The 59,503-nt window shown below is 39.6% G+C and overlaps 1 protein-coding gene, 1 long non-coding RNA gene and 1 pseudogene across 10 annotated transcripts; 2 read left to right on the top strand and 1 right to left on the bottom strand.

The window, feature by feature from the left end:
• The first annotated feature begins 16,289 nt into the window (after positions 1-16,289).
• On the top strand, positions 16,290-29,363 carry LOC100721694 (zinc finger protein 14-like). Of its 6 annotated transcripts, none has more exons than XM_063254185.1 (5): positions 16,290-16,440; positions 22,552-22,678; positions 22,877-22,937; positions 24,523-24,902; positions 27,992-29,363. In XM_063254185.1, exons 1-5 carry the CDS (start codon positions 16,438-16,440, stop codon positions 28,027-28,029), a joined length of 609 nt encoding a protein of 202 aa, XP_063110255.1. In that variant the 5' UTR covers positions 16,290-16,437; the 3' UTR covers positions 28,030-29,363. The 6 variants fall into 6 exon arrangements, with proteins under 6 accessions (XP_063110255.1, XP_063110254.1, XP_063110252.1 ...); XM_063254184.1 differs by lacking the exon at positions 27,992-29,363 and adding an exon at positions 27,416-27,929; XM_063254182.1 differs by lacking the exon at positions 27,992-29,363 and having other exon boundaries at positions 22,552-22,674; positions 24,523-26,927.
• Positions 21,032-21,829, bottom strand: LOC100721414 (mortality factor 4-like protein 1; annotated as a pseudogene).
• A 7,886-nt stretch (positions 29,364-37,249) lies between the features above and the next one.
• Positions 37,250-58,532, top strand: LOC134477133 (uncharacterized). Of its 4 annotated transcripts, XR_010049043.1 has the most exons (5): positions 37,250-37,427; positions 38,100-38,305; positions 54,586-54,712; positions 54,910-55,011; positions 56,383-58,531. It is a non-coding gene; the product is annotated as an uncharacterized LOC134477133 (long non-coding RNA). The 4 variants fall into 4 exon arrangements; XR_010049044.1 differs by having other exon boundaries at positions 37,250-38,305; positions 54,910-54,970; positions 56,383-58,532; XR_010049042.1 differs by having other exon boundaries at positions 37,250-38,305; positions 56,383-58,532.
• Positions 58,533-59,503: the final 971 nt, after the last annotated feature.

The following is a 59,503-nucleotide window of genomic DNA, read 5'->3' as shown; positions in this document are numbered from 1 at the left end:
TTTTATACTTCTTTCAGGCCAAGGATTATGTCCCCAGGAAGACAAAGGAGTCCAGGGCAACAATTCTAGGACGTGTCTCATCCTCTGAAGGAAATTCATAAAAATTCAATAATCTCCTTGCCTTTCTTTTTATGGAGACCACACAGAGGTTTCTTTGAAGCATTTTTAAAATGCATATATTTAAAAGTACACATTAGCTTAAAATGAATTAAAAGCTACATTTACAGGTCAGCTTAAAGCATATTGAAAACCTGAGGGGCTGGGGATTTAGCTCACAGGCATAAGCGCCTGCCTTGCAAGCAGGCAGTCTTGAATTCGATCCCTGGTACCAATAAAAATGAAAAAGACAAAAAAAAAAAAAAAAACCTGCCCTTCCCACTCCATATCTGTGACCAAGCCTTGTGTCCCTTTCCTACTGGGGACCCAACTCAAAGTCTTACACTTAGAAAGCAGGCACTTATGCCTGCTGAGCTGAATCCAGTGCTGTTGTCTTTCTTACTGCCTTCACAACCATGAGGGCAACGCAGATTTCCTCAAAGCAGGAGTAGCCTCTGGTCCTGAGGCTGTGACTCGAGGCTCAGTGTCCCTGGGCAAGGATGTCTCTGCTTGGCTGTCCCCTGAGGATGCATCATCACCATCAAGCTGGTGTTTCTGGGGCTCCAACGACACCCCCAACAGCTGCCGCCTGTGCTCCTCCCTGTCCTAAAGATATAATGGAAACAAATGAAACTTCCAAACTGCTAGACGTTTTATATGCTGAGTTTGTGTTTCTCCACATCATAGAATGAATTTTAAGGAATAATGAAAGTTAAGAGCAGGAAAGTTTCTTGAGAGAATAGCTACTCAATGAGTCAGGTAAGAACCCAAAAAGTTTGCTGGCCACAAATCCAATTCTCAAAGGAAATTTTGTAGAGTGAAATCGTAAAGTGAGTGCCAAATCAAGAGGAAGGTACAACGTGAGACAACACTATGATCAACCAGTAAGATTCCAGGTATAGCCGCTTACATGCTGCTGATGCAATGGGAAATAAGTCATGAATCAATTGTACATAGCAAGTGCAAGGATCTTTCTGTTTCTTTGGAAGAGATTAGTCAGGAGGTCTTGGTCATTTACTCAAGGAACAGACGTCTATCTAGGCTTTATGGGACCAGGTGATACCAGTGAGAATATATTGCACATCCCTTGTGGAGCCCTGTATCACAGTTTGCTCTGTCTTTATCTGGAGGCCTGGTCTTTATGGGATGCACCTCCAGTCACAGTCATAATGTATTCTCATACCATGACTCTCTTAGCGGCTAGCCATGTCTGTATGCCTATACTATTTCTACCTAACTTAGCTGGCTGTAATATTTACATAGCACAGAGTCTGAAATCACCTGAATACTACTGTCACCTTATTTACAGGAGTAAGAAGCAGGAAATATTCACGAAATGTGGTTAAAAAGCAGATGTCCATTATGGAAAGACAGAATCAATCACGGTTTCAATGTCCCGACCCCCAGGTGGACCATTTCAGCAGCCTGGGGTTTAGGTCAATGCAAAGCCTCATGTGGTCTTGGGTGGGACTTTATCAGAAGTGACTGCGACTAGAGTGGGTGATGCTTGGATTGACTTTATGGTGCAATGCAAGGATCAAGGGCCCTAGGAAAGAGGGTGTGAACTCTACAGGAGGGTTGCAGAAAAACATCATACAGTGAGAAAGTCAGAAAAACCAGGCTTAAATCTTCTGCAGTGGCCACTTTTTCCTCAAGGAGGTACTGACAGAGGACCAAGGGCCTTTTGCAGATCCCAACACCCCAATCTTGGTGGTTCCCTGGGGAATATGAGGGGTTAGGTGACAGACAAAGGATATAGCAGATTAGAGCTGGACACAGTGTCATCTAGGCTGGGTTTGGACAGGGCAAGAGTCCTACCAGAGTGCTCCACTTGGATGGACGTCAGCAGTGCAGAACATCTCCAGTTAGTAAGTACTACCTTTGCTCTAGTTTTCTATAATATTGTTGAAAATCATAACACTTCCAGTTTTCTTCAAGTATTATTTCCTTATTTCTCTTTGTCAGTTTTTAGAGCTGGAATGATTTGAGCATACAGATTCTGGATGTCAGGTTTACTACAGTGTTCAAATTTTTGCAACACATTCAAATCCAGAGACCTGCCCAAGAGCCTGCTCTGCTGCAGCTGTGCTCTGTGACCCTAAAGACCCTGCTATGCATGGCTGTGTGAGACAGAGTGAAATCAATGTGACAGTGCAAAAACAAGCGTAAGGAGGCATCATGGAGTGATTCTGAGGGGCAGTATAGATCCAATAGGCAGAGTCACACAGGTCAAGAAATTTGCATAGAGGAAAGTGGGGCAGGACTCCTTGTGGGATCAGGGAATATGTATTCATATTCATATATATGTGTAACTGTACATGGTAAGTGTGTATGATAAGTGATGATATTCTCACTGTAGGATGTCATGTATATTTTGGTTTCCATGGTGGACTTGAATCCCTCAGGTTTCTTCTAAGAATCCCTTTATGTACTGTTTTGGTGTCTTTTACATTTAGTGATGAATACCCAGATTTGTTTTCAAATCTGTGGAATTATATCCCTGGCCCTGTGAGCAGAGTAAATTGTTTGTTATTTCTGTTCCCAGATAGAAAAAAAAATGCTGTACACTAACAAAAAGAGCTTTGTCCTGTTTGCCAATGCCCAAGTTATATGACCAAATTACTTGTTAATCCTTTGCAAACGCAACTATTTTCTACAACTGGATACCTTGGGGCACGGACCATATTGTTATAAAATAACTGTAGAGCCCATCATACTGTTCTGTATATGCCATCTTCCTGGGTGACTTAATTAATATGTTAACAATTGTTCCCCTCTGTAAGGACAGGTGTTATCTAAGACTAAGTGCTGAAATTAGCTGACAAAGGACTGTAAATTCCTGGGGAATTTCTCTGTCTTTAAGCAAAGAGAAACAAAGGATTTCCTCATTCCTGATGAACACCGGTAAATCATTTACTTTGTAATTGTCTTTTCTATAAGTCTGTCAAAATTTTAAGCGAGTTACCCAGCTTTGCAAACTCCAACTGCACTGTGTCACTGATGCCAGGATAAATAAAAAGTGCTTCTTTTTCTTTAAAAGAGACATCTTGCCCCATTTTTGGACAGTATTTTGGGGTCTCGATTTTGGAGTACAACAGAAAACATAAAAACTACCAATACTTATGAAAACTTAGAAAAACTCAGTATCAGCTCTGATTAGACCCCTCAGAGGTTTGAAATGGTAGGAGATCCAGTACCAAGAAAATTGCAGACAAAAATGTCCAGAATTGCAAGTGAGCTATTCTACCCTCACAGAAAAACACTCAAAGCCCACACCTTCTCATCTTAGTCAACACCAGTATGGTGAGGTGTAGGGAGCCGAGTGACAGGCATTGCTGCCTAGATGTCTCTCTCTCTCTCTCTCCTATGGGCACTGCGTCTGCCTACATTAACCATAATCCTCTTCTGCTTATGTCACTTATCCAGATGTGATGGTAACCCTGTTGTATTCATCTGTTTAACCTCTTCCTGTCCCAGCTCCCGCCCTTAGCCTATAAAAGGTGTGATTATTTTCTCAATAAACCGGAGGCTTGATTGGGTTAACATCAACTTGCCTTCGTCTCTTTTTGTCTCCCCCATGTCTTTTATTTAATCCCCGTTTCTCCTCCAGGAGTTCTAAACTTGTTGATCTGCAGGCCGGATCAAGTGGCGCCCAACGTGGGGCCCCTGACACGGAGAAGTTAACGAGGGAGCCGTTCGAGAGACAGCCGGCTTAAACAGAAAGTGAAAGCAAATTAAACCAGAGACCTCGGCCGAGGAATGAGTAAACTGAATCAAGGATTAAAGCTTAAAACAACAGGACATTAAATCAAGTGCCGAGACCTGCGCAGACGACTACCCGACGTCCTGCCCGAGTCACGGTGAGTAAACGGCAACCCCATTTCCCTTTCCCGACATGGGTCAAGTATTGAGCGAACATGAACTGTTCGTCAGAGGCCTTATAAAGGCATTAAAGACAAGAGAGATAAGGGTTAAAAAACAAAAATTATTACAGTATTTTCAGTTTATTCATAAGGTTTGCCCTTGGTTCCCCCTAGAGGGTTCTATAGATACCAAGAGGTGAAATACAATAAGAGATGTTTTAAAAGATTATTATAGAGTTTTCGGTCCAGAAAAGGTTCCTGTGACCACCTTTACATATTGGAATTTAATTTCTGAGCTGCTTGCCCAGAGGCATGCAGACCCTCAGGTTGAAGAGACAGTTGCACTGGGTGAGGCTGCCTTGCGCGACTCCCTTAAATCTACCTCAAAACCGTCCTCAAAAAAATCTAAAGCCTCTGATTTCTCAAATGCAGAAAATGATGGCCTGTTAGAGGTCCTTGTACATGGTGATCTGCCACCACTTCCACCTGTTCACATGATCAACAGGTCCCAGGATGGCAGCCCGCCACTCCCTGTGCCTCCATGGCCAATTGGGGATTCATATAAGCCTTTAAAAACAACCTTAACTCTAAAAAGCTTGCAGCCGCACAGCAGCTGATGCAAAACCAGTTAGATACAGGCCACATTGTTCCTAGTAATTCCCCTTGGAACACACCTATCTTTGTTATCCAGAAAAGGTCAAAAAAGTGGAGGCTACTACAAGACCTTAGGGCGATAAATAAGACAATGGTCTTAATAGGGCCCCTACAGCCAGGCCTCCCCTCACCCAGTGCCATTCCTTTAGGATTTTTTAAAATTGTCATAGATCTTAAAGATTGCTTTTTCTCTATTCCTTTACATCCAAAGGACCAAAAGCGTTTTGCCTTCAGTCTCCCATCAATTAATTTTAAAGCCCCTATACAGAGATTTCAATAGAGGGTTTTGCCACAAGGTATGGCCAACTCCCCAACACTATGCCAGTCTTTTGTAGCCACTACAATACAGTCAGTCAGAGATCATTGGCCACATATCTATATTATTCATTACATGGACGATATCCTCTTGGCAGGAGATGATCAAAACCAAACCCTAAGGTGCTACCAGAACTTACAGGTTGCCTTACAAGAGGCTAGACTTCAAATAGCCCCTGATAAAGTACAGCTTACTGATCCATATACTTACTTGGGTTTTCAATTATGTGGCACTCAAATACTCTCTGTAAGGCCCCAACTGAGGCTTGATGGCCTCAGAACACTTCATGACTTCCAAAAACTATTGGGAGATATTAATTGGCTCATACCATTTTTAAAACTAACTAAACATGATTTACAGCCCCTTTATACACTGCTTCGGGGAGACATAGATCCAACTTCCCCCCGAGAGCTTACACCTAATGCCAGGAGAGCGCTCAATAAAGTAAAAGAGGCTATTGCTCAACAAACTGTTTCCTTTATGGACTACAATGAGCCTTTACAGTTTCTCATTTTTAATACAAAGCTTTGCCCTACAACAGTGTTCTGACAACAAGCTCCCCTCATGTGGGTCCATTTACCAGTCTCTCCAAAAAAAACACTTTTGCCTTATTTCCAAGCTGTCTCAGACCTAATAATCCAGGGTAAAAAACAGGAAAAATGTTACTTTGACAAAAAACCAGACATTATCATTCAACCTTTTACAAAAGACCAAATAGATTGGCTACTTCAGAGTACTGAAGTGTAGCCTATTGCCTTAGCTTCCTATTCAGGGACTATTAACAATCATTACCCTCCAAATAAGCTAGTTGACTTTGCTAATCGTCACTCATTTATATTCCCTAAAGTCACAGCTTCACAACCCCTTCCGGGTGCCCTGGTTTTATTCACTGATGGCTCATCCTCTGGAAGAGCTGCTTATGTATCTCAAGACAATGTTTCTACCCTCCAGGCAGATACTTCCTCTACACAATTAGCAGAGTTAAAAGCTATTCTTGCAGCTTTTGCTGCTTACTCTGACCAACCATTTAATTTGTATACTGACAGTGCTTACCTTGCTCAGTCTGTTCCATTATTAGAGACTGTTGCTATTATATGTCATGCTTCCCCAGCTGCAAATCTGTTCAAACAATTACAATGCTTCATACGGCTTCGCCGTCATAAGTTCTTTATCGGTCATCTGCGAGCTCATTCCAACCTCCCAGGGCCTCTTACCCAAGAAAATCATTTGGCTGATGTTGCTGTACGAGCACAGGTTTTTATGGCTCAGGACTCCAAGGTGTCTGAGGCCCAACAAGCCCACCAGCTACATCACCTCAATGCTCACACCCTCCGCCTTCTCTACAAAATTACCCGTGAGCAAGCCAGACAAATTATAAAAAATTGCCCATCTTGTGCTATCCACTCACCTGTTCAACACCTAGGAGTCAACCCTAGAGGTTTAATTCCTAATGCCTTATGGCAAATAGATGTTACCCATTTCAATGAGTTTGGCAATCTAAAATATGTACATGTCATCATTGACACTTATAGTGGCTTCATTTTTGCCACTCTCCAGACTAAAAAAGCTGCTAAACACATTATAGCCCATATGCTGTCAGCCTTCTCAGTTCTGGGATGTCCTCAACAGCTTAAGACCGATAATGGCCCTGGCTATACCAGCACCTCCTTTGCTCAATTTTGTAAAAGCCTTAATATCCTCCACACTACAGGTATACCTTATAATCCTCAGGGACAAGACATTGTTAAACGCGCACATCGTTCTCTTAAATTCACCATAGATAAAATAAAAAGGGAGACATGGTACCCCACCCAGGGGTCCCCTAAAAATGTCCTTTCACATGCTCTTTTTATTTTAAATTTTCTGACCCTAGATGCTTCAGGCTGCTCCGCAGCATCTCGGTTTTGACATACTCAGACTCAAACACGGTTTACATCTGTTTTACAGAGAGACCCACTAACCAATGTGTAAAATGGCCCTGATCCAGTACTTATCTGGGGACGAGGTTCAGTGTGTGTTTACTCTCAACAAGATAAAAAAGCTAGATGGCTACCTAAACGCCTCATAAAACAAATAGACAGTTCTTCAAAGACCCCATATAACGCCCAAAAATAATGTTATTTCCTGAGGCACAATCCCCTGTGTTCTCTTACAGGTGACACATCTCCCTAGAGCCTTATGCTGCTTAACCAGCCTTCTTTTTTTTTTTTTTTTTTTTTTTTTTTTTTTTTTTTGTCTTTTTTTCCTTTTTATCGGTACCAGGGATCGAACCCACGACTGCCTGCTTGCAAGGCAGGCGCTTATGCCGCTGAGCTAAATCCCCAGCCCCGATTGTTCTTTTTTTTTTTTTTGAACCAGCCTTCTTGAGCCACACCACACCCATGGTGGATTTTGACCCCTGCCAAACAGACTACAACTGCTGACAGCCATACACAAAACCCCATAACTGTAAAAGAGGCTCTTCTCGGTCTAAAAAAACATATGCCAGCCAAATAGACTACATCCAGTGTTATACAAGACATGCTCCAAGACACAAAAAAATGACTTCATACAGAGACACCAACAAATGACTGTCAACCCCTTCTCCTTGATTTTGGGGGGGGGGAGTTTTTCCCTTACCTAGTCCCACTTTTGGGTCCCCTAGCTGACCTATTGTTTCTCATTTCTGTGAGTCTTGTATTTTTCAGAGGATTATGATGTTCATTATTAACCGGATAGACACATTTATGGCAAAGCCCATTCAGGTACACTACCATCAGCTAGAGATAACAGATCAACAAACCTACAGGGAAAAAATTCCCACGAGTGGCCCATATGATGATGCGGCCTGACTGCCCTGGGGCAATAGACAGGCAGTCAGAGACGGACAACTAGGACATACATGTTAATTCCAACGGCCACCTAAGACAGACACAAGACCAACTGCTGTTCTACAAGCCCATGACGGGTAAGGCCTGGTTGGGTTCATACAATGAGGTCCTTGACCTAAGACAGACGCTGTCCTCACAGGGCCTGCCATACTCTTAATTAAATAATATAAAAAGGGAGGAGATGTAGGGAGCCGAGTGACAGGCATTGCTGCCTAGATGTCTCTCTCTCTCTCTCTCCTATGGGCACTGCGTCTGCCTACATTAACCATAATCCTCTTCTGCTTACGTCACTTATCCAGATGTGATGGTAACCCTGTTATATTCATCTGTTTAACCTCTTCCTGTCCCAGCTCCCGCCCTTAGCCTATAAAAGGTGTGATTATTTTCTCAATAAACCAGAGGCTTGATTAGGTTAACATCAACTTGCCTTCGTCTCTTTTTGTCTCCCCCATGTCTTTTATTTAATCCCCGTTTCTCCTCCAAGAGTTCTAAACTTGTTGATCTACAGGCCGGATCAGTGAGGCAAAACAGTCACTCCTTGATGATGTGCCTACTCTTAAACCTGCATAGAAAGAGAAATGAGTTTCCTTCTGATGCTTCCTTGGCATCAAGGAAGCCTTCCCTTGTAGGTGGCTCCCAGCTGGAGAGAACATCAACAGAGGGTTTCCAGTGAAAAGCTCAGAGTTGGGGGAAAACACAGACACCTGGAAAAGTTACTGTGGGCTTTTCTGCATTCTGAGATTTTGACCCTATTTTCTTGGGGCTTTCTACAAATTATTTTGGTTTTGGCAAGCAGAAATTTGCTGAGGTCAACCTATAATGTGTATACATAAAACTGTGAAGTCTGTGCTCTGAGATAGACTTCCTGGGAACAGTTTCTGAGAGACAGATAGGATGGATTCAGCATTTTCACTGAGAACCTGAATGTGCCTCCATGTAAGAATGTTCTTCTGGTAAATGGTAGCCTGGTGAAGTGTTCATTTTTACAATTGGAAAGGGAACATCACATTTCAGTATGTCCAGAATTGGTATTTAACTACCCCTGCCTCATCACGAGGGTGTGGTTTGTTGTGAGGCTTCATTTTATCAGTCAGTTGGGGTCTTTATAGTGCAAAGATGTTTGACTCTGAATGTGGGTTCTAGTGTGCCTGGGCAAAGCAGTTGGCATTTCTTCACTCTCGAGTCTCAGGTAAAATATTGCGGCCGCGTAACAGCAACATTGGTTTGTAGTTACCAGTTATATTCCCTGATTTTCATGTTTTATTTTTGTTCTTATCAAAGTGGGTCAGAGATAGGCAGTGTGATGCCTTCATGTGATTTAAGAATTCCAAGAGGCTGAAGCAAGAGAATTTCAACTTTCCAATTTGAGCTCATCCTAGGCAACCTAGCAATGTAGTGAAGCCCTGTATGCAAAAAATATAATAATAATATTTAGAAATGGGGAGATAGGTCAGAATAAATGTGTGGGTTGCAAACCCTGTCCTGAAGAGTTAAAATAAACTTAGTTTCCTGATAAGACAATAAATCCATTTTTGATCACTTACACTTCCAGTAGGTCTACCCTGTTCTCACCAGCCCTGCTCTGAGAATGGTAGTTGTTTGCAGAGAACACAGTCTGCAATCACCTGAGTACAATTATGGCCCTGTTTATAGAATGGAAAAGCAGGGAACGCCCATCTAGTACAGTTAGAAAACTGGTACTATAGAAAGACAAGACCAAGATCATTTTAAGTGGAATAATACACATGTGAACTGTCCCGGGCTGGATGCTACTTCCCGATCCGAAGGTAAGTCAACAAGAACCCAAGAGGAGGAGCAGGAATGAAAAAAAGGACAAGAGACACAAGAAATGGAGACGAGACAGGTTTCTGATCAAGTCTCATTTATTGAAAGGCAATGTCACACATATATAGCATATGGGGGAGTCAGGCGCTAAGGCTCTTGATGTCCGAAGGGAGCTAGGCAATAGGTAGTCTCCATCGATAGGGAAGAACATGTGGCTTTGGAGGTATGGGCAGGGTGTGGAGCAAGAGAAATTTATCTTAGTACTAAAGAGACCATGACTGTGGGGGAAACAGCAGGACATGGAGAAGCAGAAACTTATCTAAGAACTACAAACTTAACTATGAGTTAGCACGTAAGAAGCCTACTGGTTGTCATAAGATGGAGCCAGGGTTGTTACATAATGGAGGCCAGTCATAGGCTCCCCACAGTGGACCATTTCACCTGCCCAGGTGTAACACAGGAATGGCATTTGTCACTTTGCTCATCACCCCAATCTGAGATCTCTCTCTGTCCATTCAATCTCAGAGGTTTTGTTTATCATACACAGCCTTTGTAAGATGCATAAAACCTGTATGAATTATGCATTGGAGAGTGCAAAGGGAGATCAGGACACTTCATTATGTGGAGTCTTCTGTATTTTTGCTGCCATCCTTTGAACCCAGGGTCACCTGCTGACAAAGGGCCCTAGAATTTGAGCCTAGTTGCTACATGACTTCCTTATACTGCAGGAATCAAATACACAGAGAAACAACCGAGAGCAGTCAGTTTTCAGCCAGGTGCTCTGAGATAGATACAGATGGACTAGATTTGATCTGAGGAATTGTGGGTCTCCCCATGAAATCTGTGAGGTCTGGGACCTGACCTCTGTACTGGCATCAACTTAGTCCATTCAGGTCTGTGCCATGGGGTTGACTGGCAGTTGTGCCCCCAGTGTCCTGCCCTATTCCTGCTTCAACTTCTGCCTCACGCAAAATGGTATCTATGCAGCAATCCTCCTGCAGCTCTGTGTCTTGCCATGCTTTCTGGTGGCATCTACATGCTCAGTGTAGATAGTGTTACTCCATAGAAAACGATACAATTGCTGCATCCCCAGGTCTGCCTTTGTCTGAAGATCAATCCTCATTGCCCTACAGTTTCTACATATTTGGAAAGCAAAATATTAAGTACATTACCTGTGTTCAGTGCAAAGAGTTTCTTAAGGTTGGCATGAAGTTCCCATTTTCTCCATGTGAACACACTCACTACCCGTCACTGGTTTTCCAGAAATGTCTAGACAGCTGCTGTCTCTGACATAATCAGTGCCATGGAGTGCTTGTTTTTCAACCTTGTGTCACAAGTACAAATCCTGCCTGAAGCAGGACATGATTTTTTTTGAAAGAATGTAGAAATTGGGGGAAACACTGAGTGTGTACACTTATCAGCAGCTCAATCATTAAGAAAAAATAAGAAGCAAAAGATAAGTGAGAATAGTGTAGGACCCAGGAAATGGTGGAGTGGCAAGTGGTCTCTGTTGTCACAGGCTGACAGTGTAGGGAAACGGTCCAGATCTGAGTAGATTAATTGCAGCAAGCTAGCTTTAGTTTGAGAGCCATGTAATGAATAATCCCAGCAAGGCTGCAATTCTTGCTGCACTGAAATTCAGGCTTATTTCTGGCCGTGAGTGTAGAACGAGACCTGTTCAGCCTGAAGTAGACTGTGTGCCACTCAGCTTTATCCTGGTTTGATCTCGGCTCCCTGACCTCCTGCCAGTTTACATTTAGGGTCCTGACCCTGATACCAGAGTTACTAGCTGGAGTCAGTAGTGGCTCTGAGTTCTAATGTGGCTGGCCCCATTCTGAGATGTCTCCCAGCCAGTTTACCTCTCTTTGAGGACCCTGAAAGCAGAATAATTCACCAGCCACTTCACTCCACTGTGACCTCTGTTCCATTCCACTGTGTCTCTCTGTGGAAGCCTCTGGGGTCACCAGTAGTCACTAAGCATCTGCAGGATGAGCTGCCCCTCCCACACACCAAGTCCAAGCTCAGGGACAAAGTGCAACTACATTTTTTTTGTTGTTGTTGTTTTTGAAGTCTCTCTCTTTGCTCTCCTTAGCTTTAAATCTCACTTCACTTTCTTCCTGTATCCAGGGACCCACCTCCTTCCTTTTTTTTCTCATGTAGCCCACATTCTGGACACCACACCTAGGAGAAGGTTTTTTTCTGCTGCTGACCATTCCACCATATTCATTGAAATCCAAGAGTTTATCTTTAGAAGGCATCCTCCTGAATACCTGGTCTCTTTTTTCTGCAATCAGTAGAATGCAAATAAATCACACATAGCCTCCCTGGAGGAAGAGGAATTTGCCAACTTCACCAGTAGCTACTGGGGGTAACATTTGCAGGACATTAGTTCCTCTATAGAAAACTCAAGTTTTGTATTTTCATATTTTTATATTTCCAAAGCAGACAATTTTCATACAAAAAACATGAGCTGTGTACCATGAAACAAGATATAAAGCTGTGTGTGCTCATATCATGGAAAGAGCTTAGACCGTAGTTGTTGTGGTGCTTACCAATACAGCCATCACCAGGGAAGCTGAGGCAGGAGGATTACCATGAATTAAAGGCTAGTGTTGCCTGTGTTGTGAGACCTTGGCTCAAAAAAAAGAAAATGATGCTAGCCCATAATGAGAAATTATATTCAATTAAATAATATCAGTGTTAATAAATTGTCCTGGTGCTAACATTCTGAGAAATTCAATACCAGAATTTGTTATAGAGCAAGAGGCCATGAAAACAGCGCTTTACTCCACAGAGGAAAACCAGCTCAGACCTGATGCTGCAGCTCAGGGGAGGAGCCCACCCCTCTGGATGCCCAGATGTTTCCACTTGGGGATCAGGACTGAGTACAGACAGCTCACCATGGACTTTGGAGTGAGCTGGGTTTTCCTTTTGGTTGTTTTAAAATGTGATTAGCAAAGAACAGAAGATATTGAGTGTGAGAATCCGCATGTGTGGAATAAACCATGGCCATGTGTGATGGTTTCCCGAGCAGGATGTCTCTGGATTGCAGCTGTCCAGTGTGAGGGGCAGGTGGTGGAGTCTGGGGTCAGCTTTATGCGGTCTGGCTGTCTGTGAGCCTCCCTATGCAGCCTCAGAATTCATCTTCAGTAGCTAACATGGACTGATTTCCCAGACTCCAGGGAACGGCTTGAGGGGCAGTTGTGCATAATAAGACTGGTGGTAGGACAAAGTATGGAGAGGCCTGGAAAGGTTGTGATTCACTACCACTAAAGACAATGCCAAAACCATGTTATCTTTGCAAATGAACAGCCTCAGAACGGAAATGGCAGTGCATTACTGTACAAGGGACATAGTCAGAGGATCCTGATGTAAGCCAGTGCAGGATCTTGTGCAGGGCAACTCGGGACCAGCAAGGGTCCAGATGGAGACCAAGAATAGATGCAGGGCTTCTTGTCATCCTTTGGCTGTCTTAGCATCCTAAATGTAAAGATCTTGCATGTAAATCTTGAATATCACTGCAGCAATATTTATAAGTGGCATCTAAAGAGATGACTAAGACACACATTTTTCACTGGTTTATACTGTTAATTGGAGAGATCCTCACATATGTGTTTCCCAGCACTCAGGATGCCGAGACAGGAGGACCTCGAGGTCGAATCGAGTTCTTGCTGCATACAGTTCTAGGTCAGCCTGATATACAGCGTGAGACCTTGACTTGAAAGAAAGAAAGAGGGACCAGGGATTAAACTCAGTCGTGTAAGTGCCTGCCTGGCTAGCATAAGGTCAAGAGTTTAATACCTGGTACCAAAAAAGAAAAAAGAAAGAAAAGGAAAAAGGAAACCCCAGAAAAATAAATGAGAAATTCAAGGAGTCAGAGTTCCATGGTCTAATAGTACTTGTAATCTTACTTGAAAATTAGAGCTTTGGAGTGTGGCCATGTGGATTATACCTTTGTCTGTGGCTTTTTCTGCTTGGATGTAGCTCCCTCACCTCTTCATCTGCTTCTTGATCAATAAGAGGAAAGAAGCAGTGTTCTGCCTTGCATTCCTACCATGATTTGAAATTTAGAATGTATACATCTCAAATAAAAATTCCAATTGAAGATTTCAAATATTTTGTCACAGGGATATGAAAGTAATGCAAATGGAGAAGGATCCAAGTTCAGATGCCATCTTTTCTCATAGGTATGAGACTACTCAGAACTCAATGGGCATTACCAACAGCATTTATATAGTAGTAAATCTGATTAAGTACCTGTGCACTAAGAAGGATGTCAAGGAGGGAGTGCACAAGTCAACCTTCACAGATTTCATGTGGAAACTGCTACTGAATTAGGTGCTCAGAGAGGTCAGAACCTTGATCCTTGGAAAGAGAAATTCATGAACTTGACCCATCTTATTTAAACTGGCTAGAGGTACAATAAAAAATTTACAATTTTTGGCAGCATATTTTAAGCAAGTCTCTAGTTTGAGCCAGGGTGATTAGATCATTTGTGAAATAGATGGCATTATTAATAGGCAAAATACAATCACTGCACAGAAATTATATTGGAACTGGTAATTCTGCACAAAGACTGCAGTCTTACAAGGTAAAAGAATGAAGTTGTGTACCAAAGAGAAGATGTTGGAAGAGTTTTTTTATTCAAAGTAAAGAGGTTTTAAAAAGCTCCCTAGAGGCTGGGAATTTAGCTCAGCGGCATAAGTGCCTGCCTTGCAAGTGCACAGTCATGAGTTCGATCCCTGGTACCAATTTAAAAAAAAAAGTGTTCCCTGGTTTATCCAAAATGAAAGTTAAAAAAAAAATGAAGAAAGAAAGAAGGTTGGATTTACACATGATGCTATCGTATCAGGCAGCTTGCACTGTATTGCATCACCACAGCCAATAAGAAATTGTAAATTCCGTAACAATAAGGGCTTAGAGATAACCATTTAAAAGGAAAATGAAAACACATTATTTCGAAGTCAGAAAAGAAAGGAGGGATAGACAGCTAACTGGTGAAAAGGTACTGGGTGCAAAGTCAGATACCTGAAGGTCTTTGTTCCTGGCTGCTTCACTAAGAGGCCATTCCCCTGGAATTTGTGCCAGGGCCTAGGCTCTCATCGCAAGTGCCACTGCCTACCTGTGAATTTCTAAGTGAGTTGCATTAGGCTTTCTTTCATCCTGTCCATATTTTAGATCTAAATTTTATGAGTTGTTTAAAAGGAACCTTACTGAGAGCCCAGCCAAGAGTCCTGATTGTCTGCTTTAAGAATACAGTGTCAAAAATAAAAGACAGACACCTATGGTAATGCATCAGTGGCTGAGAAATCAAGGTCTCTGGATGGATCCTCCTCCACACCCAAAGCAGCCACCATTTATTAGGTGTATACAGTGATAGGTGGGGAAGGCAAGAATTACAGCTCATCAGAAGACTAAGATTCAAAAGGGTGTAGATGATCACATTCTAAGAAGGATCTTGTCCTGGAGTATAATCCTGGGATGACTCAAGAGGGGGTAGATGGTCTTATGCTTAGAAGAGTCAATGGGAAATCTCACATTGGTGGTACCACAATATGAACTTCCATTTTATCTCATAGGGTACGAAGTATGAAAAATTAGTCATTGTGAATTTGTGGTCTCCAGCAGAACCTTAGAAACCAAGTCAATTTTACATTTAAGAAATGGACTAATGCATTAATATAGTGAAGCTAGATTCAGAGTAAATATCTGTATCTACTTATATGTATATATATATACATATTATATATATATATATATATATATATATATATATGAAGAGAGAGGGGAGATAGAATAAAAACATGTATATACACTGCAGGAGATTGAAAATCATATTTTCAATTTCAGTATATTTGGAATGAATGGCCACCATTTTGGTCATCTCTTCTAATAATAGAGACCAAAGTTAACTTGAATTTTTCTCATGGCGTCTCAATAAATTTAGTATTAAAATCACAATTTTGTGCTTACAGTCTAAATTCCTTTGGTCTCCCAGTCCTACTACCGGGAAGTGGATCAAATGTGGGGCTCTTATTTCAGCAATCATTCTGGCAGTCACTCTTGGCTATGGTTACATTCACAACTAAGGTATGTTTTATGAAACGCCTGGATAGAGTATGATCCTTGTCTGGCAGAGTTAAAATGTTAATCTTTCTTTCACCTTTTACTGTTTCATAGAAATTTGCTATCTTTATTTTTACTTTCTTCTTTTACAGACAGTTGTATTCTTTTTGAAGTCCATAAATTCATTTTTTGGATTAAAATGAGTAGAATGAGAGTGTGAAATTCCTGGCATTGAAATCTACCACCTGATTCAACAGCAGTCCCCACTGCATTCAACTTTGCCCTGGACTGACCTGGACTCGGTGTTTTCCGTCATCAAGCAATTGATTCTTCCACAGCACATTCGCCCTGCAACCTTCTAATCACACTTGTGAGGTACATTCAGGAAGAGTCACTCCGTCCATTAAGAAATCCAGGGTATTTTTGAAAAGCCAAGAATGTAGCCCTTACATGCAATATTCTTCCTGTGCTGTGTGGCTGACATCTAAAGGGAGAGACTAGACTACAAGTTCCAGGCTATCACAGGATCTCTACTCCTGTCGGAAGAAGTTTGTTTAATCTCAAACTGGAGTTGGTGGCCAAAGTGCAGCAGCCAGTCGGCGATGAGGGCGGGGCCTGGCAGACGCGCCCAATCAGGAGGCCGAGGGGATGGGCACTTCCTGTGTCATGGCAGGCGCGTTCCCGCCGGAGTGGATTGCTGAGCGCCCCGGCGGCGTCACCTCCGTTTCCGTGACTCACACGTACTGCAGGCTGCGTGCAGAGGACCCCATAGACCCCAAGCCTCGCAATGGTGATGTGTGGGATGAGGGCTGGGATAGGCGGGAATTGTGTGAGCACTGAACGGAAGTAGTCATAAGCTACTGTGTCAACCAATAGCCTCCCTGCTTAGCCCCAGAACCAGGGATGCGATAGGTCTTTGTCGCTGCTTTATCATCTGTTCCTTTTTCCCTCTGATCAGCAGGGACAGTTTTGAGTCCCCAGCATGCTGTCCCCACTGTGGCACTGCCAACCCAGAATGCAATCCTGGGCGTCCCCGGCACGACTATGTCTCTACCAAGCTGACCGGAGCGCTGGTTTGGTGGGAAGCGGGCTCCACCGTCCGCACTGAGGAAGTTATCGCTACTATTATTAAGGCGGACCTCTGCTCGCAGTGTTGCTACTGCATAGGCAGAGCTAATAACCTCATATTAAAGAATGAATTATCGAACGAACAAAGGACGTTAGGAGAGATTTTATTGGAAATAAGAATAGCTCCCTGAATTCCAGGAAGCGCCCCAAGTGGGTGCCCTTGTGGGAGCTCAGTACAGAGTGAGTTATAAACAAGCAGAGCCGAGCAGTTACTCAGTTCAGTTGTTCACTGGGTAAGTGTTACGCATGGCTGTGTAGGTTTAAAACACTTTTTCTTTTTTGGGACCGGGGATAGAACTTAACGACCTTAAGCTTGCCAGGCAGGTTCTTGTGCTGCTGAGCTAAATCCCCAGGTGAGCTAGGTTGTTTTGTTTTGTGTCTTGTCTTTTTGAGACAGATGGGTTGCTCTACAATTCAGGCTGGCCTTGAGCTCACTTTGTAGCGCAGGCTGGTCTCGAACTCTCAACGGCTTTTTCAAATTTTGGCAGTTCTACTGCTTCAGCTTCTGAAGAGGTTGGAGTGCAAGAGTGAACCATAATGCCAGCCCAAACAACCACTTTAATCAAGCTCTTTAACCATTTGCTCAGCTTGCAGGGTTTAAAGGAAATAGGTTTTAGAGAAAATTGGTTATTGTGTATGTCACAGTCCTCGAAAGTCAGTTTAGTAGGGGTTGTCTGTAACTTTTTTTAGTTGCGGGGAGTCTGCATTGTTCCTTGACACAGAAAGTTCACCTTCGGTTGTAAACCCTAGGTCATTGTGTACTCTTATTTTAATTCTTATCGAAACTGTTAATTTCCCAACTCTACTTCAAGCCCTTTCTCTATTGAAGTGTCTTTTTTTTTTTTTTTTTTTAATGTTTTTATCGGGAACCGAGTATCGAAGTCACGGCTTGCAAGGCAGATGCTTATGCAGCTGAGATAAATCCCCAGCTCTTAGGTGCCTTATGTATGAGGTGACTAACTAAAGTGCTGTTTACAATTTTACTGTTGCAGTGAGGCTTTCCATAGAATTTAGAATGCTGAGAAAGATGCAGAGGTTGAGCTGGACATGGGGGTTGAAACTGGAGAATCACTGGGAGTTCAAGGCCAGCCTGGGCTATAGAGTGAGCTCAAGGCCAGCCTGAACTGCATAAAGAGACCCTGTCTCAAAAAGACAAAAAAAATAAAGTAATTTGTAAAAAAAAAAAAAAGATGCAGAGGTACTAAGGACACTTTCCTGTAAGGGTTGTCTATTATACACACACTGCAAAACATTCTGAACTGGGCAATAAGTGTTACAGAAATTTCACTGAGAACCATCTTGGGATTTATTTATTTACTTTTGGTCTCTTTGTTCACAGGGGCTGATATGTAAATCATTTCCAAAGTACTTTCTCATCCATTGCATTGTTATGTGGTTCAGGATCTTTCCGATGTACTTGAAAACAATTATATTTAGCTCCAGAAATAATATCATAATATTTTCCCTGGTAATTGGAAAGAACTGACTTTTCTTTAGAATTTAGTAAGAACTAAAGTAAATGAGATGAGCTTGGAGTGTATGGGTTGATTTTCCGTTTTTGAATAAGCCAAATTACTGAGTTTTTTCACATGACAATTTTCCTTGGTGATTTTCTCAAATTAGATTTACATCTTATTTTATATTCAGAGTTTATCTTCAGTGAGCTATATTTTACTTACTATTTAGACTTGTATTCATAAATATCTACTGTGTACAAAATCTTCATATTGTCTACACTTTAAATATTTTCTTTTTGTTATATTAATTTTCCATGCTTTTCACAAATACCAATTTTTCCTCCTTAGCTACTTGAGTTTCTTTTGTGGAAACACTTTTTTTATCTGCATGTTTATTTCAATATATAACCTGTGTACACAGGCTAGATGGGTATTAAGTCTAGATTGCCAAGCACATACCTGTTCCTACAAATATAAATAAAATACATTGTGATTTCTTCCATGGGTGGAAACTCCAGTTGCATCCAAAATCAATAATCTATTTCCTTCTGGATCCACTGAAGACTGCCTCTTTCATAAGACTCATTTGTCTTATATACTTAGTAGAACAATACACTGATTTGAAAGGTGCAGTTTTAATGTATTTCATGTATATCATGCCGGATAATCACCTTGCTCACAAGGTATTAAATGCTTTTAGTCTTTTATGATACTACCCAAGAAACTGAGACAGGATCTCACTTTGTAATTTAGACTGCCTTTGTATGTACTGCATAGCCCAGGGTGAACAATGAAATCATGATAATCTCAAACTCTTTGATGTTTGCCTTACCAAGCCTCCAAAGTACTGGGAAATCAGTACCACCATGCCTGATTAAAGTTTGGCTTTGTGATCATGGCCTGATTACTTTATTACTTCTTGATTTTGAATGAATTTTCTTTTGTATTTAAAGAAATAATGTGTTAAAAATCTGAAAAGCAACTCCTGATTGACGTTTCCAAAAAATTGTAGTTACCGAGTGCATTGTGCATATCAATTTAAAATGTACATTGTACACATATAGAAAAACAGTGAAATTATTCATATTTCTTCAGCAATATGTGCAAAGATAAAATGCCTAAGGAACAACATGGGTAACTTGCAAAGAATAGGTTCTTTTAGCACCATTTAAAAAAATAAAAGTGCACAAGTTGATGAGCATATTTCATTATATACAGTGAATTGGACTTTTTTTTTTAAAGAGGAAACAAAAAGCAGCAAAAGGGTACACGTAATACAGAATTTCAAGAAAATAATATACAGTAAGCAATCACAGGGTCTGGGGATTTAGCTTAGTGGCTTAAGCACCTGCCTTGCAGCAGGCGGTCATGACTTCGATCCCTGGTACCGACAAATAGTTAAAAAAAAAAAAAAAAAAAAAAAAAAAGCAAAAAGAAAGCACTAGTTAATAGGTTACATATTGTCATCTTAAAAACCATTGTCCAAATTACAAAATTAAAACATACAAACTAGACATTCATACAGTGAAATTGCAGACAGTTTAGTTCAATGAACCAATAAAAACTCAGTAATATGGTTTTCTATCCACACACTTAAATATACATGCAGTTATATCCTTTAGACCACTTTCTTTTCCTCTCTTTTTTACAATAACAATTATACTTTTTGGGTTTTATTACTCCCTCAATTCTTATACCTTTTTTTTTTTTTGAAGAAAAAAGAAAAACAAAAATAACTCAAATGTGACAAAGCAAAATAGAGTTAGAACAGAAGGATGGACATAGTACATGATGCAAAAACAATACCAGGTGATCAACAATGGTTACCATTATGCCTCTTGCTATCTTAAAAAGAGTTGCCTATATCATCAGGTGTAATAGAATTGAACAAAACGATACAGAACAAGACCAATAAAACCTACATTGGAGACCTTACAGGACTTCAAAAGAAGATAATAGTCAAACCATAATGGGCATCATAGTAAACCTTATTGCCTTCAAAGTGGTTGCCTATACCCTCAAACTTGATTCTATCAAACAAAACAGAATATAGTAAAATCAGTCAGAGCAAGATGGGGAGAGCAAAACAGGGATTCAAATCAGGTTAATAGGAAACCAAAAAAGTTACTATACTATATCCTGCTATTTTTAAATTTAGTTTCCCCTTATTTAAAAAAATAAAAAATAAATTAATTTTTTAAAAAAAGAGAAAAGGGGGAGATTGAGATAAAAGCGGACATAGTAACAGAACAACACAGGTCACAACCGAACAATTTAAGCATCATTGTGTTTCACCACCAGATAACCCGACATAATAGTAGTCACCATAGTGTCTCTTTCCTTGAATTATTTGAGTATAACTTCGTATACTATAGCAGAAAACATATCAAGACAGTGTGAAGCCAGTGAATTGGACTTCGACACTAGGATGCAGAGCATTTGGTCATATAGTACTAACGCATATTCTAAAAGTATATGGTGTCAAAGAAAATCATCAGGATTCAAAGGAAACTTTGTCAACTGGGCAAAAAAACACTGTATGCCTTGTCTCACTGTTGGTCTTCAATAAATATCCTGGCAGCAACTTTCACCTGAAAAGAAAAAAGAAGGAGCTATAACCCCTTTATTTCACTTTCTCTGTTGAAAATGAAATCAAACACATGAATAATCTCAGAAAATGTGGTGCTTCTCTCAAGAAATCTAAAAAAGAGATGGAAAAAAAAATGTTGTGCTCCATACATCTGAGACTTGGCACACATCAGGGTGATTGGCAAGGATCTCAGGGCACGTAGTTGCTCAAGTTTTTGAGGAGCTGAGTGTGCTGAGCGTCACACTGAAGCATTCTTTGATCCCTGCTACAGCCTCATTGACAGGATGTTCCCTGTCTCATGGAGATTTCTTATACTTCGCATAGTCTCCCATAAGTGAACGCACATTCCTCTTGGTAGGAAGATGAAAAGCTGTTCCTGTCCACTAATTAAGTCTCGGTTATCAGTAAGTCATGGTGTCAGAAATCTTCACTTTAATTCCCACTGTGTTCATAAGTGTTTCTTCACTTTCAGGAATAGCATCTTCCCAGGCCCTCTGCTTTGAGGACGCTGAGATGTCTCACTGCTGTCTTGTTGGTACTGCCACCACTTCCATTACCAGCAATTTTGTTTGTTCCTTTTTGTTTTCACATCAACATTTTTCTGTTGCAGACCAGATGTCTTCTTTCCTGGAGCAGCCCTCTCACCTTTCCCTCTGCACAGTGTTCCCGACTAGCTTTGTGAAGTTCTTGCTGTTTCTGCAGATTGGTGCCCATCTACCAGAATAGTCTTCTTTCTGAAATCCGTTGGTTCCCAATCTTGATTCCCACCACTGTATAATATCTAAACCGTCTTACTTGTTGCTTTTACATACTTTGCTTCATTAAGAAGAGACCCATAGAAGAGAGTACTTGTTTACTCTCCTAGAATTTGGGTTAACTACATTTTTAATCATATTCTTCTCGTTACCTTCCATTTCACCATCATTTAATTTCTTTCACGTGCGTGTGAGGTGCTCATTTGTTCTTATCAACTTTAACAGAGAGTACTATCGACTATTCTCCATCATTCTACTTTTTTTTTTTTTTTTTTTTTTTTTTTGGCTTTTTGAGACAGGGTCTCACTATGCTTTTCAGGCTGGCCTTGAGCTCAGTTTGTAGCCTAGGCTGTTCTTGAATCACAGTGATCCTCCTGCCTCAGCCTGCCAAGTGCTAGTATTACAGGCATGAGCTACCATGCCCAGCTTCATTCTAGTATTTTTTATCATTCCATTATTGTCCATAGACTTGTGCCAATAAAAGTGTATCCATTAGCATTTTAATGATTACTTATAAAGATTATTTAATGTTTAAGTTTTTTTCAATGAAACGTGATTTGAGTTTCCAAATGCTGCCTATGTAGAAAAAAAGGTGGGCTCAATTCTAGGAATAATCAAATTTGAAAAGAGATAGATAATGTATGGTGTATCATTGCCATTCACGAGATATTTATCTGTTCCTATGCTTTGTGGATGGTGATTTGAAAGCTTCCTCTAAGATACACTTTAAAGGCAGTACACATAAGCATTTTGGGTGACCCTGCAGGGAACCCGTGCAATTATTGTAAATTTGCTTTAATAGTTGCATCCGAATTGCTCTGTGCAAATATGTGCATGTACATGGTTTTGGTGACCGGTACATGGAATTACTGTTTGAAGGAATCGACTTTGATTCAGGTTTTATAACAAGATTTGAGGTAACTCAGGCTGTGAGTCTCAACGTTCTTTGTGGTAACTGTGTGATTATTTAGGAGGCAGTGACCTTTGAGGATGTGGCTGTGAACTTCACCACAGAGGAGTGGGCTCTGCTGAATCCATCACAGAAGAAGCTCTACAGAGATGTGATGTTGGAAACATTTAGGAACATGGCTGCTGTAGGTAAAGATGACAGCATTTTCTCATTGCTACAGTCAGAGAGCTTTGTGCTCATTCATTCCTGCAGTTTAATTAAATAGAACATGGAAGCATTTTGCAGACTGTCTTAGGTTCCATTCATTATACTATGAATCTACCCAGAATGTGTTCATTTTTATATAGTGGTATAGTGACTTCTGTATTTTTCTGTCTGTGATTCAGGAAGAACGTGGGATAACCAGCAAATTGGACAAGAGTACAAAAATTGCTCAAAGAATCTAAGGTAACTTGAACTTAGAAAAAAATGTTCCTCAAGAGTCAATTTGTGAGCAGAAATGTTATAAATGAGGCCATGTTGAAATTAATGGCTCAAAAATTCTGTGGAGATGGATAAATATGATTCTATATAATCTGAAGATGCAATACAGAAATATTCCAATATAGGAAACTGAGATAATACTGATATTATGCAAGAAATATCACTATCAGGCATGTTAATATAAGAAAATTTTTTCATGAATAATATCATTGAATTGTACCACATATCATTTTGATAGTATTTATAGAAATATGTGAAAAGAAAAAATTTTTAATTTTGAAAATAACTCATATACAAGGTATCTATTTATGCGTCTGCCACACACATTATGAGTGTGCCACTCTCATTATGAAATAGCTACATGGCAGCAGTATTCAAAATGCAAATGAATGCCAGTATTGTGATAATAAGTGTTTTCAAAACATTCCCCAGAGATTTAGTCCACTCATGTTTTAAAATTCATACAAGGTACCCACATACATTTTCAGTCAGAATATAAACCAGAACCATAGTGATAGTGAACATAGAGATGTCTCAAAGTAAGAATAGAAGTATCTGTTTGAACCTAGAAATACCTGCTTGGGTATATTCACAAAGGAGTTGAAATTATTTATTACCGTGATTTGTGCATACACGTAATCAATGCAGGTTTCCCATAGATAGTCACAGTAGCTAAGATTTGAATACAAGTCACATTAGTTGAGCTCTGGAAATAACCCAGGTACCCATCTCTGGAAGCCTGGAAATGGAAATGTGGGGCCTGCTCTACATGGTAGTACATTTTGTAATCCCTGCAGTTTGGGAAGCTGAATCAGTATGATGACAACCTGATGTTCAGGCTGAAGAAATTAATGATCCATGAGAATCTGTCGAAAGAAAAAAAATTCTAGAATTAAAATTCAGTGCTAAGATGTGTGTTTAATTCTCAGACCAGAAAATGTGTGCTCGGCCAGGGATATAGCTCAGTGGCAAAGCACCAGCCTGGCAAGCATATGATCGAGAGTTCAGTTGCTAGTAACAAAAAAGAAAAAATGTGCAATATTTATGGGCATATAAAAGAATATCGTGTCTTTGGCCAAAAACCAAAAATAGTTGGCACTCCATCCCATAATATTAGGAAGTTGTCAGACACAGGAAGTGATATGTCATGTTTCTCTTAAATAAGAAACTCAAAAAAATGTAATCGGTAAAAGAGAAGTGATAGAAAACCGAAAGTTGCTTTTGGAAGTAGGAAAGATGTTCAGGTTAAGGAGAGAATGGGAGAGTGATTATTTAAAAGGTATCAAAATTCATCAAAATGTAAGACTCAATATGCAACACTGATCCCCTAAATGAAACTAGACCTTGTATATTGTAGATAGGTACTAATGAAAAATTTCCATCCAAATAAATACCATCTTTTTGGAAATTGATGTTTTGCAGGCACTCTCATAGCTATTAGGTCAATTCATTGTTGAAATTTCTTAGCAGGCATCCAACTAGAACTTGTCCTAGTAAATTAATATGAAGACCATTTTTATTGTGGTATTTTGTTCATTTTTTATTACAGAAATGAGGTGGGAAAATGCTATCAATATAATGTTTGGAAACAACAAGAATTACGTATTTGGACTCCAGATGCTCATGTAGACATGCGCCAACCTGCTTTAAAGCCAAGTGAAAGCCTTGCTTGTAGGAAGCCTTTGATTGGGCATAGGAGCCTAAATGAGCCTATCACGGCTCTCACTCAGCTGAACCCAGATGATTATTTGGGATTTGAAGAGAAACTGTATAAATGCAATGGAAATAGAAAAACCTGCACTGATACTCAATTCTTTCAGAACCATGAAATGAGAAAACTTGGAGAGAAACGCTGTCAATGTGAGCACTGTAGGAAAGTCTCCTCTGACCCTAGTGAACCAAGTTACACTGGAGAGAAGATCTTTTTAGGTAAGAAAAGTGTAAAAGCCTCCAGCATACTCCATGATGTTCAAATGCCTGAAAGAAATCATAGTGAGGAGAATCCATATTTATTCGAGCAGTGTGGGAAACCATTCATTTCTTCATACCATATTCAAATACATGAAAGAAAACATGTAAATGAAAAGGCTTATATATCTAAGGCATATATGAAAATACTAGCTCATAGTAATTCCTTTCATAGACATAGAAGAATTCACACTGGGAAGAAACTGTATGTATGTAACCAGTGTGGGAAAGCATTCGTTACACAGAGGTCCTATAAAACACATGAAAGTAATCATACAGCTGAGAAATCCTATGTAGGAAAGCAATATAGAAAACAATTCAGTGATAAGCCCAAATATCGTAAACATACAAAATCTCACGCTGGTGAGAAATCCTATGTATGTAAGCAGTGTGGAAAAGCATTCCACAGGTACAGTCACTGTCAAAATCATGAAAGAACTCACACTGGGGAGAAACCCTATGTATGTGAGCAGTGTGGAATATCTTTCAGCCAAAAAGCAAGTTTACAGAAACATCAAGGAATTCACACTGGTGAGAAACCCTATGCATGTAAGCAATGTGAAAAAAGATTTACCAACAAGTCCACATATCATAGACATACAAGATGCCACAGTGGTGAGAAACCCTATGTATGTACGCAATGTGGAAAAGCATTCAACAGACGCAGTCATTGTCAAAGACATGAAAGAGTTCACAGTGAGGAGAGACCCTATGTGTGTAAACAGTGTGGGAAAGCATTCACTACACAGAATTATTTTCAAATACATGAAAGAATTCATACTGGGGAGAAACCCTATGTATGTAAGCAATGTGGAAAGTCTTTCATCCAACAGAGTAATTGTCATGTACATGAAAGAATTCACACTGGAGAGAAACCCTATGAATGCAAGCACTGTGGAAAAGGGTTTGCTGATAAGTCCACATTATCTAGGCACAGAAGATCCCACACTGGAGAGAAGCCCTATGCATGTAAGCAATGTGGGAAAGCGTTCAGCACACTCAGTCACTGTCGAAGACATGCAAGTATTCACAGTGGAAATAGACACAGGAAAACCTACGTGTGTGAACAATGTGGGAAAACATACACTAGACAAAAATTTTTTCAAATACATGCAAGAAGTCACACTGAAGAAAAGCTGTGAATCAGTAATGTGAGGAATCTTCAGCCAGCAGAATACTTGTCAAAGACGTGAAGGAATCCACTCAGAAGAAACCCTATGTATGAAAGGAATGTGAGGAAACATTCAGTACTGACAAGTGCCCTCAAACACATGAAGATGGCATACTGGGGCAAACGATATGTGTGAAGGCAGAGTGAGTAAGATGGGATGCACTCACTGCAGTAAATTTATATTTGTAAGATGTGTGTGAAAACATACAATGATATCATTTAAATGGTTGAATAAAGTCACACTGGGCAGAAAGCCTGAAGTCAGCAATAAAGGAAAGATTTTGGCATATTTGGGTACTGTCAAAAACATGAAGTCACACTGGAGAGAAATTCCATGCAAGCCTATTTTGATTATGATTGGCTTTTTTTTTTTTTTTGCTTTTGAGATGGGGTCTCAATATACACTTCAGACTTTTTCTTTAGCTCACTTTGTAGCTCAGGCTGGTCTTGAACTCGCAATGATCCTTCTGCCTCAGCTTCCCCAGTGCTGGGATTACAGGTGTGTACCACCACATCCATCTCATGTAATGGAGACCTGTAGAAATAATATGAACATTTTGTTGCCAATATTTCCTTAATAATATCCCAGAAAATATATTCCACAAAGGAGATATCCTAAACTGTATTCATTCTGTGTTTCTCAGTAAATTATATATGGGCAAGGGATTTAGCTCGTAGCACAAGCGCCTGCCTGGCAAGCACAAGATCATGTGTTAGATCCCTGGTATCAAAAAATAAAGAAAGTAAAATACTTGTAAATACTTAGTTTATGTATTTGGGGTCTGTAATATAATAAAATTGATTTGACACAATCATATTTTTGTTTATGCCAGTGTTTTTGCATTTTACTGTGTCTTTAGGTGAATTTAAATATAGTTTTCACATCCAAATAGGATTAGTATTTATGTAGTAATTATTTTGCTTTGTTTTTACAGTTGGGAGAAGTAGACCACTAAAAGTAAATTTTAATTGGGTTTCCATTGTTGGGAATGGTCTACTAGCCTTGATTTAAATTTTGTTTTTGCATATATTTCATATCCTGTATTAAAAAAACTATTTTTGAACTTGATGTTATATTTGATGTAGATATTGTGACCATGCTTTTGACAAACATCAGTTTTCATACAGCTTGTGTATTATCCTCACAAAACACCTGCATATGTCCCAGCATAATAGTATATTATATCAAGTACACAATTTTGCTTAGTTTGCCTTGATGTTGGAATGAATATTATATCTTATATAAAATTCTACATTTTCTTTTTTTAATTTTTTTTTTTTGTTTGTTTTTCTCTTTTATCAGTACCGGGGATCGAATTCACCATCGCCTGCTTGCAAGGCAGGCGCTTATGCCGCTGAGCCTTTGGGGCCCCAGCCCCCAAATTTTACATTTTCTTATCAAAAGTTTACTTTTCATGCTTCTCTTACGAGGACTTTTAATCTTGTCATAATTTTTCCAACACTTTTACCAAAAAATCAACCATTCTGCTCTGAGTTTCTGATGCTAGAGATCAGCAGAAACATAAATTGTCTACAAGCGGATATCACAAGTTACAGTAATCTCTGCAAAAATATAAATGGTGGAATGATTTATCTATAACTTCATTTTCAAAGGAGTTTTTGTCAGCAGTGAAGTGTTTTGGGAACAATATATAGGTTTTTGGAAGAATATTATTGGCTATGTTAAGGCAAATTCCTTTATTCTATTACCTATGCTGGCAATGCTACTGACTTTGGTAATTGGTTTAACAAGAAGATTAAATAATGCCATGAAGGAAAATACACAGTCAGTTTAATAAAAAGAAGTACTAATTTATGATTTATGTTGTGTTTTGTTTGACCAACTTTATGAATAAATTTATAAAATCTGCTTTTTCAGGGTCCATCTTGACCAATGCTTCAGTGACCAATGCTTGATGTTTGAGAAATGTGAGAAATCAGTGAACACAGTTACTGCCAAGCTGTGAGCATGAGGCCCATGGGTCTCCTTGAGCTGTGCTTCGCTTTTCTATTTAAGAATGAAATATTTTACAGAGTTTTTGAATACAAACTCGATTTCTGATGGGATATAGTGATCAACCTGTGATAACAAAAATATAAATGAATAATAAATACCCACAATACAGTAAACATTATATAACTTACTCTAGCATTAATTATGCTTAGATCTATAAACAACTCCCTAGTGTAGTGATAACATCTAAAATTGTGTCTACATTATTTCTGAAGTAATTCATGGAATGTAACACATATCACAATACAAAGTCACTACTTTATATTTTGGAATACGTGGCTAACTTCCCTGTTGCTCATATCTGCTGTTTCCCATCACTTTGAAGATATAGAGAAGGTATTGCTTTTGCCATTGCAGCCAGTGATGAAATACTCAAAATACAAGGTATTTTATCCCGAGCACATTTACTTTACCATTATTTTATCACAAACAAAATCTTTCTGTTCCTTGTGATGCAGGAGGAAACTAAAATTGAGGCTACACCATGCAACTCAGACCCCATCTCAGAATACACAGGAAACTAGGAGATGTAGTTCAGTGCTTTTGTACTCTTACCTTTACTCCGAAAAGCAAATAAGGCCTGTTTCACTGATAAGGCAATGAAATGAACTGATTCATCCCATACTGCTCAAGGGGACCTCATACTGTCATGTGCAAGGGCTCCAGGTTGCTCTAGACAGCCATCCTCTGAGGTCAGGGATTATTTCCACATGACATAATCTGACACCCCTGAGCACAGTTGTGGCCCTATTCCCGGGAGGAAGATGCAGGAAACATCCACCAAAAGTAGTTACAAAGATGCCTCCTCTGGAGTGACAGCACCAGGTTCAGTTGAAATGCAGTGATAACGAAGTCAACCACTTGCACTCCAGGTGTAACCCAGGGATATAATCTGTCACTTTGTCATCATAACCATTTGATCTCAGAGGTTGGGTCTTTGATCCCCAGTCATTGAGAGATGCAGGAAGGTTTTATGATCTCATGCACTTGAGAGCAGAAGTGAACAGTCAGGAAACCCCATCATCCCTAAAGGAATCGTCTTTTATATTTTGACTACTGTGCTTCAGACCCAAAGATATCTGCCAAGAAAGCGCCCAAGATTTTCAGCTTCCCTTGCTGTGCAGCTTCCTCAGACTGTCACACAGTCTCAGGAATTTTGTAGACATAGAAACTCTAGAAGCTGGCAATGTAAGTGTGGGCTGAGATGCTCTGAGATAGATACAGATAAATCCAGAACTTCACCATGAAATCTCAAGCTTTATTTTTTTTTAACTTTTTTTTTTTGTCTTTTTTTTTTTTTTTTTTTTTTTTATCGGTACCGGGGATCGAACTCGCGACTGCCTGCTTGCGAGGCAGATGCTTATGCCGCTTAGCTAAATCCCCAGCCCCCGAAGTCTCAAGCTTTTGACCTGTCCTTCTACTGCTTTACCCCTGATGGCCTCTTGTCTGTGATTTGACTGGCAGCGAGGGCCCCAGCATCCTATCCTGCTTCAACTTTGTCCTCATACAAATCTCGATCTGTTTGCAGTTGCCCTGTACCTCTGTGTCCTGCCATGCTCTGTGGACTCCATGATTTCATCCATGTATGTCTACAGGCCCATGTTAGGGTTTCTGCATAGAAAGAGGTACAGATCATGCATCTTCAGTCTCTATTGTCTCTGGGGCATTGTTGAGATTTCCAGTTGTCTCCCTCCAAGTACTAACCAGGCCCGACCCTGCTTAGCTTCCGAGATCAGACGAGATCGGGCGCGTTCAGGGTGGTATGGCCATAGATAATTATCTGTCCACTGCTCTATAACTCTATGCATCTGTTTATCACTATTCTATCCATCTATGCTGTATCATACTCCCATTTGTTTACCTATCAATTATGTATTCATTTATTCTCTTTCTACCTATTAATCTACTATCATATATCATCCAGTTTTGTACCATGTAATTATCATCCATGCATATATCAACTATAATATAAAAATTTGCCAGAGATATAGCTCAGTGATACAGCACTCGTCTGACGACCGTGAGATCCTGAGGTAGATTTCTGGCTAAAAAACAAAAAAGGACAACTTTATAATATAAATATATATTATCTGTTCAACCACCTGTACAAGTACCCCAACTATCCGCTCTGTCTTTTATATATATATATTCCACCTAGTTTTCTATGCTTTATTGTCATAATATTTGTATAAAACTAGGCATTTAGTTTATAAAAGTTCACGTACCTAGGGCTGGGGATTTAGCTCAGCAATATAAGTGCCTGGCTGGCAAGCCTGAGGTTGTGAGTACCAAAAAATAAGAAATAAAAAAATTCGTGTCTCTGCAAATAGGTAAAGACATGTAGAATTATCAACGTATTATGAACATCAACACCCCTCTTTTATATACAACCTGCAAAGGCCACTGCTGCACACTTGTATTTTGGGACATGAATATTTAAGGTGTACTGCTCTGAAAAAAAATTTAAGTATATTATGCAAGACTGCTACTTACTGTCCTGTGTTGTGCTGTAATTCCCAGAACTTGATATTCTTGCACAACTAAAAATTTGTCCCCTGTGATCAGTACTCTTTTTTTCTCTTCCCCACCAGACCCAAGGTAACCATCTTTCTACTATCTGCTTCTCTTTCATCATTTTATGGTCTACGTATAAACAGGATCATGCAGTATTTGCCTTTTCTGTGTCTCACCTGCAGCCCTAATAATGGAGAGACTAGAGTGCTGTGACAGGGAGAATGCTGGCACACAGACTAACCCAGGTAATCACATTCAGAAACACTGGAACAAGTCATGTTTTAAGGCTGCTTCAGGGAAAAGGTCAATGTGATGACAGTCGTCTGGACTGTGTGTGTTCACTGAAGTGACCTTGGCTGTGTGTCTGTCTGCAGGGAGGTTACCTCCTGAGAAAACTGACCACAGATAACTGTTTACACCGGAAGGACGCCTCAGAGTCTAACCAAGTCAGGCAAAGTTCCTTGCTGCTACAAAGGCCTATTGACACCAATTTAATTTTTTTTATAAAGAGTAGAACAGTGTGACAGTTTCCTCAGCAGGATGTCTCTGTAAACACAGGCGTTCCGCGTGAAGAGCAGCTAGTGGAGTCTGGGGAGACGTTCTGCAGCCTGATGGGTCCCTGAGAATCTTTGCAGCCTCCAGATTCACCTTCAGCGATTACTACAAGGACCAGGGCCATCAGGCTGCAAGAAAGGAGCTGAAATCGGTGGGTGTGCTTAGAAAAAGAAAGACAATAGATGCACGACAGAATACTCCACATCTGTGAAAGACGGATTCGCCGTTTCTAGAGATGGTTCCAAAGCACTGCCAAGGTGCATGCACAAAGTCTAAGAACCCACAACGCGGCCTTCTGACACTGTGCCAGACAGCTGGGAGAGACATCAGTGTGAGCCCAGATGCGAACCTCCCTGTAGTGTTGCTCGCGGCCAGAAGGGGCGCGCGAAACTCACTGAGCTCAGGGTTTCCAGAGCTGCAGGACCAGGGACAGGGCGGGTGGGAGCTGCTAACAGCTGGTGTTCTGTCAGGGTCTGGCTCTTCCTCTCCAGCTAATATTCTCCCAGAGAGCGATTCTATGTGTACGGTCCTGCTCCTACCACAGATTTCTCTGAATCGGGAAAGTTTGATGGGGAAAAGTTCATGGGGAAGAATATGGAGACACATTGTCACTGCAGTAAGACCCACGCAGTAAGACTCACTTATGGAAACAAAGAGGAATCCACTGTAACTGTAATGGGGCTCAGACCCTGAGGGAGCTCAGGGCGCGCTGGGTGAGGCCTTTCCACTCAGACCCTGAGCAGAGATCTCCTATACTTTGCAGCAAAAGGGATAGAACAGGAGGACCCTGTATTAGGGAAAGAAGTCAAATAAAGGAAAGAGCCACAAGGTCTTTGTGTGGAGGGTAAAACAAGTTGCTCAGAAAGAAGAGTGATGATTTGCAGCTGCGAAGTGTTGTAACAGGTGCCAATAACCATGAATAAAAGAAGGCAAAAACTTCTGAACTTTTGCAGCCAAGAGTGTTGAATCCAGTTCATAGTCTCCTGTGAAATACGTTGAGAACAACCAGAAGAGAGTACACTGAAGTCTCCAAATGCAAAGTCATGATGAGGCAGAAAGGTTATTAGTCATAATTAATTATTACATATTATGTCCATGCTTTAAAAGATTATACTGCACCCCACCAATATGTGCAGTTATTACATTAATATAAATTTTAAATGAAAGAAAATACTGATTACAATTCAGTTTTATTAGAACAGATAAACAAATTATCAACTATCTAATAATGAAAAAAACATTCTGAAACTCTGGATAAAAGTTGTAATATTACAATGACTGTCATATATATTGGAAAATATATGAGTATAAATATAGATGTACATTTCCAATGTTTATATATTTTCCCTCCAAAAATGTATACACTTTACACACTTCAGGAAAAGTGGGCAGCCTTGACCTCTCTGTCTGTGATGGAGAAGCAGCAACAGTACCAAACCCAGTGCTTTTATTTATACAAAGTAAACAAAGAAGAAAAGCATGCCATGGGGTTGACACTGCAAAGTCTTAGTATTCTGCTAAGAACATTGAAAGTGAAAACATTCTCAAGACATCTGAGTTATAGATAACAAAGGACACAAAAGCTGGACACCTATTGATATGCATATCAGCTGGAGGTCAACCTGTTTGCACCCAGTGTCTCCACTGTCTCCCTTGCTCTGTGTCCTTGGGACTGTGTTTGCTCTAGCTTCTAGGAATTTCCTGACTTTCAGCTCAGTCATAGAGCCATGGCTCCCCACATCTCCCTTTTTTTTTATTTCATTGTTGCAATGTATAATCAATTGAAGTCAAAAGAGCTGTTTTTGGAAGACTCTGCTGTGAATGTAAAGACAAATAATCCAACACCAACTTTATGAGGCCAAATATAATTCAGGCTGAATTACATAGTACATGAAAGGGTTAAATCCACTTAATAACGTAAAACAGTATTGACCAATTACTTGGGGGTCAAAATCTGCTGTAGCTATTAGAGTGACTAGTGACACTATCCCTAAATAATTAACCTAATCAGACCCTATAAGGTCTGATTAGTTGATTTTGTATTTCTTTGTGAACTTCCATGCCTCAATCACTGTAGCAAGTTCCAAAGATATTGACTGGGACTGTCACAATAGAGAGCTGATATGAGACTACATCTTTGCTGTGTTGTGGGTAGATAGGCAGGAATTAAGACTGCAATTGAAACTAGGCATGGTATGTTGTGGCCTGGCTTTAACCAATGCACCTCTTTCCTGTTGTGTACGCGCCGTTTCAATAGATATTAAAATTCCTTTTCCAGTAAAGACTTAAGTTTCAGCTCCTTGTAAATCCCGCCAATGCCTTCCGCACGTTTCTGCAAGGTGTGCTGGTCTGGGAAAATGTTTAACCAGTGAGCAACAGAATGTACCAAGAATGTTATCTGAAATAGGTTGATAGCTTTGTGGGTTTTCAGCTTTAAAACACCAACCCTTTAGCTGTAAGGTGTGCAGTCTTCCATATTGGCTCTGGGAGGCTACTTCACCAGGCCTGGCCTAAAATAAAGCCTTTGTTCCCTAAATTTTAATTTCTTGCTTCCTTGGATTTTATTCCGGGGTCTGAGCTATCACAAGTATAATGGTTAGATTGGTTAGAAATGTTGACTTTTTTAGCCAGGAGCACATTAAGAGACTGGACACAAGAAATAGCATAATGAGCAGAGTGTCCATTTCCCCTAAATCCTTCATGCTAGCATTCATTGATTATTTTTTTTACGTAACTGGAAAAAGCCAGCATCTGAGAATATTTCTGCTGATGTCCCTGAGAGGTAATGAGTATAGAGGCTGGGAAGATGCCCATGAAGCTTGTTTATGCTAGACCAATCATGTAGAGTCAGGTTCCTCAAGGGGGTACGATTAATCTCAGGGATGCAACATTCAATCAAGGGACAAAGCCCCCACGGGACACCACATTACTGACATTATGGAAATCTTGCAATAGGCAATGGGAAGAATTTGTATCATCTAATAGCATGGTGAAACCCATTATAATGGCCAGGGATTTAGCTCAGCAGTATAAGTACCTTCCTGGAGAACACAAGGTCCTGAGTTCAATTTCCAGTACAAATCCTCCGCAACCTGCCCCCTACAAAACACAACAACAAAATCCCTGAAGACTATTAGAGAGATAATCTCATTTGTAAACTGTTCAGAAACATTTTAACCAATGCTGATTTTTCTAGCCTCACTGACCTAAGCATGGGAATGCACCTGTGGATGAAAAATATATGGGCAACTCCATGCTACACCCATTTTTCTCTCTCACTCTAATGAGTTCATCTGTCTTTTTTGGCTTCTCTGGAGCCTATTTCTTTCTTCAGATTTTGTGAAGCCTACCTCTCTCCTAGTTTCTTTTAAGTCTGTTTCCCTCTGTGGCTTCTCTTAAGACTATTTCTCTCTTTGACTTCTCTGGAACCTATTTCTCTGTGCAGCATACCAAGAGGGCTCCTTTTACCTGTTTTCCTATGCATTTCCTCATTCCCTGAGTCCCAGTTCAGGTGCCAAATGCCACGTTCTGCACAGCTCTCAAAGATTCCAGGGTGAGGGCAGTGAGAGGATGGAGAAAAAAGAACAAGAGGAATACAGAAAACGGAGGCAAAGTGGATCCCTCTGTTCTGAAGGGGAAGAAAGTAAAGGAGAAGAAAGAGGAGTGGGAGGAGATTTCCAATGGCTGCTTCATGTTTATTGATACACGTGGGAGATGGAATACCACGTGAAACCCTTTCCCCTGAGAGCTTATCCCCAAGACTTGCCTGAGGTGCCCAGTGTGCTTGAACCTAGAGCAGCTCATTCGTGAGACTTTCCTCAGGCACTCTGCTGTCTTGAGGCTGGCCTTGCTCCTGCCTAGATCATGATCCATCTCCAGCTGCAGCTGCGCCACACAGTTTTAACATTGCCTGAAAAATTCCTTTCTTCATTCAAACTAATACCAGTAAAATGCCACCCCATTCACTAAACCAGTGCAATTCACACTGACTTATTTTATAATCTCACAACTTGTCCTTTTTAAAATCTTCTCATGAAGCCACCACTATGAGTTCCATGGTCATGTGATTTAGAAATATTATGCATGCAGTGAGACAGGAATAACTACGGACACAGCTCTTTTTGGCTTCAGCTTCTCATAGTTCAAGTTGAAAAATTCTCTTACATCTAGCATGACAGATTGAAATAAAGTCATAAGATAATCCAAGTGTTCATCAAAGTTTAGTCATGCTGAAATATCATGTCAAAGAGTGGAAGAAGACAGCTGGATGTGATTATATATGAATGAGCTCTGAAACATATATTTATGATTTGAGTAAAATGAGGACATGTAGAGTCAATTTACAGATAGAAGAGACAGCTTGTATATCTGGGGGGGGGGCGGTATATGCAGATGGAAGCATTAGAATGTTACATCATGTGAATGTAGTCAGATTTTTAGAGTATTTTCCCAGAAATCATTGTAACTTCACATCATTGTGGGTATTCTTCATGGGATTTTTTGAGTTACTACCTAGGAGTTTAACTGGTAGCTAATAATTAAACCATCATTAACTTGTGTAATACTTTGAAACAAGATACCAGGTGTTTGAAGCCACGCATTGGTATTAAGCATATGTTCAGGGTCAGATGTCTGTGTGTGGTGAATTATTTTTGCTTATATAGATTGTAAAAGGACAAATTCATGGTGATGTGCAAAGAATTGAAGCAGTCAAACTAAAATATGTGCACATGAATAAAATCAGTTCATATAGAGTATTCATACAGAAAAACTCAATTGTATAGTTTTCTGAGGAGAGAATTGATGTAATTGAAAGTTTATTGATAATAGATATCTAGTCAGAGTTTTATTAAGTTTTCATTGTTGTTACTCTTGTCACAAGGAAAAAATCCTGACATAAAAAGCAAATAAAGAGGCCAGGAATAGAACTCAGCAGCTCAGCACCTGACTGTCAAGCATGAAATGCACAGTTCGATTTTCAGTAGGAAAAAAAAGAGTAAATGAAAAAGTTAATTTTGGCTCATCATTTCTGAAACTTCAGTCTTGGTTTGAACACTTCAAATGCACAAGTTTCATAGTAAATATAAGTACAGGACAATGATACTAGCTTTCAGAGACCCAGGGTACAGAGAGAAGGGAATCAGGCTGAGAGGAAGGAGCAAGCCTCCAGATTTGGTCCCTCCCTCAAGTGATGCTATCATGCCTCAGCAGACTCATCAAGAAGTGCGCTTTAGTAATATACCATGTATCTGTCAAGCAAAACAAGCTAGTACACACGTGTATCGCCTGACTCAACGTATTTTTTTTCGAGGAATATTAACGTTAAAAGGTGAATTCCAACTTGTGATGATGAGTCACACCTGGGGACATGGGGCACTTACAGTTAAAACTCCTTTTGTAACCCAGAATCATCACCGATAAGCGCTCAGGTGAATCAAATGTGGAGAATCAAGTGCTGGAAAATATTTATCTTTAGAATTGAAGTATTTGTTATGAGCATGGATAACTGTGAATGTTGTCTGAGAGAGTTAGATGCTTGCCTTCTTTTCATTTTTACTTTTTTGCAGAGTATTGCTATTAGGCAACTCAAATTGAGAGACAGTGCGAAAGTCTTAGCAATGAAATTGACTGCCTCATTCCTAACAGCAGAGCCTCGCTCTGTTCCATTTTATCCTGAACTGGCCTCCTGATATTTTCCATCATCAGGGGCGGGATTCTTCCATAGGACAATAACCTTGGAACCTTTTGGGCACATCTGTGACCCATTTTTAGGAAGAATTCACTGAGTCCATTAAGGAAACTACAGCAGCTCTGAAAAGCCAAGAGTAAAGCCCTTAAATGCAAGCGTTCCTCAGGGGAGGTGAGACTGTCTCCTAAGGAAAGCCACTAGTCCACAATTTCCTGGGTTACAAACTATTAAGGGAGGCCAACCTTGATCTTAAGTTTGTTTCTCCCTTCCTTCTCAGCTCCGCTGAGTGGCCGTGAAGCAGGAGCCAATCAGCGACGAAGGCGGGCTGCCTGAATTACCCAATCAGATGGGGCCAAGGAGCGGGCATTTCCTGTGTCAGGGTCGCGCAGTGAGCGTTGTGAGTGCCTTGCTGAGAAGCTGCAGTTGTCTAGACCGTGTTTCTTCTCTTTATTTTTCTTGTTAAACTACTGGTATTATTGTGTGAATTCTACTTGCTGCATGGTGCACTCGAAGGATCCTTGGAAACTCTTAAGCCACGCAATGGTGACGTTGTGGGACGGAGGTGGGGATGGAATGGGGTGCGTTTGAGATGTAAATGGTGAGAAACAGCCCTGGAGATCCACAGCCTCCCTGCTGAGCTCGGGACACTGGGGCTGGCCATTTTCTGTTGCTGCATCTTCATCTGTAACTCTGCTCAGGCGCGAAGAGTTCTGGGTCTCCAGCATAGTGCTATTCGTGTTTATTTATTTATTTTTTTGAGACAGCGTCTTACTATGCACTTGTTTTGTTTTGTTTTTTGGTCTTTTTCGTTTTTATCGGTACCAAGGATTGAACTCATGACTGCCTGCTTGCAAGGCAGGCGATTATGCCGCTGAACTAAATTTCCAGCCCCACTATGCACTTTAGATTGATCCTAAACTCACTATGTAACGTAGAAATCGCAGCCTCCCAACTGCTGTAATTACAGTAATGTTACACCACACCCGGCCAACCCAGGACACACTCTTCGTCGGTCCTGGGCACAGCTTGTTCTCCAGCAGTCTGCCTAGCAGGAACTTGGGAAACAAAGGGGTTTCACGCTCAGCAGTGAAAAAATCATCATTGAAATTTCTTAAACGAGACCTCTGCTTGTTGTGGTTGCTGCACGAACAGAGCTCGTGCTCTAACAACATCTTGGAATGATTTTCTGAACCAAAAAATGTGTTGGGTTTTTAGGCGCTGTTGAGAAACAGAGATAAGGAAAAGCCTTCATTGCCTGCGCGGGAGGATTGCAGAAGATGCCCAGGACCCTGGGACAGTGGAAGCTGGGAATCTACTTCTAGGCAGTTGGACTCAGGGTGGTGACTGGATCTCGGTGTCGGGAGAGGATTGGAGGAGGATCTTTGGCGCGCCTGCGGAAGAAGAGCAGGACATTCATTTGGGTATGAGAAAGAAATAGGGAAGTTGAACTGAACATGAGGTTGGAGGCCTCCTGTTGAGTCACAGTGCTGGTGAGGCCCGCAGAGCCTCATCTTGGAAATAAGAAGTAGGATAGGTTCTTGATTTTTGGAAGTGTCCCGAGTGAGTATCACTGTAGCCATGAAACCAGAGTAAATTACAGATAAATGGAGCATAATAAAAAATACTCTGTTGTTTGGTAGTAACCTAACTCACTTGCCTCTCAGCATTTAAAACTACTGCTCTAAACTCGGGCAGTGTAACAGTTCATTAGCACACACTGTTTATAAAAGAAAGAGATTTTAGAGAAACACTGCTTATTTTGCATTTAAATTCCTGGAAACTCAGGAGCTTAGGCATGAGTGCAACTTCTTTTAGTAGGGAAGGTCTGCATTTCTTGCTAGGCAGGAAGTTCAGCCTTGTTCCTGTCAAAAGCTCAGAAACCCAAAATGTGGTGAACTTATTACTTAATGTGCCTTAATAACTTGTTCTCTTTCTGGAAAACTTGTGTAATTGCCAGTTAAGTTGTAGTCTTGCAACATACCCACCATGTGTAACTCCCTCCCTGACTCCCTGGTTGCTGTAACTGTTTGTTCTGCCTCCCTGGTTCCTGTAAAACTGAACCAAATTACCTTTTATGGAGACAAACTGATCCTAAGACCCTGACCCTTCTCCTTGTGGCTTGCTACTTTATAAACTCGCTGCAGCCCCTTGCTCCTTGCTCACTTCCCTGGGCAAGGGAAGGGTTTGGGGACAGTGTGGCTGCTGAGCTCAGCTAATAAGGCACTTTCTTCTTAATTGTTTCGGAGTCTGTCATTTTTCTGCCCGTATCAGGTCCAACGGTCTATTCTCATTTTAACCCTTACCAAAATGTCTAATGTTATAATTGTATTACAGGTGCTTCCCTTGCTAGGCACCTTACTTGTATGCTAAAAAACACAAAGTTACTGAAATAGGGGTAAATTCTCATAGTTAAGTCACCTGACAATTGAATGAATAGAACAAAAGGACTTTTTGAATAGGCAAAAGCAAATGGGTGTGAAAGGGAAATGGGAGAGGGGGTATTTGGAAAAGTGGCCAAAATCAGCATCCACAGAATTAAATTTCTCCAGAAGTCAGATTGTTCTCAGTGTGATAATGAATGAAGGATTCTCTGCTGGCTTGTTGTGAGATTAGGTCTAAAGTTACAGGCCTCAATAAAGGAGGAGAGTTTGGTGACAAAGATTTTTCTTCTGTGGCTACTTGTCAGCTTACTTAATCTTCTTTTGTTTTGTTTTTGGTATTGGGGATTGAACTCACGACCTTGAGCTTGCTACAGTCTGTTTGCCAGTATCTTACTGAGGATTTTTGCAATGATGATGGTCATTAGGACAATTGGCCTGTAATTCTCTTTCTTAGTCGGGTCCTTCTCTGGTTTGGAATGAGAGTAATACTTGCTTCCAGGAATGAATTTGGGAGTATTGTTTCCTTTCAGTTTTTTTTAGTTTGAGAAGTAACAGTGTTAGGTCTTCACTAGATTTGTTGTCAAATTTAGCAGTGAATCCATCAGGACCTGGGCTTTTCTTTGTTGACGGACTTTTAATTACATCTTTGATTTCATTTAGTGATATTGGATTATTTAGGAATTTTATATCTTCTTGACTTTGGTATTTCATGTGTATCTAGGTATCTGTTCTGTATTTTCCATCTTGTTAGAATACAAGTTTTCAAAGTAGGTATGGAAGATTTTCTGGATTGCTGCAGGGTCTGTGGTGATTTCACCATTTTCAATCCTAATCACATGGATTTGAATCCTTTCTTTCCTTTTTTTTTGATAAGGTTAGCTAAGGGTTTGTCAATTTTATTTAATCTTTCAAAGAACCAACTCTGTGATGCATTGATTCTTTGTATTTTTTTTTTTTAGTCTCCAGTGTGCTAATTTCTGCTCTGATCTTTATAATTTCCTGTTTTGTACAAGCCTTTGGTTTACCCTGCTCTTCTTTTTCTAAAAACTTGAGGTTCAACATTAAGTTGTTTATATGTGCTTGCTCTGTTTTCCTGATATGAGCATTTACTTCTATAAATTTCCCTCTTTAGACTGCTTTCATTGTGTCCCACAAGTTCCAGTATGTTGTATTCAACTATAAAAAAAAACTGTCTAATTTCTTCTTTGATTTCATCTGTGACCCATTAATTGTTCAGTAGGGTCCTATTTAATTTCTGTGTGTTGATAAAGTTCTTGTTGTTTCCTTTGGCATGGATTTTCAATTTCATTGCACTGTGGCCTGTTAGTATGCATGGATTAATATCATTTTCTTTGTTTGCTTAAGCATGTTCTATGAGCCACTATAAGGTCTATTTTGGAGAATGTGCTATATGCAGCTGAGAAGAATGTGTATTCTGATATTGTGGGGCAGACAGTCTATAGACATCTACTAAGTCCGTTTGTTCAAAAGTTTGATTTAGTTCAGATATTTCATTATTGATTTTTTTATGCCTCACTTATTTGTATGTCAAATTCTTTCTGTGTACCAGGAAAGTTTTCTGTCATGATGTCTGTGAACATGTTTTTAATGTCGTTTGTGGTATTTCCTGCTTGTTCATTGACTCCAATTAATCTTAAGTTGTTCTTCTTTGTCTCATCTAGCAGCTGCTGGATTGATTTCTCATAGTTCCTTGCTAGTTTTGAGAAGTCTTTCTTATCCTGGTTGCTAACTGCAAGGTTGTCTTCAATATCTGAGATCATGTCATCACATTGGCCCAATCTACTTTAAATACTTTCAGTGGAGTTTTTATTCCCCTGAATATGTGCCTGTATCTGCTTTATGGATTCCATTTGTTTCCTATGTTGTGCTTCCATAATTTGCTTAAACTCGTCTATTTTTTTTGTCTATGTGCTATAACATTGCTATGCATGGTGTATATTTTGGTAATCTCTGTAGCTATTTGAGAGATTATTTCTGATTTCATTTTTTCCAGAGCCTCATTCAATGCTTTGTTGTTTCCACTTCAGAGAGACTTTGGTGGGGCCTTTTGGATTGTCTCACTTCATTGCCTCCTGGGTTTGCCTTTGATGAATTGGATGTCTGGGGTTGCATCTTGTTTAAGTATCTTCTCATTTCTTTTCTTTTTTAGTTTAATGCCTGGGGTAATGCTTGTAAGTTTCCTATGGTGGGTTGCTTTCTTGGTGGTATTTAGGACCTGGAAGTGATGATTACGTCTTTGAGGTATCTTCCAGGTGTACCTGGTTTTGGGTTTTGACTCTGTTACAAGATCTTATCTCCTGGTTTGATTGAGATGAGAAGCTGTTGCTCATTTGGCCTAGTCCCTTGCTCTGTGACCCTTAGTTAATCTCAGTCATGTGTTATCTGGCCAATAGCTGTTTACAATAATTGTGTCAGTTTTGGCTGTAGCGGTACCAATAGCATCAAACAGCCTAGAAAATGTCAAACTGAACTAACCCGTAATTTGTAACTTTTAACTGTTTGAACTAGATTTATAATTATATAGCAAAATGTAAAACAAACCAGATAAGTATATGCTGTATGTAAGTCCGTATTATGTCAATTTTGCCCTCATGGTTAAAATTTAAAATGGTCTAAGGAGAAAATAGAGAAGCAGAAAAAAAGAAGGAGATTACAAGTAAGGTTGGAGGACAAAAAGGGTCCTGCCAGCTTGGGAAAGCTGGTGCAGAAGATTGGAAGAAAAGTGAGGTGGAAAAGGTAGAACAAAACAGAACAACACCCATGAAGCATACAGGAACCACTGTCACACTTATTAAAAAAAGAGAGAGAAATAAAAAAGAAACTGAATAAAAACAAACAAACAAGGAGAGGACAAATCCCCCCCCCCCAAATAAAACAAAAACCAAATAGTCCACTTCCAGGATTCTCTCTGGGTTCTCCACTCTGCTTGTGGAGACAGAGCCAGGAATCATGCTATTGTATTCCAGCAGCCCAGCTGTTGTTTTATGGCAGAGTAGTAGATAAGCTTAGCAGGCCCGCCTGAGGCAAAACTCATTGAGCTCACCACATTCCAAGTAATTTCCACAGGTCTGTGCCAGCTAGGAGCTGCTGGAGGAATCTGGCAGAAGTTCTGGGTTTTGCACTTAACTGGCCCAGCTTCAAAATGGCTCCCTGGCAGTCACTGTTCCCCGCAGAAGGACCCAGTCCTCTGCACTCACTGCCCTCTGGTGCACTCCACACCCACTGCACCCATTCACTGCTTGGCTCTCTGCAGAGGCCTCCAGGATTGCCAGCCATCACCAGCATCATGACCATGTGTTCTCAGGTTCCATCAGCTCCTCTTGCGCAGTTCGTCCAGCTTCGGAGGAAGATGCCACCTAATTTTTGGTTGAAGCTTTTGTTTTTACTCTCTCTGTGGGCTTCACTTCACACTTGAGATTCTTCCTGGGTCCACAGGACCCACTTGATTCCTTTTTGTCTTGTGAGAGTTGACCCCCCTGCTACAACCCCCTCCCCAGAGCGGGGAATGAAAGAGTTAACTCCCTAACTCCCCAGAGCGGGGAATGAAAGGGTTAACTCCCTAACTCCCCAGAGCGGGGAATGAAAGGGTTAACTCCCTAACTCCCCAGAGCGGGGAATAGAAGAGTTGACTCCCTAACTTCCCAGAGCTATCAAAACAGAGCAGTAAAGAGTGCTTCACTCCCTAAACCTTTTCCCAGGAGATAGTCAGAGCGGGGCCAAAGGGAATGTCTCTGCTAGTCATTAGCCACTTGATGTTCTGTTCTTTATAAAGATAGAGATAGGCAAAAGAATGTACTGTATAAACAGGACCAGGGAGCACCTGGCACTCTAAGGTCAACCCAAGACCCTCGGTCTCCATGGTTACTCAGCCCCAGACCCTCAAGTCAGCATTAGCCAGGTCCTGCGCCGCTCAAAATTAACCAATGCGATTTGCTTCTGTAAACTTGCTTGCCTCCTGCGTGTACCTTTAAAAACCCTGCACAAATTCCCCTCGGGGCCCCTCCGCACACGTTTGCCTGAGGGACCCCATGCGCATGGAAATAAACTTTCTTTTCCTCACCAAGAGCTGAGTCCTTGGGGTCTCTTTCCCTGCGGCGTCGGCCCTAACAGTCTTCCAGCATCTCTGAATACATTTTAATGTGTTTTTTGTCCATTATTATTTTTTTTCAGCTCATCTCAGATGCCCATTTTTAGATTGGGTGTTTGAATAACACGTTTGCATTTTGATTCTTTATATGTTCTAGATATAAATCATTTGTCTGAGGGACAAAGGATAAATTACCCCAGGCTGGCCATTGTGCTTTCTTTCTTTTTTTTTTTTTGATCTGTACCAGGGATCGAACTCATGACAGCCTGCTGGCAAGGCAGGTGCTTTTGCCGCTGAGCTAAATCCCCAGCTCTTATTGTGCTTTCACTATGCTGGTGATTGCTAATGTTTTGGAATAGCACTTGTGTGGTTTTGTGTGTGTGTGTGTGTGTCAGTGTGTGTATGTGTTTCAGACAAGGTCTCACTATGCAGTTTAGGCTGGCCTTGGGCTCACTTTGAGTCCAGGCTGGTCTTAAAGTTGCAAAGATCTTCCTGCTTCAGCCTGCCAAGTACTGGGGTCCAGGAGTATGCCACCATGCCTGGCTGAAATAGCTTTTTAATAAAGTTGAGATCCCATTTGGTGATTCTCTATACTATTTTCCATGTGGTGTTGGTTTTATTCCTAAAGTATCTCTTATACCTATGTCTTCAAGATTTCTACATACTTTCTCTCTTCTAGTAGATTTAGTGTTTTTCTTTCAATATTTAGATCTTTGATTCATTTGACTTTAGTTTAGTACATGGGGGTAGACATGGTTCTAGTTTAGTTTTTGACACATTAGAGTTTTTCTGCACTGTTCATATGAAAGAAGCTGTCTTTCTGCCAGTGAGCATGTTTTTTTTTGTTTTGTTTTGTTTTGTTTTTAAATTTTATTTAAGAGGAAAAAGAGACAAACACAAAACAAAACAAAGCGGTGTAAGGGTACACGTAATACAGAACTACAAAAAAAAAAAAAAACAACAGTAAGAAATCACCTGTTAATAGATTAAATATTATCATCTTGGAAATAGTTGCTCAAATCACAGTATCAAAGAATACAAAGTGGACATTCAAACAGAGAGACTGCAAACAGCTGTGTTCAATGATCCAAAAACATTAATATAGTCAGCTATTTAACACCCCTAAACACACTTGCTGTTATATCCATTAGAGCTCTTTTTTTTTCCCCCTCTCTTTTTTACAACAAAATTTACACATTTTGGATTTTATTACTCCTTAGTTCTTATTACTTTTTGGGGGGGGAGAGAATAAAGTCAAATATGGCAAAACAAAGCTGTCAGTCAAAACCAAGGATAGACATAGCACATGATGTAGAACAGAGTACAAGGTTATCAACGATGGTTATCAACGTTGTCTCTTGTTTCCTTAAAAACAATTGTCTATCTCATTAGATATTACAAAGTTGGACAAAACAGTAGAGAACAAGACCAATAAAACTTAGGCATTGTAAACATTACAGGACTTCCAAAGGAGACAATAGTCAAACCAGAATGGGCATCTTAGTGAATCTTATTGCCTTCAAAGTAGTTGCCTATACCCTCAAACTTGATACTATCATACAGAATGGAACAGAGTCTAATCAGTCAAAACAAGATCGTGGGAGTATTACAGGACTTCAAAACAAGTTAATAGGAAATCAGAAAGAGTTACTATTATATATCCTAATTTTAAAAATTTTTCCCCTTAATTAAAACAAACAGAAATAACTAAATAATTTTTTTAAAGAATAAGGCAGAGATTGAGATAAAACAGGACATAACAATATAACAATAGAGGTCAAAGCATGACTGTTTCAGCAACCTAGTGCTTCACCACCAAATAACCCGACTTAATAGTAGTTACCATAGTGTCTGTCTTTTTCCTTGAAATATTTGGATAAAACTTCATATACTATAGCTTCAAATATTTCCATCTCAAGAAGCCCAGAATAAAGCCTTTCTAATTAATAAGTGAAAACTTTATAAAGGCTTCAAGGCCACATAATGGGGAATCATGATTACCACATTCTTTTATATATTTGAATCATTACTTACATTAGGGAAACTATTCGGTATTCACACATGCGAGATTGATTTATTTCAGTGAGCATGTTTGACCCCTTTAACCAAGATAAGATGGCCAAATGTGTTTCTAATTATGTCTGCATCTTTTATTCACTTACAGTGATCCTCAGGTGTTTTGTTTTTTTGTAGTTCAATGTTGAATTTAATGTAGACTTGTTGTATAATTTCATGTCAGGGATTGTGTTGCCCCTGAATTTTCTTTGTTTGCCATATATGCATATGCTCTTATAGGTCTTTTCTGGTTCCAAATAAATTTTATTGATGTTTTGTCTAGTTCTGTGACATATGCAAATGGTATTCTGATAGCTATTACATTCAGTTAGTATAACAGTATGACCTTTTGGGAGTATAGTGTCTTCGTTAGGTATATCTTTCCACTGTCTGGTATCTTCTTGGATCTCTGTCTTTCACAGGACTGTAATTTTCAGTGTATACATATTTTACTTTGTTTTATTGATTCCTAAGTATTACAGTTTTTTGGTTGCTATTATAAAAGGTTAGTTTTCTTAATGTCTTCCTCAGAGAATTTGTTGTGCACAGGAATGCTATTGATTTTTGAGTATTGACTTTGTATGCAGGTATACTACTGAATTTGCTTATTAAATCTCAAGAGTTTTGGTCGAATTCTTACATTTTCTAGGTAGAGTATAATCTGTTCTGCAAATAATAATAATTTACCTTTTTCTTTCCTATTCTTATTCCTTTTATTTGTTTCTAACTACTCCTGACAATATTCCCAGAACTCTACTGAATAGAAGTTGTAATAGTCAACACTCTTGTTTCATTTCTGAATTTAGAGTGAAAGCTTTGGGGTTTTGACAGTATGATATTGGCTGCTGGTGTGTCCTAAATAGCTTTTATTTGATTAAAGACCATCTTTATCAATTTCCTGTAGGGTATTTATTTTGAATGGGTGTGGGCCTTTGTTACATGTGTTTTCTGCATCTATTGAGATGATCTTGTGATTTTTGTCCTTTGTTCTGTCGATATGGTGTATTGCATTTATTGGTTTGTACATGCTGCGTGAACCCTTCGTACCTGGAATGAATCCTGCTTGGTCATGATGTATATAATCTTGATGATTTCCTGCATTCTGTTTACCAGTATCTAGAGGATTTTTGCATCTATGATCACTAGGGAGTTAAGCCTGTGATAGTTCTCTTGTTTGGTTGAATGATTCTCTGATTTTGAAATCCAGAGAAATACTTGCTTCCAGGAATGAACTTGGAAGTAAGTATTGCTTCCATTTCTATTTCACTGAGGAGTTGGTGGAGCTGTGTCTTTATATGTTTTCTAGATTTCTTGTGGAACTCTGCTGTGTATGTATGCATTGGGTTCTGGGCTTTTCTTTGTTGTTAGGACTTTTTAATTTCAAATTCAATTTCATGATGTTGGGCTATTTAGAATGTTTATGCCTTCATTCAGCTTTGGTAGTTCATATGTATCTAGGAATCTGTCCATTCATTTGTGTTTTCCATTTTGTTAGATGGTGGGTCACCAGAACAAAGTCCTTGGCCCAGAGCCCTTCCCGAGTTTTATTAATCTCTGTGAGGGAATGGCTCAGGATGGGTGACAGAAAGAGTAGAGGGAACTACATGACTGACAGGACTACCCTGAGCTGAGCTAGGTAGGAGGTCTGAGATCACCTCTGCAATATGCAGAGGGCAAGAAATGCAGAGAGAGTAATGTGCATAGCACATTTAAAGTAGTTTCTAATAATTAGGGGTCTCTGCTTCAGTTCTGATGTACAGTCCTTTTTGTCCTAGGCAGTTATACCTTCTTTTCTGAGACTTGGTCCCTGCTGATAGCATGGAGCATGGTTCTCCATCTTACTGGGATCAGTCACATACTTGGGGATTCACTGGGTAGGGTAACACTGACCTGTCACTTTGCTTCAGAGCTTACATGTCAGCTCCTCAGCTAACCCAATGTACATTGCTTAAAGCCAATTGAAAGGACAAAGAAATAACCTAGTGAGCTTTGTACATATCAATACACGGAGAAAGGGCCAAGTTTATCTAACATGGAGGTAGTTGTTGTTCAGTTTGCTGCCCTCTGACAGTTTGCTTTCCTCCTGTTCTTAGACGTGCTGCCATTGTATGGACCTAGAATCTTCATTGGGCTAGGTGGTTGTCCCCCATGTGTCATTGAATGTGAACATGCAGTGACAGATGTGGAATCCCATCATCAGCAAAAGTAAATAGATCATAGAGTACAGAAAGTAGACACAAGCAGATCTGCAAACCTCAGGGATCCGATGGATTACTTCAAGTCAATATCATGAGAAGTACCCTGAGCTTAGAAGAGTTTTGTTTGCAGTCTGTCATCTGGGCTCCAGTCAGTCAGATAGTGTATAATCTTTGTTGTCCTTCTGGCTCAGTAGGCAGAACGTGGGCAGCCTTGCAGCAGTGAAGTAAAGTTTAGGCTGAATGAAGGGTCAGCTCAGATCTGCTGACAGAGACTACAATCCTCCTTAACAGGGAGCTAAGTTGGAGCTCACGAAGTGTTACTGAGCGACTCCCAAGCTGACTCATGCTGGCTCACTCTGTGGCTCCTACTGATGGGTTGCGTGGAAGGAGATGGCAGACCTCAGTCCCCAAGCAGGTGATTTTGCAGGATCAAATGGTAAGATACAATAGTATGTATCTGTTGCATCCATACGCTCTCATTGAAAATGACCAGAACCAGCTTTGGCAGGATTTGGGCCACACTGCATCTACACTCTCTGGTGCATGTTAGATCTGACCCTCAGGATGGGGCTGAGGCTTCTTCCAGGGACTCAGCACCCTGTCCTGTAGCAGAGAAGTGATTTTACTGTGGCCAGAGCCCTCAGTTTCCCCATTCACTGCCTGCGGTGCCACCTCCTACCGAGCTTGCAATGGGAAGGAGGGCTAAGGGAAGCTGCCTGACTTAGGTGAAGTTTCTGTGTGGGTGAGACTGGGCTGTGTTCTGTGTTGTTTTTCTCCCAGCCTCACACTGAATATTTTAGTTTATATCTACAGTGTCACTAAGGGAGGTAGTCTTGGAAGTGTGAAAACTGAATGGTTTCTGTGGGCCCTGTCTCTCACTGGATGCAGTTACAGTTGAGTTCAGCATCAGAATGTGTTCTTAGGAGGTGGAGATTATCTAATTATCCTAAATTTGTTTAAAGTTCAAATATGAGATCTTAAACATAAGTTGTACTGTCTACTCTGGGCTTCATTTTACTGATGGTCTTTTCCAAAATTTTCCGCTACTTCCACAGAATCTTAAAATCAGTAAAGTGTATTTCCAAATCACATGACATTTATCAACAGTTTAATATTGCCTATAATTAAAACCATTGTTGGGGTCCTTATTGACCATACTAAAACTCCTTTATGATATCCAAAGCATTGCAATAAATGAGTAAAGTAACAACTAAGCTTTTATAATATGTGAAAAACTTGATGATGTTTCTAATTTAAATAAGGAAGGATGAAAGTAATATCATAAAGTACAATTTTCATGAGAATGTGCCTTTTAAACTCAAATTTTTAAATCCCTTAGAGTAGGATATTTATATATACATATAATTCGTGTCTTAGAGCAGAGAGAAAAGTAGCAGTGCTCACATAATTTCTATAGTTTATTGACTGAAGACAGTGTTTTTTAAAAAGTATACACTGAATGAGGTTGGGACTTTGATGACATAGATTTTTGCATTGGGTGCCAAGTACCAAGTGCAGGCGTGTATGCGTATCAGTGGAAGGCATGAACAGATTTCCTGTGTAGGAAGGAAGGAACAGAGAGGAATTCGTGTAGTGTGGGAAAGGAGGGGATGAAGGAAGGTAGGAACATCTGCTCCAGAACCAGGGTTTTTCCCTGAGGATGTGTTCCTGGGTACTGAACCTCGGGACTTTTGACTCTGAGTGACATCCAGCCTTCCACATCTTAGGTTTTATTATTTTTGAGTTTTCAAAGTGGGTATTGCTGTGGAGGTCAGGCTGAGCTTGACACCGTGTCCTCTACCCTCAGTCTCCGAGAGTGCTTGATCACAGGTGTGGGTCACCAAGCACGATTATAGAGTGTGATCACAGTGCTTGGTTATGTTAAACAGCATCAGTTATTCATTTTAATGTCAAGAATGTTGAAAATGTTAATTGACAATGTGTTGGGGTCACTCTGAAAGACTTCCTTGGAAACATGATGCTCTACACAAGTATGTATGAATCTGAGATTAGTTCTTTGTGCGGTATAATTTTTAAGTGAAATTCTACCTAGATTCTGGAAGACAGAATCTAGGATTTGGACACCAGTCTTTAGTTGGAACACTGCCAGGACTGTGCTTTACCTTTGTGAGCAGTTTGAGAATTTTGGGTATGCTTTGATTTTGTGTACAGAATTTTTTTTTGGTAGATTTTGGTTGTGCTCAGCAAACAGTATACACTTGACTTCTAAAGAACCACTGGGGAAAGTCAAAGGTCAAACCTCAGCTGATTGCATGTGCTTGTCTCTGCTCAGTACTGAGACCTTGGGCAAGAGAGCTATTTCATCCTGTGAAGATGGCTGACTACGATGTAAAGAAGCCCAGATCTAAATTTCCTGACTTTTCCTGTTTTTCATGGTCGCTGTCTTGGTTGAGCTACCAGGACTGTGGAGGCCCTGGGAATTGGGTGTTGGCTTGGGAATATGTGTAACGTTCTGAGTGTGGGTTCCCTTATGAAGGACAGTGAAGGAGGGTTCTTCCTCAACAGCTTCCCTTCCAGTTTTACTTTGCATTCTACTTTACTTACATTTGTACTTTTAAATTACTTGTTCAAAATACAAGTTGTCGAAGAAAGCAACCCACTTGACTCCCTGGTAAGCAATTGTGGCTCGAGCAGCCATAGATGAGCCAGGGATAGAACCAGCCAGTGCCTCCTGAGATCCAGCCATGTTGGAACTTAGGACGCTGGGCAAGAAAGCAACCTGTTTGCTTCTCTGGTAAGCAGCCGCGAGCCTACCAGTGCGTGCGCTGTTAATCAAACATCCTGTCACCGTCCTCCCCCGCCCCTCCCGCTCTTAGCAACTGGGAGCAAGAGACCTGAGCATCTCTTAGGAGGATGACTGTATACAATATAGCAAATACGGGGATTTCCTTCTATCTTCTTTTTGAAGGCAAATACTTTTTTCACTGTTTTTGCTTTGTTCTGATTAATTGTATTGCTCTATTCAGTATTCTGTTTGATAGGCTTTATACTGTTCATTTTTGGTTTGATTTTGCTATACCTGACTGAATGGACAACTATTGTGACGATAATGAGAATATAGTATGGGACCTATTACTGTTATCCTGGTATTCTGCTGTGAAGTTCTGTATCAGTTTCACTGCATTGTCTTGACTGGCTTTATTCTGCCTTGTTTTGTTGTATTTTACTACCTTCAAAATTAAAAAATAAAATACAAGTTATCTCATGGAAGAAGTAAGAAATACTTTTGAAGATCTCACCATATGATTGTGGTGTTCATAGTTTAAAAGTAACTGTAATATTGATGACATGTGAAGAAACAAAGAAATATTCAGGTGTGATTATTTGCTTTTAATTTATTCTAACTGTGTATATCTACAAAATCATTGTGGAGATGAGGAAATGAGCTGTGTTTACCTGTCCTGTGTTTCTCAGATGTCATGTAAATACCCACAAAGTTACCATAGTGCAGTTTTGCAAGGTGTTTAGTCCTTAAAAATGTAATCAAGCAAAATCTTTGGTTCTCAACATTTGGAATGAATTTTTTGAGATTAATATATCCTTACTATGATGATAAAAAGTAGTTTGAATTTAGGAGCATAGCTCAGCTGCACAGTACCTGCCTGACAAGTGCAAGGTCCTGAGTTCCATTCTCCATGTCAAAACAAAACAAAACAAAACAAGAAAAGGAAAGGAAACAATAAAAGATAAAATATTATTCAAGGTTTGTGTTGACAGCCTAGTGATCATAGCATTGTTGTGAAGTTAATATTTCAGACACTTCACTGCCTTACTCCACTGCCTCTGGGTTTGTGTTATTTCAAAGTGGTTTTTGAGATTCCCAGGTGTTTTAAAATATTAGAGGTGGGTTTTTTTGCGTTAGTGTGCAACTGATAATGAACTAATCTTCTTGCTGGGATAAATATAAATGTGCAGACATTAAAATTTCAATATCTGTACAAATGTTCATATATATTGACAGTTTGCTATTTAAATATTGTGTGTCAAATTTATTCTCAAATTTCGCCAAGATTTAATATTAAAACAATATAAATATACTTAGTGTGTTGGAAACATTTCATCATTCTGTTTTGGGCAGTGGATAAGAGTTTAAATGTGGTAAACTCTCCACTTGATGCAGCCATTTTTTGTCTTATTTTACCCCTCTCATTCTTTGGCGATGTTTCCTCAGTTTACCGTGTGTGATTTTTCCATAAATAGTGTTGTCTTAGTTTCCCTTCATATAATTTTGTTGAAGTATTATAGAAGATGCACAGGGATATGTTTTGGGAATTCTTTGTCTCCTTCACAAATGCTAATGTCTGGATGAAGAAAACAGTACTTTCTCATCAACTCTATTGGTCATGAGGTTCAAGATTTTTCAGGTATACTTAATCGTGGGCCTAGAAGTGTAATAGCACAATATATTCTCTGGACATTGGAAAGAAGTTACTGGTCTGTTGATTTTAGCAAACTCTAAAGGAAAGGAGATGAGTGTGGAGAGGGTATCGGGTTCTCCCTCCTTGCATAAGTCTGACTGTGTTCTTACACACCTCAGTTTTCCTTGATTTTTCTCAGGACTTGGTGTTCTTCTATACTCACTATTTTTAGTTAGATGTGTTTTATATATTTTAGAGATTTGTGTCATTGATCTTTACTCTCTCTATGAAATCCTTGTATTTTGTATATGGCAGATATTTTAGTTTTGTTTTATTTATTTCCCATGGCTTTCATAGACTTTAATTTGTCCCACGAATTCTGCTGACTACTTGGTTCGCTGAGAAGACTTCTCTTTTCGTTATACCATCCTAAGGTTTCGAGATTATCTTTCCCTTTTCAATGTGCAATTTTTGTAGATAAAATAGAAAATATGCCATCTGTATATCCAAATGCATATCTGTTTGTCTCTGAACATAAATGAAATATATGTGATTTCTTTCACATATTTTTATCACGAACTGAAGCACGAGTCACTGTTGTGTGTACAATGGAACCATAGAGTGCTGCCTTTTTTTCCTGAGATCCGTTTGTCATTCTCTGCATGAGTCACAATCTGTAACAAAGGTGTAACATGAATGTGTTTTATGTTAAGTGCGGTTTGCAGGTATCACCTTGCTCATGAGGTGGTGAAAGCTGTCATTCTTCTGTTACACTATACAGTTGTCATTTTTTGAACAGAGCAAAGGAGTGACTTGTAAGTGGCACAGTTTATTTCAGGTTGCCTTTAGTGGGGTTTGTCTCTCTCAGTGTCTCACTTTAAATCTTGACTGGCCTTGAATTTACCGCCAATCTGGAGCAGAACTTTGAACTCCTGGCAGTCATCAAACTCATGGAAATCCTTGCATAGTAGGCACCTAAGTGCTGGCAGTGCAGGCAGTTATCATCATACCTGGCAGTTTTCCTTTGTAATTAGTGCCTATTCACTTTGTGATTTTAATGTGTTTCATATGTATTTCATTCATTCATTCATTCATTTTAATGTATTTCATATATATTCTATATATGCTTTCCCTCATTAATTCAGACAGTGGTAGGGTTTCTTTTGTGTGATTGCAGTGTGATCATTGGCACCTATGCTATAAGTTAATAAGCTACTTAAATCCTATTTTATTATCCATATACTTGCTCTAAGAATACTGGGTTTTCCATTGATTTTTTTTTTGTCTTTTTCCTTTTTATTGGTACCGGGGATCGAACTCACAACTGCCTGCTTTTAAGGCAGGCGCTTATGCCACTGAGCTAAATCCCCAGCCCCCTATTGATATTTTAATATTAGTCATAAACCTTCTTTCTTTTCTTACTGCTGCATACTGATAACATTCATCTTGGGATTTTGTACCTGTGCATGGTGTATTTTGCGGCTTCCTTTTCGTCTACCCTCCTTGCTTCCCTTCAGACTTTCTTCCCCTCTTTATTTAGAAAAGTGTTTCTTATTTGTCTTTCTAAGCGTTTTTACTTGATCCTTCTTTCTTTCCCCTAAACCCCATTGTTCCTCTGTTTACATATTTTGTCAGGCACCTCAGAACACACACTTTGAAGGTACATTTCTTCTCACTATTCCCGTTCTTAGTCTCTCCACAAAAGAATTAAAAGCATCACCCCACAGTGATACATATATATACATTCATGTTTACATGGGCAAGTTTGAAATAGATAAATCTTGAAAGTAGCCCACATAATCAAATGTTGAATGGATGAAGAAGATATGGTTTTTTTTTTTAAAGAACGGAGGACTACCGTGCCATAAAGAAGGATAATTTGAGAAATTGCTTGCTAAATAGTTGTACTTTTAGACAACAGTATCAAGTAAAGTGGACACAGAGGAGTAAATATCACTTGGTTTGTCTGATATGAAAACCGAAAGAGTAAATAATAAAACCAGGTGTGTTGGTGCACACCTATAATCCCAGCACTCAAAAGGCTGAAGCAGAAAGATTGTTGCAGGTTAAAGACAAGCCTGGATACACTAAATTAGTTCAAGACCAGCTCAAACTGTATAAAGAGGACCCTGTCTCAAAACATACACACATAAATAAGGAATGAAATGTGTGTATGTTGTACCATGACTAACTTTTACCAAAAAAAAAAAAAAATTCAGTTTTCCAAAATGCTGCGTATGTATAAGAAAGAATGTTTCGATTATATGAAAAATCGTATTTGAAAAGAGATGTAATCTATTGTCTGTCTGCATTAGACATTTTTTTGCCTCCTTGTTTTGGAAATTGTGATTTGGAGGCTACTATGATGAGCTTCACTTTCAAAACAGTCCTCAACTACAACTTCGTAACTCTATCCGGCATCAAGTACTTCGTTTTGCTGGGGCTGTAGCAGAGAGAAGTAACCTAGACATGGAGTTTTTATTTGAAGGAACAAATGTAATTCAGCTTTTACAAAAAGAGTTTAAGTTCTCAGGGTATGTGTGCGAACCTTCCTCAGGAAATATGTGTGTGATTCTTTAGGAGGCAGTGACCTTGGAGGATGTAACCGTGAACTTCACCAAGGAGGAGTGGGCTCTGCTGAATCCATCCCAAAGGAAGCTCTACAGAGATGTGATGAGGGAAACATTGATGAATATGAATGCTCTAGGTAAGGATGACATCATCTTCTCATATACTCAGTGGAGAACTGTGGTTCATCCAGATGTGTACAGATTCATTAAATAGAACAGGAAAACATTTTGAACAATACCTCAGTCCTGTTAACATTATACAATGAATCTTAACTGCTAGCCGCTAATTTTTATATAATGATATAGTGACTGTATTTCTTTGGCTACAATTCAGGAAGGACTTGGGAAAACCAGCAAATGGAAGAGGAATACAGAAATTGTTCAAAAAAGCTGAGGTAATTGGCTTTTGTAAGGAAAAGCAGTACTTCTCAAGAGGGTATGTGATCAGATATTCCAAGAATCTTTACAAATAAGTTATATTTATATTTATTTAATATCATATATGTTACTTATACACATATAGGTTGATTATGTATAATCTGATCATTGAATACAAAGATATTCCATATTAGGAAACTAAATCAGTAGTGACATGTAACAAGAGACAGTACCTCATACATTGGTATAAAAACATTCTTTCATGACCAACATCATGAATTATGAAGTTGCATTTAGGTATTATGTAGACATATATGAGAAGAATAAATCTTAACTTTGGCAGGAATGAATATATATATATATAATCAGATATACATTATGTAAAGAATTGCTTACCTGGAAGCAGTGTTCCAAATGCACACGAATGCTAGTGTATTAATAGATGCTGGAAACATCTGCCAGAGGATTGTGATCCTTCGTGTTTTAAAATTCTTACAAACACCCTTATGCATTATTGGTAGGAATATAAAACAGAATGATTTTTATATTCAGTATATACCTATCAAAAAATAAAACTGAAAGTGCATTAAATCCATTCAAAACTCCCTGTGCATATTCTGAAAGCATTTCAATGTATGGGATCTTAATTATACATACATACATACATACAAACTTATGCTCAAAGCAGGATCTACTTTGGGTATTCACAGTAGGTGACTTCTGGAAATAATTCACAATATATAAACTGGTAAGAATCTAGATGCCTGTAACTGTGTTCTTCGGAAGTGAGGAGGTGGTATAGGCTCAACATTGTTTTGCCTTCTTATATTCTGAGCAGGGTGACTGCATGAAGTTCACCCTGATATCAGATGAGTGATCAATGAAAATTTCTCTCAAAATAATAAGTGAAAAAGCTAAAAATGTATTTTATTTCAGACTCTCCTTTGTTTCTCAGCACTAAAGAAATATATAATGCTATATGTATTCACTGAAACAAGAAACATAACTTATAGCAAAAAACAAAAGAGAGAGACTCCACCTCACAATGTTAAATGCAAGAAATTAGACATACAAAGTAAATTATCAAGTGTTTCTTGGTATATGAATTAGGAAAACATACATTTGGGAGCAAAATTAAGAAATAAAAGCAGGGGAGAATGTTGGGGGAAGGCCCCCAAAATGATCAATATGTTATACACATATGAATCAATGACTTAAGTGAAACCTGATCTTATTTATTGCAAAGCCACAGCAATTAGAAATTCCCAATGAACATCATCCTTTGGGAAGTGTGCATTGCAGAGACATCCTGCAGAGATTTCAGCTAGTTTTTCCTGAAAATTTCTTAGCAGAAACAAACCAGAACTTGTGCTGCTAAATTATTGAATAGAGAGATTTTTATCGTGATTAATGTTTTGTTTCTTTACAGACATAAAGAGGTAGCAACATGGTATCAATGCAAAACTTCCAGTGAACATAAAAACATATACCTTTAGACTTCAGAAGTGAATGTGGACATGAATCAATCTGCTTTAGAGCCAGCCCGAAGTCTCGTTTGTGGAGAGCCCTTTCTTGGGCACTTACCATTACATGTGCCCATCTTAACCTCATCCTGGAGAGAAACTACATGAGAATGTGGGGTTTGATGAGAAGCTGAGTAAATGTAATGAACATGGAAAACCATGCAGTGATTTCCAGTCCTTTCAGAAGCCTGCAAGTACAAAGAATGGAGAGAAACTCTATCAACATGAGTAATGCATGAAGTCCTACTCTGAATTTAGTGAAAGAGCTCACTTTGAAGAGAAGACCATTGTTGATCAGGAAAATGTGAAGGCCTCCAGCACCCCCAGTGGTCTTCTAATCGCTGAAAGAATTCAGGCTGGGAAGAAACCATATGATAGCAAGCAATATAAAAATTTATTCCAGACTCAAAAGTGTAAAATTCTTGAAAGGATTCACATGGAAGAGAAATGTTATGTGTGCAAGCAGTGTGGGAAGACATTCACTACCCACAAATCTTGTCAACCACATGAAAGAAATCACACAGGGGTAAAACCTTATATGTGCAAGCACTGTGGGAAAGCATTCAGTACAAAGTCTTGTTGCAAAGTGCATGAAAAAACTCACAGTGAGGAGAAACTTTATGTGTGCAAGCAATGTGGAAAAGCATTCACTACACAAAAGTATTGTCAAAGACATGAAAGAACTCACACAGGCAAGAAACCTTATCTGTGCAAGCAATGTGAGAAGGCATTCACTACACATTATTGTCAACGACATGAAAGAAGTCACACTGGAGTGAAACCTTACATGTGCAAGCATTTTGGAAAGGCATACACTACACATGATAGTTGTCAAAAACATGAAAGAATTCACACTGGGGAGAAACTTTATATGTGTACACAATGTGGGAAGACATTCACTACACAGCGGTATTGTCAAGAGCATGAAAGAAATTGCCCTGGGGAAAAATATGTGTGTAAGCAATGTGGGAAAGCATTCCATTCAGACTGTCATTGTCAGGTACATGAAAGAACTCACAGTAGGGTGAAACCTTATGTGTGCCAGCCCTGTGGAAAAGCATCCAGTACAAAGTCTCATTTTAAAGGGCATGAAGAAACTCAGTGAGGAGAAACCTTATGTGTGCAAGCAATGTGGAAGAGCATTCACTATTAGGAAAGCTTACAAAAGACATGAAAAAACTCATACACAGAAGAAACCTTATGTATGCAAGAAATGTGGAAAGGCACTCATTAAAAACAGTAGTTGTCAAAAGCCTGAAAGAACTCACACTGGGGAGAAACCTTATGTGTGCATGCACTGTGGGAAGGCATTTAGTACACACTGGTATTATGAAATGCATGAAAGAATTAACATAGGGGAGAAACCTTTTGTGTACAAGCAATGTGGGAAAGAATTCGCTACACACCAGATTTGTGAAGTACATGAAAGAACTCACACTGGGGAAAAACCTTATGTGTGAATGTAGTGTGGAAATGTATTCACTAAACACCAATCTTGTCAAATAAATGAAGTCACATAGACAAGAAACCGCATGCATATCAGTCATTGGGAAAAAGATTTGCTAGTAATTTCTCATTTTGTATACATAGATTTCATTCTGAAGAGGAACCCTACATATATCAACACTATAGGGGAAGAATTTAGTGAGCACATTTTTTATCAACTGCATGAAAGTCACTGGAGTATGATCCTATACTTTTAAGGCTATTTTGAAAAAGTGGTAAAAATTCCTCGTGTAGTGGAGACCTGTATACATTTAAATAAAAATTGGATGTCAGTATTTCTTCATGAATATTTCAGAAAATATACTCTGAGATGGAGATCTTTTGAAAAGCCAAACTCTGTATCTGTAGTCTTTACCAGAAACAATGTTTTTTTTTTTTTCTCTGTCTTTTTCATTTTTATCAGTACCGAGGATCGAACTCACGACCACCTGCTTGCAAGGCAGGTGCTTATGCTGCTGAGCTAAATCCCCAGCCCCTCAGAAACAATGTTGACATATATTTTTGTGTAAGCCAATAGTTGAATTTAGCATATAGTATTTTCTGATGAGATAAGATGAAATGACATGTATTTCTATCTTACAAATAGGGTTAGTATTTGTTTTTTTACAATGGTGAGGGACAGTCCAATAAATTTTACGAATAATTTTTAAGTGAGATTTTCTGATCCGGCCCGCGGATCAATCCGTGGGGTGTACCTGGAGGGGGAACGGGGATTAAAATAAAAACATGGGGGAGACAGAGACTGAGGCAAGTTGAGAGAGTCCAATCAAGCCCCGTTTTATTCCGGAAGTGATTACATCTTTTATAGGCCAAGGGTGGGCTGGTGGGACAGGAAGAGGCTATGGGGATGAATACAACAAGGTCATCGTCACATCCAGGTATGTGACGTAAGCAGGAGAGGATTATGGTTAATGTAGGCAGACGCATTGTGCCCATAGGAGAGAGAGAGGCAGGGAGGCAGCAATGGGGCTGTCGTGCGGCTCCCTACAATTTCCTACCAGCTTTAATTTTAATTTCCCTGGTGTGTATACCTCATATTCTATATATAAAAGATAACTGATTGTTGATATATATGTAAATGAATACATATTTAGAGATGTAAGCATTTTTTTTTTATTGGTGCTGTTGGTCAAACTCATGATGTGCTTTTGAGGCAGGTGCTTGTGCTGCTGAGCTAAATCCCCATGCCCCTAAGCATATGTTTAAAGTTCATTTTTTTACACAGAACTTGTGAATCACCAAATGTTGTATTTTTCATGTCCTAACTAGATACCTACTTATATCCCAACACAATTATGTAAAGCACATCATTTCACCTATTTTGCTTTCATGTTCAAATCAGTATCTTGATTTATAGAAAATGTTTTCTTACCATCAGTATCTTACATTTCATGCTTATATTGTTATAACTTGAATTTGGTAGTTATTTTACCACAATTTATACAGCAGATGATTCTGCTCTGCATTTCTTTTTTTTTTTTTTTTTTTTTTAATCGGTACCGGGGATCGAACTCATGACTG

Source organism: Cavia porcellus, unplaced genomic scaffold (assembly GCF_034190915.1).
Source record: "Cavia porcellus strain 051 isolate PalLab524CR breed Dunkin Hartley unplaced genomic scaffold, mCavPor4.1 scaffold_8, whole genome shotgun sequence".
Classification (NCBI taxonomy): domain Eukaryota; kingdom Metazoa; phylum Chordata; class Mammalia; order Rodentia; family Caviidae; genus Cavia; species Cavia porcellus.
This window is presented reverse-complemented; position numbering and strand designations above follow the sequence as displayed.

Bases quoted from the DNA above. Each gene is read 5' to 3' on its own strand.
- LOC100721694 (XM_023563795.2), top strand. The intron at 22,679-22,876 runs GTAAAGATGACA...TCTGTGATTCAG, and splicing joins TAGGAACATGGCTGCTGTAG to GAAGAACGTGGGATAACCAG. The intron at 22,938-24,522 runs GTAACTTGAACT...TTTTTATTACAG, and splicing joins AATTGCTCAAAGAATCTAAG to AAATGAGGTGGGAAAATGCT.